The sequence below is a fragment of the Sander vitreus genome, chromosome 15 (assembly GCF_031162955.1).
Source record: "Sander vitreus isolate 19-12246 chromosome 15, sanVit1, whole genome shotgun sequence".
Classification (NCBI taxonomy): domain Eukaryota; kingdom Metazoa; phylum Chordata; class Actinopteri; order Perciformes; family Percidae; genus Sander; species Sander vitreus.
In genome coordinates, this window is record NC_135869.1 from 22569796 (window position 1) to 22641884 (window position 72089).

The 72089-nt window shown below is 39.7% G+C and overlaps 1 protein-coding gene across 1 annotated transcript; it reads left to right on the forward strand.

Annotated features, from left to right (window-relative positions):
* Positions 1–24556: 24556 nt before the first annotated feature.
* On the forward strand, positions 24557–27456 carry nptx1l (neuronal pentraxin 1 like). Its single transcript, XM_078269854.1, has 5 exons — positions 24557–25000; positions 25323–25530; positions 26205–26449; positions 26568–26747; positions 27235–27456. Exons 1-5 carry the CDS (start codon positions 24557–24559, stop codon positions 27454–27456), a joined length of 1299 nt encoding a protein of 432 aa, XP_078125980.1.
* The last annotated feature ends 44633 nt before the right edge of the window (positions 27457–72089 follow it).

Consider the following 72089-nt stretch of genomic DNA (forward strand, 5'->3'; position numbering starts at 1 on the left):
TGCTGGCCATGTACGCCACCGTTAAGTACTCCAGCCTAGTCTTTAAACGCCGCCGTTCAAACTCCGTTATGAGGATCCGGGCAAGGCACAACAGGTACATTCCAATGGCCTCCTCCATGCTGGTTTGTTGTTGTATGTGGCGCTAAAGTCAAGTGACGACGCTATAAAGACCGTTGACGTGCTTGCGTCACTCCCTTACCCCTCCTACCAGTTCCTATGGCCACTTGGCCAGTGTGAATGCAAATGGAAAAACCGGTTTTGAGGGAGAGTAGTTAGTAGAACTGTTTAGAAGTGGACTGTTCCTATAACTATGTTCCTGTAACTACATGATCAGAAAGAGACTAATGCCAACTTTGCTTCTCTTAGTAGCTCCATCAAACCAGGCAAGCGCTATGCTGTAACTATGCCAATAATCACTGATGATGATGAAACACTGAGAGCAACTTGCTCAGTATTTTAGGAACTTAATGTCATAGACCACAATCGTGATAATAAAGAAGCGAAGCTCGCAGTATTTCCACTTTCACTTGCAGTCGAGATTGATGTATTTCCGCAGATGTCTTTTAAGTTGCAGTTTAGCAATTTGCGGCGGCCCCAAAGGGAAACTCTAATACCCTGTCAATTTGAAACAAGAGCAGAGAGCAGAGTGAAGTCTTCCTGATAGATTTGAGCCAAGCTTGGGTCAGATAAACAAAGCAGCAGGAACAGAACACAAGTCAATAGGTTGAGATAGGTCAGGAGTTTAGTGGGGACAGAGAAGGTCAGGTTAGGTCACAGCAGTTCATCTAACAGTGTACACAGGCTGTCTCTTTGGTCACATTTACTTTTTGCATCTGCTAAAGATTCATCCTGCCATTTTCGCCTCTTTAACTTCTATGAAATGTTTATGAGGCACCAAGAAAAAAGATTTCGGTGCATTACAATTGTGTTGCTATTTAAAAGACACCCATTTTTGTGTTATATATATATATAGTAACCATCAAAAAGAGATATAGACAATGACAAATATGGACAAGGCACAAGATGAAAGCTTTCCCCTGCAGGTGTTTCGTTCACAGGTGCATTAGCTGCTGATATTAAAGAGTGGGCATTGTGCTCAGTGCCATTCAGTCTGCATTTCCTTCCACAGCACCCCCTCCACTTAATGGGAGGGTCATGACCACTCAGTCAGACCTACCTCTCCCACCAGAGATCAGACAGACACAGCGGGCCATGCACTGTGACCACACCGCCTTAAATAGCACACACAGATGCCCACTCACACAGACACACATACATAGACACACACACACACACACACACACACACACACACACACACACACACACACACACACACACACACAGTGAGTCATTATAGCACAGAGCTGAAATGCTGCTTTTTTTTGCATTTTTATTTGCAGCAAACATGATTCATCAAAAACAAAACTTTTATGGGTGGACAACCTACGACAGGCACTGATGAAACATGCTAATATTGTTCATTCTTGTCATTAACTTATTGCAGGAAAGCAGAGGTAGATTTGGAACTTATTAGGCAACTTACTAACTTGTCTACCCTGATGAAAACATGGTCCTTGTTTAAATATAAGTTGGTTAGGACCGATAAAAATCAATAGTTGCATAGTTACATAACACAAGAACAAGAAAGGGAGGCAGGGAGGAATATTGTTGTTTGGACAAGACTACGAGTCTATACGATAGTCATGTTAGCAGCTCTATCAGGCTACTTGGCACAGCGGTGCTTTGAGCTAAATATTAACGTCAGCATGCTAACATGCTCACAAAGACAATGCTAACCTAGTGATGTTAAAAGCAGGTATAGTGGTATTTAGTTTAGTGTGTTAGCATGCTAAGATTGACTAAAGACCACTTAACTCAAATTGCAGATGAGGCTGATGGGAATGGCATTCGTTGTGCAGATATTTGGTCATAAACCAAAGGATGCACAATATGGAAATACTTCCAAGTTCAATAGTTTGTCATACACAAAGACGATGTGACATCCATAGACTATAACAGTATAAAATCAAGTATTTGGTGCAGAGTCAGTGAAAATGATCGGCGACACTACTGCATCACTTCATAAAGGACAGATGGCAGAGGTGAGAAGCTGCTACACATAGATCCCTTGATCTCTGACAGAGCACAGAGACCAATGCTGTGCATGCGACTGAAGGTACACTAAGTGGCTGTGTGTTCATTTTGCTCAACACTGCTCCTTGACCATCTCACGCCAGCAATCACATGCTTCAAACTCTCACACAAACTAACATGCATGCACACACACAGTACATGTACATACTCTAACTGTACGCTTTTGCGTGCACTCACACGCTGCTGGGTTTTTAGTGCCAGCTCAGCCCTCTGACAATATTGAACCTTCAATAAGTTGAAAGACTGGTCAGTTTGACTTTGCAGAAATGTGCAGTATTGCATTTTGAATCCCAGGCTGGAGGTTTGCTTTCATCGATGCACAAAGGCTTATAAGAGGCAGAGCGGAGCTGGCACCTGTGAGGCACATTGAGCTTGAATTGACAGCTGCTGAGCTCTGAGGTGTGTCTCCAGTATAGGCAGGCGGCTGAGCCTTAGAGACCTTCTATATTCCTGTTGAAATACTCAAGTTCAATAGACTGTCTGTCTCACACAAAGCCAATGTGACATCAATCGACCACAGCAGTATAAAATGAAGTATTTGGTGCAGAGAGCTCTATTAAAACAGGCTTTCTGAGGCCAATAAAACCATTTAGTTTTTACATTGGCTAGCATATGGAATACGTTAAGAAGAGGCCTATTCTACCATTTCACACTTTGAATTACAGTATGTATACTTGTCTGTACTGAGTGCCAGAGTATGTCAGTATTCATTACTGTCTAGTTATCAAATGCTTTGGAACAGGAGGGCATTTTACAACAAGATCCTTTGGGTATAGTGATTTTCCAAAATGTACATTTTGTCTAAAGAAAAAAAGGATCCAAGGCACTCTTCTTGTGAAATTTTTTTTAAAAAAGCCTTGATTTAGATGGCTATTTCATATCAAAATCTTACATTTAAAGTAGAGCTGGGCAGCAACCAACGCGTATCGGCACAAAGCAGCCTAGAGGTCGATTTTTGGCATTTTTTTACATAATCTACATCGGCCAATATCCCAGTATATCAAGCTGATTAATAGGCAGGCGCATCTGCGGGCAGCCTAGTGTTAAAAACATGAATAGGCGACATTTTTTACAGCTCACCCAGACCAGCGTCCTCCAACCCCTCCCGTGAAGTCTTGCGCCGTGTATCTCACACAATCACTTCAGGCTCAGATGCTACCGTTAGCAGTAGCATGTTGCTGGTGTTCTTGCCTTGGGATTAACTGTACTAATAAAACCGTACGAAACAGCGCGGCCACACCGCTGTGGAAGCTCCCCGAATGTCATTTATCAGAGTCTGGTTGTTACCCCTGTCCGTGGCAGTCTCATCCACTCCTATAACGGCGCTAACTGGAGCTAACCGCTAATGGAGCTAATCGTTGCTAACAGAGCCTTCAGTTCTCCGTGCCTGTATCCATTAACTGCATCTATGGACTCGAGCATGAATAAAACCCTTAATTTTCTTAAATTGGCTGGACGAGTTTCAAATTCCAACTCAGAGTTGTTTAAATGACTCTTGATAATGCTCAGATAAGATCATAATGAGTGCAACAGGACATGTAACAGTAGTATCCCCAAAACACAGATAAAAGACTTCAACAAATGAACAATGATCTAACAAACAAGGTGAACAAGAACTGACTTTAGAGAGCCCTAGTCTTATGTGATTCAACAGGAGTTAGGAGGAAATAGTGTTGAGATTAATAATAACATGTCACTTTCTGTGAAGCTTGCAGATGTGTATTCTCAGAAGTTTAATAAATGCTGCTAAGTGCACTAAACTTTATTTTTTCATTGAAAAGTTTATTTGACAAAGTTTATTTTCTTCTTACCTGTTCTGTTTATTTAATATATTTTTCATACATTATTTATACAATATACAGTATGTTTTTACAATATACATTTTTAATCGAAGTATACAAGTGTAGATTGGTGTGTTCAATAAATGGTTTTGTTGAGAAATTCTGTGTATATTAGTGTTACATTTTAGCTTTCAAATAGAGGTTTAAAAACAAGCACATATCGGCCAAATATCGGCCAAAATAAATCGTCAGCATTTAGCGGCCATCGGCTGACCCTGATTTCTAAAGATCGGCATCGGCCAGAGAAAACCCATATCGGTCGACCTCTAAAGCAGCCTTCTTCAGGGTGTAGCCCTTGTCACTGCCCGATGTGAGTCGAGTGCAGATGTGAGTTGCGCATGTGTCACTTTGCGACAAGTAGCCTACAAGAACCTGCTAACGAGAGACTTCTGTAATGTCAATACAATAAAATCGGACCTACGTAACGAAGTTCATTCACTGCTGGCTACAAGTTAGCAATCAAAAACAACAAAGGCTGTCACATGAATGGCGTTTTGAGCTAACGTTAGCAATCAAACAATCATAGATTGCTAAAACATTTTTGAAATGATTTCCATCTTCTGTTATTGTTTGTAATGAGAAAAGTTTATTATTTTCACAAATTTCAGTATGACACATTATGCCGTAAACCATTTCAATCTGAGCATGCACAACTCACATCTGCACTCGACTCACATCGGGTAGTGACAGTTTCCCCTTTGTGAGGACAACTACAAAAAAGGACTGTAATCAATCTCTTTGTTGAATCCTGGATAAATTGTGGCCTGCATATTAAATATATAAAAAGGTTTCTCTCTGCAATAACATTTTGTCTACTTTAAAGAAGATGCTGTGTTGCTTGCCTGGTATACAGCTATTCCAGCATCCTGAATGCAGAATGAGCAGGGCTTTTAAAGGGTAAATATAGAGGCATGTTTTATGTGCATAGAGTACTCGCATGCCGTCTGTGAAGATGTACTATTGGAGAAGCAGGCAATGCCCTGTAAAATCTACGAGAAGAGTACTGCTTTTAGCATTCACCTAAGCATAAACATTCAAGAACTTTCAATGATGAAACTCCTCTCGTGTAGCTACAAACAGCCAGCGTCTCTCTCTGAACTCCTGATGTGATTGAAGTTCTTGTTGAGCAAATGTACAAAACAAAGCCTGAAAAACAAGTATAGGCAGCATAGTAACGGAATCAGTGTTTACATGGTCTCACTGCTGCAGCTAATTGTGCCAACAATGGAAAATTGAATGGACAAACAGAAACATCATGAACAATGCTTGACCCAAGTTGAGTGAACATGGGGTTAAAGAGGTAAGGAAGGTAGGGGAAAGACAGAGGTCCTGAATAAATCAAAGGTGACCAGCAATGAGAGAGTTCCCACTGACCTAGTGTGATACTTTGCTCACTTCCTACTGACCACACGAGACATACACCGGCTCCCCTGGCTGCTGAGATCAATAGCCACTGATCGCCGTCCTTGCTCGGCTGTTAAGGCCATTACCACTGTCTCCATCGATCACTGGAGAAATGTGTGTGTCCTAGTCCTAGCTGACGATAGATGTCCTGTGTCAAAGGTCTGCTGTCTCTCCCCTTCTTTGTGACTCCCTTCCATCTCTGGAGAAAACTAGGAGAGAGAGTGGACAACAAGGTTCAATAATAATTAACGAAGGAGGATTTTCTGTGTCACACCAACCATCAAAAAAAAACTAAATGACCGTATAGTATGCCACTTTATTTTTTATGCTGTATTTACATTTCCAGTCCAGCAAATGTTACATTCCTGTACCGCACACAAGCGGAAGGCGGGTGTTTTGGGCTAGATGGTGGTCGTATACAAAGTGCAGGACTTTGACACTGAAGACTGAGGTACGCTATTGCAAATTAGCAGTAAATTAACAGATTTTTTTCGGGAGACAGTGTTAAGAACACAGTCCTAATGAGTCCTTGTATTGTCTGTATGCCTCTGTAAGTACATTATTTTGTATTCATTTATTCAGTGTGCATTCTTTACTAGCTGCACATAATGAGTTAAAGAAACATGAAAAGCAAGTCATACCCAGCATTCACTGAGCTGTGTAAACTGCAAATTAATTCTACTTGCTCTACTTGGATGTTTTTGTTCCAGAGCTCAGAAGCATTGAACAAAATTGTATGCACATACATCAGTTATTTACAACTTACTGCAGAAACTAAACATTAAAAGAAGTCGCAGATGTAATACTAAAAGAGGATTGAAGGGAAAGCACGCATTTGCCCACTCTTGTGCCTACGACGCAGTACACAGCACAGCGTGGCATCATGGTTAAGTGAGTACATCTATCCATTAACACCAGTTCAGTTATTGTACAAACTGTTGTCAGAAAGTTTCAGTCAGAATCTGATGTACTTTGACATACAATATATAATTCTGCGATTTTCAAACTGCGTTCAAACTTTTCACTTGCTAACAGGCAGATCTCTCTCAAGTTAGTGAGAAAGAAAAGAAAGCTTAAGTGAGAGGTTCAGTCTTCTGAGAGTAGAGGGCTTTATGCTATGATTGATTTTAAAGTAGGTAGACAGTTACTGGATCCAATGCTTCTGAAAAGCCTCTACTGGTGTCACAAATCTGTAGCATCAGTGATATTTATACTTCAGAAATGCTGCATACTTTGGGAGATCTTTACAAGTATGACTTGTATCTTTCATTGCATGTGTGCTCAGTACAATTTAAATTACAATGGTGTTTGGAGATACATGCAAATCAAAAGCTGTGTAACCAAAGTGTATGGCGTTCAGATGCACAGAGGAACAAATGTTTATTGAGGAGCTTTTTTCCAGCCCTCATATTAAGCATACCGCTTTGGTATGCTACAAAATGTTATGCAAAGTGGACAGTGTTATTTGTGACAGCTTGAGAATTGAATGACAAAATGACATGTGAAATAGATAAGGAGACATGGTCCCATGTCTCCTTATCTATTTCATGTATCAAATAATGGAAGGAATATAACAGAAGCCAGGCGAAGAGGTATTCAAAATTCAGAACAGTCTACTACACACTCATCAAAATACACCGGATGGGGCAGAGACAGGATAAGATGTTCGTTACGCAGTGTGAGACTGTCCTGTCGTGCAGCCACTGTGGGGAAGGCTCTACAGTGCGTAAAAGTTCGTCTTGGGAATCCAATATCAAGTACTCCATGACTTGGCCTGTTATGTGACAGATCTCAGGCAGAAGGGGTTGAATTGTATGCATGGGTTTCCATGCTCAGACTAGTTCTTAAATACTAGAAGAGCTCTTAAAGGCCTTCCTTTAAAAAGAGTGGCTCAATTTTCTATTAAAGACAAAATCTTATGAAATAATGCCTGCAAAAAGTCAGAGTAGGACTAAGGATATAATCAATAGGTTGGACAGTTTTATTAATCAACTCAAGATACAAGAAAAAGGAATTGTTTTTTGTATTTGATACTTGTACTTGGGTATTGTTGTGCATCTTATGCGTATGATGTACATATACTTTCTTTGACGTTCTTCTCAGAAGGTAACACAAATACATTATGTTATATTATCCAAGGGTATATTCAAATGTTTTTTTTTCTTATGTACGTTATTCTGTTTTGTGTGTCACTGTGTGTAATGTTGTTGTTTTGAAATATAATTTTTTTTTAAGTTTATGCTGGCAAGAAAAGCTTAATTTTCATCAAAGTATTAGTCATCAAAGACCATTTTATAACATGAACCAACTTGGATATTTCTCATAAAGGATGCAGTGCTTGAATTCAAGGAGTCATTAAGAAATACACTGTAATGTTGTGCATTTTTGTGCACACTAATGGAATTACATAACAACCACTTTCTGCCACGACCTGATTTGGGATTCAGTAAAGAATTTAATTGTAAACATGACCCAAACTATATTTGATAATAAAACAAACTCCATCATCATTACAGTGAGATGTTGTTCAGGTAAACCATGCGCTGATACAGTGGCCTTGTACAAATACCACCGTAATCCTGCCTGCCAAAACCAATCTGCACACCTCATTACACTATGCCTGTGAACATATGTTTGCAAACATCTTAAGACAAGAACCTGGAATGATTTATGAGGCTAAAACAATGAGAAGTAATCCACTGTTTACTATTTTCTGAAGTTAATGTATCGGAGCAAAGAGCTAAAAAGACATGAATAATGAGCAAAGGGAGAGCTAAACTGTAATGCTGCTAAAACAGTCAACGTGCCATTCTAGATTGTGTTGAAAAAGAATACAAATAAATGTGTCACTGAAAATAATTTCTGTCCCGAAACATGTTTGTTTCCAGCAGTTTTCATTATTCTGTCAACCGCTTTTATTAGTACAAAAGCTGCTTATTAGATAGGAACTTGCAGAGATGAAGGGATGCAAATTACAAATGAAGGCAGTGAGTGCACCAGCATCAGCACAATCTCTTTCCCATCAGCAGGTACCTATATGCCCCATTAGGATACATTATAAAGCAAACACTCAGTCAACTCTCAGCAGAGCGTTCCTCTCCTCCTTCCTCTCCTCCAGTCTAAGGTGGGGTCAGAAGACTTTAGCAGCCTGAACCACAACATCAACCACAAAACTAAAAACACACACAGGAGCCAGTGGGTAAGGTGCACTCAACCACCGCTGAAATTACTTTGATACATGAGACAGATAACTTGTATTTGCTCAGTGGGAAGAGAATTGTTCATGGGAAATGTGTGATGCACGAATGACTGTGGTTTGAACAGACACACTCGTCTCAGTAAGCATTTCCCTTCTGCTTGAACCTGACTCGCTGATGACGAATTAAGGTGTGGTAAAATGCAAGGGCAACTTTTTTGACAGACAAACAGAATACTATCTTTATAAAGGCAACTATGTAAATGCAGCAAGCCTGAGGGAAAAACAAAACAGGGATTTTTAGAGTGATTTTGCCAATAGGATTAGGAGTATTGTACAAAGGTTCTGAAATCCAGTAGCAGATCAAACTAAATACTACTACTACTATACTGTCTTGGTTCATAAAATACAAATTACATTTAAGGGATCTAATTTCTCTGCTATTATTTCCTTGCTGCTCCTACTGCTGTATTACTGTTTCGTGGGTGAAATAAACTTCCGGATGGTTAAAGTAGACGGTTACAGGATTCAGTACTTCTAAAAACGCCTCCAAACTAAATGTCTCAGTTAATAAAATACAAATGACATTTAAGGGATCTAATTTCTCTGCTGTTATTTTTACTTTTCTGCCTCTGCTGCTGTTCATTGTTGCTTCTATGATTTATTTTGAATTCTGAAAGGATTTTAATGATATTCGTCAGTAACAAAATACACTTTTCTAGTTTGTAATCTCATATGGAAACAAGAGTAAGAGTCTATACAGCCATGCTAGCTGCTCTGTGAGGCTGACCTAAAGCATTCAGCTCAATGTCAACACGCCAACATGCTCACAATGACAACTACCATGCTGATGGTGTGTTGTTGTGTTCACCATCTTCACTAATTAGCTGAACACAAAGTACTGCTGATGTGAATGTACCTTTGCAGGTATTTGGTCATAAACCAAAGTATTGGACAAATAAAAAATGAGAGCTAGATGAAAAGTTCACTAAGTCTATTACAATTCATTCTGAGGGAGACATGGATGTCCGTACCAAATTTCATAACAATCCATTCGGAAGATTGTTTCAGTCAAAACCACAAATGTAAACCTCATGGTGGCGCAAGAAGAAAATTTAGAGGTTCACTCACTAGTTACTATATAGTGCGCTAAATTTACTCTCAATCTAATAGTTCACTCAGGATTAAATAGGTGGGCCGAGTAGAAGATTAACTGACATTGCCATCCCAGAAGTCCAGCCATATGCATGGTTAAACAAGTAGCTTTATTAAGACCTCATATTATGCTCATTTTCAGGTTCATAATTGTATTTAGAGATTGTACCAGAAAAGGTTTACATGGTTTTTATTTTCAAAAAACACCATATATTTGTTGTACTGCACATTGCTGCAGCTCCTCTTTTTTCCCTGTGTGTTGAGCTCTCTGTTTTAGCTACAGAGTGAGAAATCACACTTCTGTTCCATCTTTGTTAGGAGTCGCACATGCGCAGTACCTAGGTCAGCACTACAAGCCAGTCAGAAGCAGAGTAGGACGGGCACTGACAAGCAAGCTAGTGTGATCCAAAACAAACCCGCTTCAGCCGGTAACCTATGGCTTCGGCTCAGCCATACACGTTCGAACCCGAAACACAGGCAGAAAAACCCAAACCAGCTTCGCAACCTAGACTGGAGCAAGATGTTTCAGAGTGGTAAGTTATTTAAATGTTAACAAATCTAGTCTGTCATATGTAACGTTTTAATTCTGCATCTCCTGGACATGGCGATACAACTATCTGAACTCTTCAGGCCTCCGCTCTAACTAGCTTGGTTTGAGGGTGTGCCACACTAGCAGCTATGCGAGCATTCGTGTGTTATAAAGTGACGCAAAAGTGTCCACGTTTGTCATGGAAGTAAAGGCCGGACTACAATAGAGCTGTTTAGAGAAGTTGGTGAACAGTGTTTTCTGTGGGAGATCGTAAGTCCCTTTGGTGGGACTTTGGGTATCTTTACATTGTAAACCTATTACATGCACACAAAAAATAACACAATAAAGGAAAGGGAAAAAGCCAAAAAGAATAATATGAGCACTTTAAGGTAAAAAAAAAAAAAAAAAAAAAAAAAAAAAAGATAAAATACAGAACTGAGTGCAGGGCCGAGAGAGTAGAAATTCAGTCCGACCTGAACCCGACAGGCACTCTATTTTATGTCGAACTGACCAAAGCAACCCCAGAACTATTAGAGGTAGTCCAACAGAGACAGTAGGTCCATCATTTCTATTTATTTTGACACTCTATTTTCACAAAAAATAACTTGAAGCACCATGTTACATAGGGCAAACCCGACCCGAACATTTGTAAATATTTGTCTGAACCCAACCTGGCGGCTCAGGTATTCACACTCTTATCAGGGAGCACTTGTGAGTTCTAGAAATGGTGTCATTCTTTTTTTATTTGCTCTCGGGAGAGGACTGTTTGTGATAACCGTTCACAGTATTTTGTGTTTGCACTTTTAAATCTAATGTGAAAAGAGTACTTTAATTGTCTTTGCCATGTCCACTGAAGATATGTTTGAAGTATTATAAATGTCTTTGCTGTTCGAAGTCCACTATGAAGATATGTTTTGATGTACAGTGTATGCTCCTATTGTTACACTGTGAAGATGGTTAGTGCAAGGTTACTTTATATTTAAAACCATTGCACTGTATGCAGAATTTACAACAATTTGTAAATATTGTGGTTTGCATAGTTGTGTGGTTGAATCCACTGCTGTTGATGCAGAGGTTAAGATTTTTGATCCCTCTGTGAAATCTGTTTATGGCGACTGCACGGAGTCATTCATTTTGGGTAAAATTGGTACGTTCTAAGTTTTAATACTCAATATAGACAATTTTGAGTACAGAACTCTGACTCTGCCTTTTTTGTCAATGCAAATCAGTTCAACATACAACTGTATTTATATATACACACACACACACACACACACACACACACACACACACACACACACACACACACACACACACACACACACACAACAAGGAACCGATGGCTACAATACATTTGGATAGAGTTAACTTTAACAAATCATGTTAGATTTAGAGACCCCACTCAGGTACCAGGGACATGATGAAATTGCCTTAAAGTTATATAATACCTTTGCATAATACTAGCTTTAAGAAATCAAGTTGAGGTTACAGTCTAAAATCAGGTATCCTGATCAAGATGAAATTACTTAACACTACACAATAAATTCATATTACTGTAACGGAAAAATAATATGTTAAATTAACACAATTTTAATAGACAGTCTAATGTGAATAAAATATATTGGTTTGACAAGAAATAAGTAACAGAGAGAGAGAAAAAAAGTATGTCAGTATGTCATTCTGATCATTCTGGACCAATGTACACATTAAAATCAAGTAAATTCAAAATACTTTTTTTTTCAGTGTAGTTCAACTAGTTTGATGGTTAAAATCAATAACTTAGTAGTGGTAATTCTTAAGACCCGGCCTATATTCATACACAAAGTACAAAGACAGTACAAACACACTGAGACATACTGCGAGGCCTATGGAGAGGGACCACTTGGCCGTGTTGACTGAAGAAATGGGGTTTGGGGGTTTGGGGTAAGACAGAATACTTGATGGGAAGTAAGTGGGAAGGTGGAAGCGTTGACTCATCTGTTGACATCGTTCCTCATCACCTATTTAAAAACAATAAATAGAGAAAAGAGGAAAGAGCAAGAGATAGAGAGATAGAAGGGGCAATTTAAATATTAAACCATAAAGGAGGTCTATTTTTAGAAGCAAGGGGCGGTGGTGGTGGAGGGGTGCTTTAGTTGTATTATTGATATTGCTGTGCAAGATGGGGCTCTTCCGTTCTCTCCTGAGAGAAGCCTGGCAAAGGTGTGGTGTGTATAGTGATAGTTGTTTTCTGTGGGGAGTGGCCATTCCATTAACAAGACAAAATGGTGCAATGAAAGAGAATTAGACAGTTGTTAGAGGGAACATGGTACAATATCATTTAAATATGTGCAGAGAGAGCAGAGAACAGTGAAAAACATGAAGACAGGTTGAAAAGAAGAAAAATAAGAGATTGCAGCAGTTGTCTGAGCTTCGTTCCCCACAGAGAGTGCTGTACAGAAATATTTGCCTGCACTTTTTGACACAATTTTATTTATTTCTAGTTCTCTGGCAGAGGCTCAGGCAGGGGAGCCTTCATGTGGAGGCACTGATCCTGCTCTTTTTTCAACGCACACACACTCACAGCATTTTCTATTTTTAACAGGTTGGCGATCAGCATCATCTACAGCTAAGGCTTGATTCATTTAATTACTTACCTTAAGAGGCTTAAAAATGCATCAACAACTTTATTATCTTGCCGCCATTCTTTTTTCTTCTTCTGTTAAATCGTGCATTCGTGTCTTCTCTCACGGTGACTGTACAGAGCATCAGAAGCACAAGTTTGAGTGTAGGTTGTGAAATCCTCAGCTCAGCAACTACAGACACTTTGCTCCTCCGGTGTGTTTACTGTACAATATCTTCCCCACACATCTGCATCAGTCCCCCCTCCACACATACGTAGAGAGACTGAAAGACACAGAGAGAGGAAGTGACCTTGATGTACTGAAAGAGCAATACATAGTTACTTACATGGCCTCAGATTATCCTCTCCCGTATTACATCACAGTCATATCCCTGTGCTTATACTGTCATCAGTTCAAGGCCAGACAGTCTAAGCATGGCGTGCCTAGTGGACATCATACAGCCAGAAGCCGTAATGCTTACAATTATTATGGATATGGATTGACAAGAACTAATCAAATGCAGCCTTGTGTGTCAGTTGAATGTGACCGAATCTGACCTGAGCAAGGACATAAAGGGGATCTGATGGCTTTGGATAAACTGAACTTTCCAAGTATAATCTCTACTAAAAAAGGGAGGTTTCTCCCAGACATTACAGTACATGACATGCACTATGCACATGTGGCAGTTCCTTTATAGCGTGCAGGCTTCTTGCAGCCTTTTTCCACCACACTGAAACAAATGTGTAGGCTAATCTTGTACCAACTCAACCCCTTTCTCATAGATAATATATATGGAAGATTCTGCATGAAAGATAGTTTCCTTTAAATAACGCCCTGCCATCAGAAGAACACTTTACTCTTCATCCTTTTAAAAGGTACAGTATCTGGGGTTTTCTTGAAAACAAAACAAAAAAAAATAAGTTACATTTACATTCAGTCTTTCTCACTGAAATACCTTGTGTGTATCTTTTAGGTATAAGAAACATGTTGAATACATTTCATTCCTCATAAAACACTTTCAAAGGAGATCTTTTTTTGACTTGCATGTGTACCTGCTAGCAAGCATCTTCTGAAATGCCTTTCTTGATGCATTGCTACATTTCTTGGTGTGTTACATAAACTTTATAAATAATTGACAAAGCTTCCGGGCCTGAAAAGGGAAGCTAATGCGAAGTGCCTTAAACCTGCATTCTATCTCATTTCCAGCAGGGGTCGACTTCACTGGTTGCAAAAAGAAGTCGGTTTCTATTGAAGTCTATGGGAAATTGACCCTACTTCTCACTTGATTTATTACCTCAGTAAACATTTTCATAATGAGTTTATGGTATCAATTGCTACTTCCAAGTCTTTTTCAATACAGCATAATGTTTGTTTTGTAAATGATGGTCTCATTTATTTTAAAATTGACGATAAAGCAGTGGATGCTTTAGGGTGCGGCTAATAAATCTCCACTGGATGACTCCCTGCAGAGGGGTTAAAAATCGGCAACTTTCCCCCTTCTTAGCATAGCGCCATTGCAATCATGAACAACACTGACTTGACTGTGTCACCCCCACCCCCTCTCGTAAAAAATCGTCACATCCGGTTGCAAAAAAAAACAACCAAGATGGCGATGCACTTATTGCCAAACCTGAGGTTTCAAAACGGCAGTCACAAACCAATAGGAGACTTCACTGATGCTACGTCCACTATTTTTTATTGATTATATTTATTTATTGTTCATTTATTGTTATGATGCATAGCATCATGCATTATACTCCGTCTCTCCGACCTCATTTCAGATAATTAGCATTAGCTAAATCTGTCGCTATTATAACGTTACTCCAGTTTTTGGAACATTTCAGAGACGGTCTACAGTGAATACAGTGAAAAAAAAATGGAGCAATATCTGATCAAATATATAGACCGTTTCACCGGCATTGCTAGGCAACAGATTTGGTCCATGTTTATTTCCTGTCAGCTGATCCATGTCCATTTTGACGGACAAAAAACCAAAAATATATTTCCTTAGTGGCAGTGTATAGTTTGTTTGTTTAACAGGAATAAACTGGGACACATTTAGAGTGTTTAGGTTTAAAACTGGATAATGGTCTATAATTAGTTAACGTTACATTTCCCTTTTGTTCTTAGTGCATGGCTGCATTATTTATTTAATTTAAAATGTTATCGTAGTGGCCTTGTCTGTACTTGCCTTTCACATTAGCAATTATTTACTAAAACAACATGGTATGTATTTAGTTACATGTAACTGTACATGTTTAAAAGAGCATTGCACAAGAAGACAAGAAATATATATTTTTTTTTATCTGATTAATAATCAATTAATCAGGTAATAATCTACAGATTAATTGATTATCAAAACAGTTGTTAGTTGGGCCCCTGGTTAGCTCACCTGGTAGAGTGGACGTCCATATATAGAATTTTGCTCCTCAACGCAGCGGGTTTGACTCCAACCTGTGGCCCTTTGCTGCATGGTCATTCCCCTTATCTCTCCTCTTTCAAGTCTAAGCTGTCCTATACAAATAAAGCCCCCCCAAAAAATGTATCTTAAAAAAACAAAAACAAAACAGTTGTTAGTTGCAGCCCTAAAAAGGACTAATTAGCCGAATTTAAAAACAATAATATTCTCAAGCTATCTTGAAGATAAACAATCCTCTGAAACAGATGGCGGCAGCATTCCAGTGGATCTTTAAGTCTTCTTTATAAGTTTTGTCATTTCTGTTCAACAGGCAGGACTCTTCACTCACAATGTGGGTGGGTTTGAATCTTAAATTAGCAAGGCATAACTTTTTCTTTAGAAGCCTTTACTTCTCTTATAAGCGTGATCCAGCATGATGTCTTCAGTCTCTCCTGCAGAGAGAAACTGCCAGACAGAGGCCTTGAGCAAGTCAGTCACTTTTCCTTTTGTGGGGCTCAGCAAGAGTACATCCCTTCATTAGACTGCATCTCTTGACAGCACGTCATGCTTCCACAGCTTCTTTGACAGCTGAGTGTTGCCCAAGCATGAGGCTCCCACCTACACAGTGCTCATGCCTGCTAGCTGCTCAGTGTCATGAACACATGCCACAAACATATAGAATAAACATTCTATATTCCATTTGCCATATACTGTGGTAACACATATGGCTGGTAAATTATACTGCTTTTACAAAATAATGTCAAGAACTTAAGTAAAGACTAAAGTAAGCAGAGGAGCAGACGATGCAGGAGTGAGTTACAGTAGCCTATGTGGTATACATTTCCATGGTATTTTATTACATTTAAACATAATTTTGTACATCATGCCGAACTGTCACTTACATCTGTCAATTTGTATGCAAAACAGAAAAACAATTTTGGATTATCATAATATAAAAGGAAAATTAATGGTGGTTATGAAAGGCTGTGCTCACTGGAATTTAGGGTGTGGTAACTATTCACATTTATGTTTTAGTTGGCCTCATTTGTGAAATTGCTGTAAAAAACGGTCAAACAATCAGTTACTCGAAGCAAGTTATCAAATTATTATTATTGTTTATTGTCATTAAGGCAATACATTAAATGGGAGCAGCACCATTTGTAGAATCTGCAGCCAGCCTTCAACAGTGCTGAAGGTATCTGAGCTGAGATTGAAATCAAATCCACAAGGCCTTTTGTGATGTGATACTGAGAATGTCTGATGCCTGATTCATAATGTAACATCCCTTCAGGTACTGAAAGACTACTGTGCCACTTGCATTCATTCTAAAACAATAGTCAAATACAATAGCAATGGCAATGAGAAGACAAAGAGAAATCAATGTGCAAGTTCTCCTACGAATGACAGGATTGTGTACCTCGTTTTCTAAGGGCTTATAGTAATCAATCAATCAATCAATCAATCAATATTTATTTATATAGCGCTTTACAGCAACCAGCAGGTATCCAACGTTCTTTATGTTAACGAACCAAGAATAAAACAACATAACACAATGTAGTAATGTGGACATCTATTTGGACTCACAGAGGGTCGAGGTATCCTGATATTTAGTCCCTAACATGGGCTGAGTTCCAAAAACACTGAATCCTACATTTCCCATAATAAACTCACTAGTGTCTTTTCATTAGACCCTCCATGCCTGGTAAAACGCCCTGATTCTTCAATCCCTACGCCTGCAGTTATCACAGGTTTTCTTTCTTGATGCATTTTTTGAGCCCAAGCTGAGATAACCCTGATGACATCACTATGACGTCATCAGGATTATTGTTTTAGACTTGACAAAGCTCCCCCAAAGCCACAAAAGCCAAGTAGCACTAGCCCTGGCGATTAATTTGTGTAAAGCTGGTGGAGTGCCCCTTTAATTTAATGTTAAAGTTATTTTGCCGTTCCCCTGTGTGATGTGAAGAAAAGAAAGCATATATTGGCTCTTAAAGCTGCAGTGGATACAATGCGGAAAAAAACCCATCAGAATTTGAAGTAGAGTGAGACCTTTTCCTGCAGCTCTCCCTCTCCCCTCTTTGTCACACAGGCATTGCATACGCAGAACAGCCAATAGGAACTTTCTCTCTCTCTGAAAGGGCTTGTCATTGTCCAGTTTTCAGTGACAGCTAGATTTTCTGAAGACCAAATACAGAGCCAAGACGAGGTGCAGAAGTCTAGTTTTCTCTCAGACCACTTGAATTACAATGTGCTGAAAGATTATTATTGAATTCTTGCCCAACGATGCCAAAAATAAAGTGCCTACTACAGCTTTAATTTCAGAGTGAACATCTTTTTTGATATTGAAATGAATGTTTAAAAAGGCCAATTTACAGAGAAGCAAACACTTGGCCAGCATAAACAGACAACAAAAAGTAAATAAATATTGATCGATGATGATCAATAAACTCCAAACATGCACAAGACAACAAAGGCAATCAGTGGTGGTATGAGTTCACTGCAAGAAGAAAGGTTTTTTATTCACAAAGAAATAGTAGATCATTAAGCTTTCAATAATACAGTATTTGCTTCCCATCATCCGACAGCAGCTTAGATCAGAAGAATTAAATGACGAATGAGTAAATGTAGGGATTATGTATCCAATCATCACATACTCTGGGCAAAGGCATAAAAAATAGACCTCCATGTGCACATTGTTCGATTTTTCCTCATCATCTTCAGCAGAAGGACAGCACTGTCACAGAAAATGACTCCAATGTCAGATGATGCATTGTATCAATATCAGATGATATTGCGCTCAGGCGCTCAGTTCATGCAGAAGGGAAAGTCTTTAAATCACAACCTTTAATAAAACATAAGGACAGCAACCATACTGTATGAAAAACTCCATCTGGAGTTATGGGAAGTTATTAGTAGATATGTCTTTACCTTAATTAGCCTCTCTGGGCTATTTTTTTTACACTGTGCTGGCAACTGCATGACATTTTCCTTCGCTCTAACCAGCCACTGCATATTAAAGTTCCAGTGACCCCAAAACGGCAGCTGTTTTCCTCCTCTGGTATGGCAGGGCGGCTTAATTAGGCTTTTGTTCATAGAAACACTGAAATACCTCCCAGTATTTATCAGAGACACACTGGTTACACTCTACACATGAACGCAAGCATTGACAACATTGTTTGCGTACCCAGAGTTTACTAAAAAGAAAGGTTTTGAGCAACTCACGTTAGCAGTTGTTGTTTACGCTATCCGCCATTTTCCCAGTCCAAAATAGGCGAGCTCCGAATGCGAATGAACGGACTCCATAGGAGGAAATGTCATTCTTATACGAGGCTCCTTTTTCAACTACAAGGTCAATATTGCGTTTCACTAACGACATAACAACGAATTATCCGTGCATTTATATGGAACTAAGCTTTTGGAGCTTTCCATCTTTACTCTCCTCCCTCGACTATTTTTGACTGGCTCGATAGACGGCGACCGGAAGAACAACAGCTACAGTGAGTTGCTCAAAACCTTTCTTTTTAGTAAACTCTGGAAGTTCTCAATGCTCGAGTTCATGTGTAGAGCCCCTGGCGATACTTCGAGCAAAGTTTCATGTTGTGTCGAGCCTTCTTAGTGTTTTAAAAATAGCTATTTTGAGGCTAGCATAAAAGTGCCCCTAGCACTCCCATTCAAAAGGCCATTTGACCGAAAAACGGTAAATCTTAAAAGTGACGCTTCCGTCCTAAATATGCTTTTAAACGAAAGTTTGACTCGGGTACATTCACAAAAAGACCCTAGGTTGCATTTTGGCGAGAGTTACGCTTTAAAGCAGAAAATATAGAATAATCACAAATAGTGCACTATATTTACTGCCTGTCATTTCATGTCCTGCTTACTAATGTCAGCTACTGGGTGTTTATTATTAGGGCTGGGTATCCCCAATGATTTCCCGAATCGATTCGGATTGAAAAGGTCCCGATTGGATTACATTTCTAATTTGATTCAATATAATACAATACAAATTTTGCTTGGATATAAAATTGATTCTCAGAGAACTTATGCTGTAAATTGTAGAAGCATGAAGCAACCCTTAAATATTTATTTATAATGCATCAGGTTAATGTTTACATTAAGAATTGACCCACCCATTTGTGGTGGGTAATACCTTAATAGTGAAAATGCAAATATTAAAAGATCAATCTCAGGATTTCAGGATTTTTTTCAGATCAAACAAAAATCGATTTTATTTGGAGAATCCATTATTTTAACCCAGCCCCATTTATTATTATACAGGGAGAAGTGAATGAGTGTTTTTTGGACACAAGGTAAGAATCAACTTTCAGAACTTGACATTTTCTGATACTAAGAGCTGTGTTGTGTGTGTTCTATTCCCAGCCCTAATGTCAACGACAACGTTCCCTATTGGTGTCAAAAATGCTAAATGATTTAAAACAAAAAACGAAAAAAAGCACTGGATGTTCCCCCTTAATGGCCGTCACCACACTACAGCAGAAGGTGGGGAGGAGGAAGAAGTCAGGGAGAAAAAGCCAGTCAAGGCAGAATGCCAACATGTGAAATTACAACTATTGATCTCGAGTGCTGGAGAAAGCATTTCCACTGCGTTTGAATGCATTATTAAGGAGATACTGTTCAACACAACAGGTGGGCAGCAGTCCAGCAGCACAGCTCCAGCAGAACCAAGGCAGTTTAGTGTGTAGGATTGTGATAAGAGCTACTGGCAGCTGTTTGTATGAGATTAGTATCTCCAGTGTCACAGATTGTTGTGCTGTCATGTCTAGCACAATGACTTAGAACCACAAATAATAATTTCATCCAAACCCTGTTATTATTTCATGCACACCATGGCTAACAACATTATGAATTCAACAGCTGTTTTTTTTTTATTTATTTATTTATTTTTATTTTTTTTTATCTCAGCCTAACTCAATATGCTTACAGGGTGAACTTGTGGCATCCAAAGGAAAATGTTAATTTGAGAGGCTGAAAAGGCTACAAAACAACAGTGGGATTTGAGTGTCTATTTGAGCAGGTTCTTTTATGCCTGTAGGAGGAAAGGAGAGGCAGAGGAGGAATGCAGGGAGTAGTAGAGGTGAAGGAAAGAGGTACAGTATGTTTCCGAGGAAAGCAGAGGAGTGAAGGTTTTTCTTCTTTAAGCATATGGCTCTGAGACTTGTTTGTGTGGGAAGCACTAAATAATGAATTCATAACGAGAGCTAGACTTTGGACATCTTGCAACGCTACTTTGGTCCCACAGGGTAGAAGATGTCTAGGCTTTCCTGCCTGCTTACATACAGTCGGATAAACTCTATCCAAACTAAAATGTTAATATTTAAATTACTATTTCAGTTGTCTATTCTGCTCATTTATATTTATTTTGGAAGCCAATACATTCACCGGCCACTTCTTTAGGTACCGGGTTGGACCCCCTTTTGCTGTCAGAACTGTCTTAAGTATTCTTGGCATAGATTCAACAAGGTGCTGACATTCCTCGGAGATTTTGGTCTATACTGACATGATGGCATCACGCAGGCGCTGCAGATTTTTCGGCTACACATCCATGCAAATCTCTTGTTCCACCACATCCCAGAGGTGCTCTATTGGATTGAGATCTGCTGATTGTGGAGGCCATTTGAGTACAGTGAACACATTGTCATGTTCAAGAAAACAAGATGATTTGATCTTTGTGATATGGCGTGTTATCCTGCAGGAAGTAGTCATAAGAAGATGTGTACACTGTGGTCAGACAGGGTTCGACATGCTCAGCGACAATACTAGTTAGGGGGGCGCCAAGGTAGATCACCTGGTAGACCATGCGCCACATGTAGAAAGGCTCAGTCCTTACCGCAGCGGCCTCGGGTTCAATTTTCGACCTGCGGCCCTTTGCTGCATGTCATTCCCCCTCTCTCTCCCCTTTCCTGTCTTCAGCTGTCCTGTCAAATATAATCGTAAAAAAAAAATCAATACTCAGGTAGGCTGTGGCGTTTAAACAATGCTCTATTGGTACTAAGGGGCCCCGAGTGTGCCAAGAAAATATGCTCCACACCATTACACCACCAGCAGCCTGAACCGCTGATACAGGGCAGGATGGATCTGTACTTTCATGTTGTTTGTGCCAAATAATGAAAATCCCAGTAGATCAGCAGTTTCTGAAATACTCAAACCAGCCCATCTGGAACCAACTACCATACCACGTTCAAAGTCACTTAAATAACTTTTCTTCCTCATTCTGATGCTTGGTTTGAACTAAAGCAGATCGTCTTGACCATGTCTACATGTCTAAATGCATTGAGTTGCTGCCATGTGATTGGCTGATTAGATATTTGCGTTAACTAGCAGTTGAACGGGTGTACCAAATAAAGTTGCCGGTGAAGGTATATACATATAATGAAAGTTAGTAAGTAAGTAAGTAAGTGAAGTTTATCAAGTAAAGCACCTTTCACAAAGCAAGGTCACAACATGCTTCACAAGGGTTTTTCCTTGCAAAGAATTGGAAAGCACTGTGGTCTATCATGTGTAATTATATAACCAGTACAAATTTACCAGAAGGTTGATATGGTGCTGAAAAAACGTTGTTTACTCACATTTCTTGCTCTGCAAGTTAGGGCGCTCTGACAGGGCCAGAGTGCAAGGCTTCATGTTGCATAACATCTAATAAAGTTAAAGTTTTTTTGTCTGTTTATATTTTAGCTAATGGTAATGCCATTACTGGTTTCCACATTCTCTGTTTGGTTTTCTGTGAATGTTTCTGTTGGATTTCCACACAAAAAAGGGTTTGGTTGGTTCTGCTTGGACAAAATATATGACTTCTTTGAGCTGTATTTTCCTGTATTACTCCATTCATCCTTTTCCTAAAAACCTCAGGTTAAGCAGCCCCCCCCCCGGTGTTACTTAATGTTCCATCCATGTTACTTAAATCCGGACAGTAACATTACCTTAAATTCACTTTTTCTTATAAATGTCATGCCATAATAAATGGCTCAAAAGAAATTACTTTATCTTGCAGCTGTAAGCTTCATTTATCAACTCTGGATTACAGACAGATAGTAACATCACTAAATCATGCAATGACTTCTTAAAATCAAAAAGCTGTTATGTAATGACAAAACAAAATAGAGACAACTTTATGATCAGTGATGGCAATATGTATGCAACAGGAAATGTTTAAGAGCATGACTACGTTCAAATCTGTCAAATGCCTCATTAAGTCTGACTTTATTAATTACATTAAGACTGTACCAATTTGATTAGTGACCACTAACTGGTTCAGTAATACAGTATATTGCTCCCGATCTTAGAATTATGCTCTGAAATGAAGTCCTTCGTCCTGACAACAATTTCATCTGATTCAGTGTTAACATCCAGCCTGCAAAAAGGCCCCTCCAGCTATAAAGCATTTAGCTTTACAGACCTGGTATAGATGATAGTAATTATGTTGTGACCTATCTAACCTCCATCTAATATCCTTTTCTTACATGCAGACTTTTGTCTCTCATGCTGTGTGCCTCTCTCTGTGTTCATTAGAGCCCGACCGATATAACGCCGGACCGATATAACGCCGGGCCGATATTATCGGCCGATATTAGTCATTTTCCAAACTATCGGTATCGGCATTTATAATGGCCAATAAATGAATATTTAAAAAATAAAATAAAAAAGGATGAAACACCCTTCAACCATGTTATGAGTGTTGGCGTTACAGAGTTTGTCCACTAGAGGGCAGTCTACAACGTTCCTGTTGGCAACACTCGTGTTTAACCCTGTAAGTTTCATATCTTAAGTTTGTATTTTTATACATTTCATTTATCAGAACTTTGATATATTTTGATGTTTCTCTGTTCTGTTGTGACAATAAAACACATATGTTTATTTTTAAACAGCATTATCATATTATTTTAGTGAGGACTCATGAATAACGTTGAAATAACTAATGCTAGGGAAATCTGTTTATGTTTTGTTACGCGTTTCTGGATTTTTTTAAAAATATGTCGACCGATATGTCGGATTTTTAAATCACCAAATATTTGTATCGATATCGGCGTTAAAAATCCTTTATCGGTCGAGCTCTAGTGTTCATCTTTCCTAAAGAATCATCATTAGAATCAACTTTAATCTGAGAGTTGATATGTTTTTAATCACTTATTCAAAATGTTTTCATTTTATTTTCAACATTGACCAAGCAAGGGAAAAATAATAGAATTGCCCTTCCTGAATAATAGATAAGGTAATTTGCTTGGGGACACATTATCATTTGAGAAACTAAGAGGTGATTTATAGCAGTGATGTGGAGAGCAGATCGCTGCTGGAAGAGAGGGTCTTTGGGAATAAGGTGTGTGTGTGTGTGTGTGTGTGTGTGTGTGTGTGTGTGTGTGTGTGTGTGTGTGTGTGTGTGTGTGTGTGTGTGTGTGTGTGTGTGTGTGTGTGTGTGTGTGTGTGTGTGTGTGTACGGGGTATAAATCTGCTAACCTGAGTTTAACCTAAAAAAATAAAAATCATCAACAAAACATCAAACATGTCTGATCACAAAAACCGAAACCTCCCACCCCCGAAAAATAAAGAATATAAAATGCAGTCTTCATGTTAACACAAAGTGATTCTGCACACTCGTCTCAGTTGAGCTGAACAGAGAGAAAAAAGGCACCAAGAACTGATCAAACTAAAGCAGCATCAGACGCTCCTCTGCTCTCTGAGATAATGTGATGTGGTCGGAGCTCTCCTTGGTGCTAAATATGTGTGGACTCCGAGCTGCATCCTACAGAGTGTGTGTGTGTGTGTGTGTGTGTGTGTGTGTGTGTGTGTGTGTGTGTGTGTGTGTGTGTGTGTGTGTGTGTGTGTGTAAGAGAGAGTGAGAGAGTGAGAGTGTGAGGGAGAGTTTTCTGTTGGTGCAAAACAAACACAGCTGGCTCTCCTGGTACCCCGCCATCCATGCAATCCGTCTTCACTGCCTACAAATGCGCGTTTTCCAGATTAATAATACAGAGACAGAAATGACAAATAGTCGAAGTGATCAAAGATTTAACATGTGGGAGCCTGAAAGCAAAATGGGTTTCATCTCCTGAATGTGACGTTGCTCCTGGAGCCGATTGAACAGGGACAGCGCGATTCCCTCCCCTCCGGTCGTGATGCAGTGAACCTGCTCTGCGCAGAACCAGGCTCGCTGTATAAAAACGGCTTCGCTCCCACAGACGGAGTACACCAACAAGGAGACCCGAGTGCATCAAGTCACTGCGGCTCATAAACCCAAAACAAATCACAACCCAGCACCGAAGAAGACATGCAGGCCACAAAGAACGGAATCTGTTGGAGACTTTTTCTATTTTCATGCCTGTTTTTGAAGAGTTCATCTCAAGCCTTTGGCGGACAGACGCAGTTCATTTGCACGTCCGTACCCAAGGATATGGACATTTGCGCAGCCACTTTGCAGAACAGTGTGCCAGGAGAGGACTTGAAGACCACTGTTATGCAGCTGCGGGAGACGGTTTTGCAGCAGAAAGAGACGATCATGAACCAAAAAGAGACTATCAGAGAACTGACCTCAAAGTTGGCTCGGTGTGAGAGCCAGAGCGGCGCCGAGCCCGGGGACGCGCGGCCCGGGGGCAGGAGGAAAGAAGCTGGGACCAAAAACACAATGGGGGATGTATCGAGGGGCCCCGCTGACACTTTGGCGCAACTATCACAGACTTTACAGTCGCTGAAGCAGAGATTAGAAAACCTGGAGGTAGGGCTGCCGCTTCTGAGGACATTTTACAACACTTTGGGTGACTCTGCGCAAAGCTCCAAATTACAAAACAAGGCACTTTTCTTGACTCATATAATCCAATAATAATAATAATAATAATAATAATAATAATAAGTGATTCGGGTTTCTTATTGCCAGTATTACGTTTAAATGTGCCATTTGTGAGCACACGAGAAAAACAAACCTCCCTAAATATACATTAAATTGCATGTCCAGATGCACTGCAATAAGCCTAGATAAACAAGTATTAACCCCACTCACACTCATTCTGTACATTGAATGCTTCTTTTTCCCCTAACAGCAATTCAGCAGAAGTAACAACTCGGTGCAGGCGAACAGCCTCAAAGACCTGCTCCAAAGTAAAATCGACGACCTGGAGAAGCAGGTGTTGTCCCGAGTGAACAGCATCGAGGAGGGGAAGCCCGGACTTCGCAATGAGACGGAGCAGCGTGGGAGAGTGGAGTCCACCCTCACATCTCTACACCAGAGGATCACCGACCTGGAGAAAGGTAGTTGGGAGAAGAGTATATAGGTTTGCGCACAAAAAGTAAAAGGAGATCTGGGAGGGTTCTGTGGGTGAGTGTAGAGATGGATGGGTGGAATGATCGATGATCGAGAAATGATAACGATCAGCATCCGAGAGGAGATATCAGATCGCCTCAGTGTAGAGGTCAGAAGTGAGGGCGGAACATGCAAACTCTTCTCTGCACATCCAGTTTGGCATTATAAGCTTTTATGACATCAGCAGTCGATTTAATGTTTTACTCATCCGCACAAAGCTGGAGCAGCCCGGTAATTCTGCTCTAATTCATGCGGATTAAAGCATTTTAAACAGGCAGTGAACGACCCATCCCTCCATTTGCTCTGTGTTTGTTTGGGACACCTCTGATACAAAAAAAATAAATAAAAAACGTGTGTGGCAGTAAAATAGAGAGAGGAAGAAAACAAGAGATGAAGGTTAACAGCGTCAGTACTCCTGTCGTAGACTTATCATGCGAGACTACAGCAAATCTGGAGATTGTGAATTCCTTGTGTAACATGTAATTCCTGCTGAATGTAAATCCCCAGGATGTGTGCATTGGGTTGAATGATGTACCTGTGTGTTTGACAAAATAAAAAAGCACACTGATATGTCCTTCTCCAAAGTGTCTGAACCAAACTGTTATCTATTTCTTCTTCACAGGTCAAAGAGAAAACAGGCCTCTGGATAAATTCCAGCTCACGTTCCCACTGAGAACCAACTACATGTACGCAAAAGTGAAGAAGAGTTTGCCAGAGATGTACGCCCTCACTGTGTGCATGTGGCTGAAGTCCAACGCGTCTCCGGGAGTGGGCACACCTTTCTCCTACGCGGTTCCGGGTCAAGCCAACGAGCTGGTCCTCATAGAGTGGGGAAACAACCCAATGGAGATACTGATAAATGACAAGGCATGTCTTACGCACACAGTGGAAATGTTGCCAGGCATTGATTTGAAAAGAGTGTATTCCTTCACTGCAGCAAGCATTCACTGCAGCAAGCATTCACGTCATATCTCTCTTCTTCTAGGTTGCTAAGCTGCCTTTCCTTATCAATGATGGAAAGTGGCACCACATCTGCGTAACCTGGACCACTCGTGATGGTGTTTGGGAAGCTTTCCAAGATGGCGTCAAGAGAGGGAGTGGAGAGAATCTGGCTCCGTATCATCCTATCAAACCACAGGGCCTGCTGATCCTCGGTCAAGAGCAGGTAAACACAACACACACCTGTTTCAAATGCCTTCCACTTTCATGATGGTAAACACATTATGTTTCAAGACACACAAACTACATTTGGAGAGCATACGTCCTGCTTTATTCGCTATAACAGGATGTCGGGGCAGGACATAATGCACAGGGGTTATTAAAAGACTTTGTTAAACACAACAGGTGTGTGTCATGACGTGGAAAACTAGCCAACTATGTAGAAATGTAATTTTTTACATTTCAATGTGACAACATTTTCAATTTTCAAGTCCATCCTCGCTGTAAATCACGTAATAGGTTAAATAAAGAGATTGGATCTTTAACTGGAACTCATCATGAATGCCAGTGGATTGAAGATGCCTCATTCAATTTAATCAACAAAAACAAAAATCCAGATAATCCAAGAGGCAATTTTTTTTTTTCTTTCCATGAAGCAGCCGGAGGAGAAAAATCATATAATCTTTGATTAAATTCATTTGTCTTTTCCACAGGACATGCTGGGAGGAGGATTTGATGCCACACAAGCTTTTGTTGGAGACCTGGCAAATTTTCACATCTGGGATCGTAAACTATCTGTCGGAGAGATATACAATCTAGCGACGTGCAGCAGCAAGGCACAAGTGGGCAACGTTTTTGCATGGCTGGAGACGAACCTTGATATTTACGGAGGTGCCTCGAAGTGGACATTTGAAGCTTGTCGCCAGCTCAACTGAACTTCAGGGAAGAGAAGATCAACACATTTGTTAAAGCCACTCTGTTGTCACAGCATCGGTAAACTAATGTGAAAGATCAGGATTATTTCAATGAATAGCATCTGGATTTGTTATAGATATTTGAAAACATCATTTGTGGACACGTGATAGATTTTTTACCAGATACTCATGAGGAACAGGTCACTGCAAATGGACACTTTGGAATCATGTGGTGCTCGAATGCACCGTCAAGCCTAATTGTGGTTTGAAAAAAAGCAGACGGAGCCGCTCCAGAGAGAAGAGGATGCTCTCTGAGACCAAAATGTCCGGCCAGCTTCAAAAGTACAGTAGAAGGTCATGTAGTTTTTAGCCAACAGATGTCACGCCATTCAACAAAAACGACTGACTTCTTCAAACGTCTTTTCTGTCTCGACTGCCAGGGATTTTCACTGTGAAAAAGGACAAGGTGGACTTCTTTAAAAGGAACGTGCTCTTCAAGAGGTCATGAACTAGACAACATTGTTTCTCTCTCACTATTTGTTCTCTACCACCACCTGCTTGACGTGATTTTGTGTAAAGAATGACGTATTTATTGCCAACATTCGAGCCTGAGTGCCTTGGGCTGTTAAAAAAAAATCTCAGCACATTCATTATGATTTGCAGTGTTCGTTTATTTTACTGTTAATTAATTTTGAAAAGAGGTGTTTCTTGTAAGCCTCTGAATGGAGGTTGGATCAGATTGTTCATTGTAAATGGATCAGATTGTTTATTGTAAAATGCAATTCATTGATGATAATGACGCATTTTGCAGATGTTTGTACTTTAATGGGAATGTTCTCTGTACAGTAACAGCATGTCTTAACTTCTGTAAATGCTGCGTCAGCATCTATGATCTTTGCTTTTACTATCTGACTTCTGGTTTGGATTTTATACTGTATTGTTATATGCTTAAAGCATGGCAACACGGACAGATGAAAAAAAGTTCTAGTTTTTGTAATAAATTGTGATACTTGAATCATACACAGGTGTTACATTTATTCGAGAAATGTGCACACTCTTTCTGACGAACAGATCTGATGAAATATGGTCTCAATTTGCTACAATAAAAGGTCTAGTGTGCATTGGAAGTTTGCCAAACGGCAGAATAGCTGGTGAGCAAAGTGGAGCATTTAGCAGCCAAAGAGCCAGATATTTTTGTTAGGAGTTGGCGGAGACCAAAAACAGAGCTAAAACCAGAGTTGACTTGCATTGACCGTCTTCCATAGCACTGCAAAGGAGGGTCTGGCTAGTCCACACAGCATTCCGGGATGGAAGAAAAACATGCTCTGGTTTATTGGCATTTCTTTAAACCAATCACAATCATCTTGGGCAGTCTAGCTAGCTGTCTGGATTTACCCTGCAGAGATCTGAGGAGCAGTCATCCATAGTCCTCATAAATCTACCAGAGTTTAAAATTCCAACACAAAGAAAGTGGAAGTTACCAGACATCTGGCCGAAAAGAGTGAAATCCGGCAGAATTTCCAGCGGCAACGGAGCAATCCCAGAAATGGAATGACGTGGATATAGACTAAAACCGGAGTGAATATTGGTTTTATTTTCATTAGGTGTCCAGAAAAAGGACTCCCAATAGATGACAATGTTGCTCAGTTTCTGCTGGGTGTGTAAATCAGGGTTTGATGCATAGACTCGATAAGTGAAGCCAAAACATCTTGATTGCCCCCTGGTGGCTGGCAGCAGTATAGGTCATAAAAAATCTCCTCCATGTTAGCGTATGGGACATGAGCCAAACTAAAAAATGTAAGTAGCCAACACCTCAAATAGGTAGGTCTTATCACACCGATGTTTGTTCAGTGTTAATTTTTCTGATAGGTTTGGTTTTAATTAATCATTTGATGTTATAGAAATGAGGTAAAACGTCATGATTGACAACTGTGATTGACTCACGATTGGTCAGGCAAGTGTATGGCCGGGACTTCGATAGGGCGGCTCCACCGTCCGATCATTACATGCGCAGAGTCTGGCTCCAAAATTACAAGATGGCAGCGCCTGTATCCGGGATATTTTGGCTTTATATTTGTACAGTGGGAGGAAGTGGGCACGCGTCGTCCATCTTTATATACAGTCTATGGTGTAAATAAGCAACTGTTTGCTACAAAGTTGGCTATAACAACCTAAAACGTGATAATATGTCAGTGTTGGTTTTTTTACGGCTTGTTTGCGCTGCCCCCAAGAGGCCAAAAAAATCTGTTATTACAGGTTAAAATAACTTTGTAACTATTGTCTACGCATATTCAGTTCAATGACCATGAACTAAGGTCTACTGTCAAATCAACACAATTCCTACAGCAGTACATTTTTCTGGGGAGACTACAGTACCGTGTGCCAACAATACAGTAGCATCCTCAAATTAACTGTCAAGTTTCATCTCATTATCTCATTAAAAATCTTCCAGATAGTAAATATTGAGCAATTTGCACCTCTCTTATTAGCATCAGTATCAATACTTGGTTAATATAAAACTGATATACTGAAGAGTACCTCTAAGCTTTAATCCAATTAAAAATGGATTACTTAAAGGTGGTCTACGATTCTAATCCAATACAGTTTTTGTCAAATTCAATGAATATCTCCTCACGGTCCGCTAGTCGTCAATTCTGTGTGTGCGCTGAAAAGATAGCCGGTGTTCATACACCTTAGCTTGCCTTAGCTCTGTAAATTAGCTCTGTAAATGGAAAAACAACAAAGTGGCTCTGACCGAGTCATACAACCCTAAATTCCAATTAGGGATGGTAAATCTGGCTCATGCTTACATTCTGAAGGAGCACTGATGGGATATTTGTTTGGGAGTTGAGTTCAAATATCAACAATTTTTCTCCAGAATTGCAGACTCCATCTTTAAATGGCTTTAACTGTTAATCTTTCTTTACGTGGTTTCATCACAGCTTCTCACAAAATTCAGTATGACACGGTTCAGGCCTATACATCTCTAGATTTGAGATTTGGAGAAAAAAAAACAACACTAGATAGCAAAAAGAGTTAAGTGGTTTATTTTTTTACCATGTTTTACCAATCATATATTTCTTACACAAGAGGCTACTTTATTGTGGTGAAATCCTACTTAGTTCCATTTAAATTATGGCAAATAGAAAAATCCCATAGCATAGTGTAAACCAGTACAAATAGTCCGAAACATATCTGCATGTGGGATTTGAACTTTTCGTCCATGAAGAATGGATAAAGGATTAAGAAAGTGATCTTGTCTCTGCCTTTCAAAAACACCAGTTTTCTTTAATGAGGTAAAGTTCTTGAGGAGTACACTGTAGATACACCAGCTTCTTAACCAGAGCTAAATCACTTATGCAACAGAGTACAGATACACCCTTACATGTACACTGTCAGTGGTGGAATGTAACAAAGTACACTTCGTTACTGTACTTAAGTAAATTTTTCACATATCTGTACTTTACTTAAGTAGAATCAACCACATTTCTACAATGTTCCGTTAGATTTTCGTCACATTTTCTGATCAGTTTTTCCCCCTGCCAAAACGTCTTCCTGACCGTCACACGTCTGCACGCCAAGGCCCACCCTTCAATAGCATTTATTGGCCAGGCGCGTACCGCTGCTGGTACTACCGCTGCTCCTGTTACTACCGCTGCTCCTGTTACTGCTTACTTACTGATACTTCACATAAGGTTAATATACAACCCGTATATTTATCTTAAAAACACTCCCAGTCCTCCTCAGCTGTGAAGCCATGTACTTGTTGTCCAAGCCTGTGTGTTCTCGCTAGATAAATGTGTGCAGCATTCACTGTCCCGTGGGAAATAATGCAAAGTCGAGCTTCGTGCAGATCACCCTGATAAATATATGTAAGTCAGAATGTAAACTGGGCCACAGATAGTAAGCACAATTAAATTAACCTAAAACTAACTTAATTAAAATGCCACAGCCCATAGGCCTACTGTTTTTTTTGTTTATTTTTTTAATTATTAGAATATAGACATTAAGAGAATAAATCGTTATGCAAGTACTTTTACTTACAAAGTACATTTAAAATCAGGTACTTTTTACTTTTTTTTAGGGTTGCCATTGTGGTACTTCTTCTTTTACTAAAGTAAATATGTCTGGTTATTTGTACTTTTACTTAAGTACTGAGAATCAGTACTTCCTCCACCACTGTACACTGTAAGTACACACATTTTTACACACTACATCAATTGTAAACACACGCCATTTCTGTCAACAAAAGGTTGGTGTTGAGGTAATACATCTCTATCCAAATCAATCAAAGCTGACTCCGCTCGCATTAGAGGGGATAGCAGGGACTGAAGGTCTTTCCTTTATTGTTCGTGAGGTCGTTCAGTCCCACCACAGTCGGGTCACATGTCCCACAAATTGGTTTCCATTCTCTACCTCTGAGGTTTTGGGACGTCTTTACATCAATAGGTTTTCCCCAGGCACCAGACGAACTTCAGCCCATACCTATCGCACAGCCATTACAGACGGCTAGTCTGACACATCTGGTGTTGGATTTCAGTGCACATTTTAGTTGAGAAGCAAAAGTCACACACAAACACAACTACATATCTGGACAGACAGACAGGTAAAGACAGACACACACATACACAGTATGATCTCTTCTCGAGTGGCCACTGGAGGCTGAGGAAGAAATCGACTTCCACATCCACCAGGCCTTGTTGACCTCCAGTACAGACCACAATTGTCAAAAAAAATGTTTCTCTTTTGACCTAAAACTTGCCCCATATCTTGTCAGGTACATTTTTGGCACAGCGAGATAATAGCCAGCCTGTTGACCTATCCCCAGATTCTCTCAGCCCTAATTGGTATGTTCCTGCATGTACTCAAATTCAAATTAGGTTAGAGGACAGGTCCAATATGAGATTAATTTTTATCCACCACATCTGGCTTCTCTTATTTCACTCTTTGTTTGAATAGCACATGACGTAAATTCATTACATCTGTTTAAAAAGAAAAGAAGCTTTTCCATAGAGAATTGTGCTACGGTTCTTGAAATTACTGAGCTGTTTTAGTGGAGAGGGTTTGTGAAAAACAAGCCTTTTACGTCATTAAGGAGACCATTTATTTGCCAAATCATCATTCAGTAACAGCATCCAATTTCAAGATTTGCAGCTGGATTCGCCAGTTCTTGGTGCTTGTAAACATCCAACTTTTTCACACTGAACAGAAAAAAATAAACTTAACAAGCTCAATATGAGATCGTCGTCCTGTACGAAGTAACACAGAAATACAAACCTAGACTACTGCCATGCCAGCAGCTCTGTGAAGCTGTACTGCACAGTGGGTCTTTGAGCTAAATGCTAACATCAGCATGCTAACATGCTCACAATGACAATGTTAAAGGTGCCTTAGGTAGGATTGTGAAGATACAGCACTTAGCCAAAGAATTTGAACATCAACAACTTCTCAGTCCCTCCCCCCTTTCTGATAAAGCCCAAAATGGTCTCCTAAGCCCCTCCCCCCACAAGGGAGAATGAATGAGTGTGCATGAGCAGTGATTGACACACAGTTAGACACCCCCCGTGGCCCTGATTAGTGCATCTGAACAGGGAGCTGTGGATTTTTGGAAATCGCACTACAGGCTGCAGATGGTGCCAGAGGAGCCGGATTTTTCTTTTTTAATTACCTGCTTCATGTAGTTCTACTCAAACATAGGGTCAGTTTCAGCAAATATGACAGAAAGCTAGTTTTATAAGGGTTACCTACTGCACCTTTAACATGCTGATGTTTGGCAGGTATAATGTTTACCATGTTTACTGTCACTGTTTAGCGTACATTTCATAATTAGCACTAAACACAAAGTAGAGTCAAAAGTGATGGGAATGTCATTTGTTTTGCAGGTATTTATCCATAAAGTATTTATCCAAGGTATTGGATGTCAGGGATTAAAGTTATTCCAATTCATGCTCTGGGGACCACAAATGTGTGTACCATATTTGATTGTAATATCCCATAATCCCATAGTTATTGAGCCATTTCACTGAAAAGCAAAAATGTCAACCTAATTGCTGCTAGCATGGCTAAGCATTTCTTTTATTTATCTTATTAAGAAAGTGGCATTTGAATGTAACAAAAAGGAACTGATAAATTCAGATAACGTAAGAATTGAAGAACTCCACTGATTGTACACATCAAAGTCTGTTTACAGGGTTTGAGAAGCACCACTGCATAAGTAAGGCTAAATTGCCTCAGTGTCTGTTGGGGCTGAAGCCTACAAGTTTGAAAATGAAAATAACCTGGGGGTGTGGAGTTAGAAAGAAGTACGTTAATCAGACCTCTATACCACATGAACCCATGCCCGGATTATCCATAAGGGCACTTGGGCCAGTGCCCAGGGGCACCAACCATTCACAACCAGTGGGGGGGCACCACATGACACAAGCTTTAACAATATTTTCCATAAATTGTTGAAAGACCATACATTACTCGTTTATGAACACTAATTTCACAATAATAATAATATAATAATAATAAATTATAAATAAATCCATATTACATGACCACTATCACTCCCCTCACAGTACGGCGTGTGCGCTTTGTGAGTTTATTCAGTATGCAGAGAAGTGTAAAAGACCGGTTTACAGTCTGTGCTTCTTTTCCTAGAACTCATATTTCTTTCAGAGGAATTTGTGCAATAAATCCATATTCTATCCAATCCTTAGATCTAATATTGATAGTCTTTTGTCCATATCTTATTCATTTTCGGTCCTTTTATTGTCGTTAGCTGTGATGCTAAAGCACTTTTAGCTTTCCCATGATGCTTTTGAACGTTTTTGACCAATCAGAGTAGTTAATTGATTTGAATTGAGACATTTGAATATAGTGCTCACTGCTCATATGCCTACATGTATGTAGTTGGACAAGTTAGTAAATTACATTTGAGAAATCCCCTTGATTATGTCTGATATTTTTGCCAGGAGGACAGCACGGGGGGGGGGGGGCTTTTGAGGTATAGTGCCACATTGTCTTAATACGAGCCTGCATGAACCCATACAAAGAAGAAAACTTGAGGGACCAATCAAACCTATGTTGAGGTGGTCGTCTCTTCTGGCAACAGTCTCCCCGCGACTCCTTACTGTGCTTTATAATGCACGCATGAATCGCTCATCAAGTAGCTGATGAAAAATTCATGACAATAGAATAGGAAAACAAACAAAAACTCTAGGTGGGCGTGAAAGACATTTAACTGTCCCACTGAAGCTGAATAAGAGTCAGTTTAGCTGAAAAATTATAATACTGGTGACACAGGCAATCTGCTGATCAATGTTTTTCAGGGAAATGTGTTTTTAATGGCAAAGAGATTATCTGCACAAATAGGAAAACGGTAATATTTGAGAGGTTGATTGCATCATTTGTGTAAACCATTAGTATCCTTTTATTGGATCATACGGCGCTTACTGCAAAAACGCTGAGACGTGTTTTTCTTTTTTAGGATTGTTAGCATTTCATTGGTGCCATGAGTAATATCTTAATGCACCACTTAAATATCATTACAGTAAAGTTTGGGCCTCCAGTACTGCTGATCAACTCTTTAAACAAATATCATGGGATGCCAATGAAGGACCACACAAAAGGGACTTTGGCTTGCATGGTGAAACAGAATATACATGAGACACACATCTAGCCATACTTGTCCTTAATCTCAGAGCTACTTCTGCAGCTGTCAGGGTCGTGCTCAACCCTCCATGCCACTGAATGAATAATTGATTTCTTCCCAACATGGGAAATTCCCTCTTCAGAGTATCACCCAATGAGCCTCAGACCAAATATATGCAAAACATGTCCTTCCTCAAGGGAAATGCAAACACAAAATCACACCACTGTTTTCTTAACGCTTCCTTGAAGTGTTTGCCAGATGAGTAGGTATCGAATTATTTTTCAAGGGGAGAGATTATATTGGATTGTTGTAAGTGTAAACACTATAGTCACTCAATTTTGTTTGTACTTTACACACATATTATGAACTCCACAGTGTACACTTGGGATACATACTGAGCCACATTGGCAGTGTGACAGGCAGCGTTGTGTCTGCTGGAGATTCAATGATCCACAGGAGTTAGGGTGTTACAGTCGCATGACAATCCAACACAACCACCAAAGTTTTACAGTTTGAGGGTTTCATGTTTATCATTATTAATCAATGTCAGACTCATAATGTTATTGTTCATCAATCCCAGGTTATTCTACAGCGTCTTCAATACGCTATAGTGCAGATGACATGACATTATGACACTTACACAGACCTCTGTCTGCCTGTCCACAACCTCCATTTACAACAAAAACACCCCAACAGTGCAACAACCGATTGTTATTTTTCTAAAGTATAACACTCTGGGAGTCTAAACTTGTGTTGTCAGTGCATCTCCTATAAGAACACTATTTTTCTTGTCTAATAGATGGTAGAGCTGATTTAGTGGTGCATTTCAACACTTCCTGGCAGTTTTCCTTCCTTTGGCTCAATGCCCCTCTCTGCAGCTTGTTTCTGGTCGTCTCTGCACACTGAAGGGCAAGACTTGCATTTTTACTCTCCAATGGTCAGATTGAATTTAGGATTATTGGTAGAAGAGATTAGTCTTCAGTGTTTAAGGGTAGTGTTGGCTTGCTGCTGCTATTGTGGACCCAGCACCGATAACAATATATGGAAGAGGATTGCATTTAACTTTGTTTAACTGAGTGGATTTTGGAAATCGCTATTCTTACTAAATTACAATAATTTGAATGGATTGTATTGGTGTATGCCTTTCATAAATTGCCAGATTTTGACGAATTTTTTCCTTTGTTGCAACTTTTGTTGATTCACTTCCACATTTTGAGATGCAAAGTGGGAAATATCAGAGCCTGCTTACAAATATCCCACATACCTGACTGTCCACCAGGATGCTAACATAAATAATATTTACCATAAATCTGACATGACATGAATGACACATAATTTTATCTCTTCCTCATCATAAATCTCCCTCCATCTTTAAAATGGTCCCTTTCTCTACTCGCTCTCCTTCATCTCTCGCTCTTGGCAGTTTGCCATGGCTGGGCTTTATCCACAGGCGTCTTATGACAGAAGCCGGCACAACAGGAATATTTTTCATGAAGATGCCACAATCCCTGCACCCCATGGGAGCAATGCCAGGGGCTGTTTTCCATAATCAGGTCAATCACAAACAGCCACCACAAAGCCCTACATCACACACACACACACACACACCAGGTGGCGTGGCGCGTGGAGGTCTGCTCCGTGTGCAAGAGTAATCACTAAGAGCGTGGTAGCAGCGCTGAGGCAAGCAGTGACGGAGTAACCGCAGGTGTCCTTACCTAACCTGGCAGGTGCACTATGAGGCAGGAAGCTCATGAAACTGACAAACGATATTTGGAACTGATATGCATTTACAGTGAAAATGAAAATCTCTAAGTCAAAATTAAGATTTTGGAATGTTAAAAACCCACATCTCGGGGGACCTCTCCTGGTCTGCAAACACCACTGCGATTGTTAAGATGACATAGCATGTGACTACTCTTCCTGAGCTGCTGATGGCTTTCTACCGCCCGATGGAGTTTTTTGCCTCCAATGGCGCCTTCCAGGCAGCTAACCCTAACCTTAACCCTAAACAAAACCATTGCCACGCTGCCTGGGAGGAGACGTTGGGGGCAAAAAACAACAAAGACCGCTTTCTACCGCTCCTCCATTGACAGTGTAATGGCTTACTGCATGTCAGTGTGGAACGTTGGCTGCTCAGCAGCAGACAGGATAGCTCTTCAGAGGGTCATCAACACCACACAGAAAATCACCAGCTGCCCTCTGCCCTCCCTGGAAGACATCTCCAGCTCCCACCGCCTCTGCAGCGCCAAAAACATTCTAAAAGGAATCATCTGGAATCACCCATCTGGACAACCACTGTTTGACCTGTTGCTCTCCGGCAGGCACTACAGGACCATCAAAGCACAGAATTTCTTTCCCTGGGCCATAAGCACACTTACCTCCAACGTCTAACTGTACGTACACACCGCAGCCGACTTGAGCTTCTAAAGATACCGGAAGTCATTCATTTTCAATGGAAGCTGGCTTCTCTTCTGGCAAATCTATCTGGCGTCGCATTTTGGCCGTTTTGAGCGACCAGAGCATCAATCAGAAAGTTGAAAGTAGGTCAACTTTATGGTAATGAGCTATGATGCGGTTCAGCGGCAAGCAGCGGCAAACGCCAGCAACCAGTCGGAATATAGACGTCCTTCGCGCTGGCTGATTCCGGAGAAACATACGATGTAAACTTTTGTTCCTACAAAAACATTAGTTCCGAGAAAAAGGAGGAAAAGCTCATCATTGCCATTGCCGGGTTCCCTATCATTTATGATATTTGCGTATAGGGACCAGTTAACGTTACCTGCCGGTCACATCATCTCTAAACAGTCCGCTCACGGTGAAGTCCTGCACGGATCAACAGCTGCCGGCTGCTCGCTCTGCCTGCATTCTGCTGTGGTTCAGCGGCTATCGAGTGAGTTATCTGCTAACAGACACCTCTGCGACCAACAACCAATACAAATTCTGTCATTATATATGTAATTTATAAAAGGTTTCTAGTGTCAATGTATTGGCCATGCAGTGGCTGCTTGTGCTTTTTCCATGATCGAACATAGAATGCTACTACGTCAGAGCGGCCAAAGCGTCAAACAGCTTCCCCGTACTTTTTGACAAGCGTCCTTGACAGGGCGGCCAGAGCTTCTTTGCAGATCAAGTCGGCGTACTGTTACGTACAGTAATTTACAATATGTTGCCTGTTGTTTAGGGCAATCCTACTGGAACTTCAAACAGAAAACAAGAAAAAAACTAAAAAACAATGACAAAGACAGAAAAGCAGATCTCCACCCCTTTACAACAGTCTGCACATAGAAAAAAGACAAGATATGGGTTGTCAGAAATGAAGCAAATCGCAGGTTGAGAGGTGGCTTAAGGCCTGAAAGAGGTTCAGTCAGAGTGGGGCACCAAGCTGATAGTAAAGAGGAGAGGTGGCAAAAAAGCTGCGCCATAAAAAAATGAAAGAAGGGAGAAAGGACATTGCTAGGGCTAATCAGACCTTGGTCCTCTTCACTATAGAGGAGGAAGAGCTGAAACTCACAGAAATCATTAAAAAAAACTAAAGGTGATGCTGTGGAAGAGAGCTTGAGTAAAGAAATGACTGTGAAGGAGAGCTGGAAGATTAAACAGCATAAAAGCTGGAGGAAGAAAGGCCAATGAGAAGAGTCCATCCCCTCAGATGTATCGCTACTGCAAGCCTCCAATTCCTCTTGTCAAACGTAAGACTGCACTGTCTCAAGGGTATTACAGAGGGTGACATGACCAGGTTTTAAAAACACCTGGGTAAGATGCTGAAAGTCTGTAGGCAGGACATTAACAAAAGCCAAGGATAAAGGACCTTGTCTGTATTTGTCAGGACAAGAGGAAGCACTGATGGAGTCCATAAAGTCTCCTCTGACCTGGCAAAGAGGTTGCAGTTCCAGTTTCCCAGAGGATCACCATGACATCCGTCCACCACACAGAGATTCTCTTTCTAACTGAGTGCACACACACACACACACACACACACAGCTTCAAGATCACTGGGGAATACAGACGCACTGGGTGCGTTCATTGTAGAAAAATAAATGGAACTTCAATTTCTTCTTGTGGGTAGTAACACTTTTGACAAAACGTTAACACATCTCAAATCATTTGTGGCTCAACAGGTGGAGCGAGCCGTCCACTAATTGGAAGTTTGGCGGTTGGATCTCTGGCTCCTCCGCATGTCGAAGTGTCATTGGGCAAGATATTGAGCCCCAAATTGCTTCCAAAGACTGTGCCATTGGTGTGCGAACGATTAGATTAGAGCCTGATGAGCAGATCGGCACCTTGCATGGCAGCCTCTGCCATCAGTGTGTGAATGGAGTGTAAAGGTCTTTGTTAAAGCGCTTTGAGAGGTCGGAGGACTAGAAAGGCGCTATTATAAATGAGAGTCCATTTGATTTCTCATTTTAGTTGGACTTTGGGAAGCATTTTGGTTTTAATTAGTACAGAAATAGTCATATTATGTGACAAAATCACATGGTTTATACACCTAAACTTTTAAAATAAAGTAATTTACATTTTTTTCAGTACATATATAGAGAGGGCGGTGAGTATAAGGACACGGAGAATTTACATTTAGGTCTTCCTCAGGTTGCCATCTAAAATACTTCCTTTTTACTTATTTATTATTTAAAGGGATATTTCACCGTTGGAAACATGAATATATCTTTAAATTGGGTCACTTATGTAGTAGAAATGTGAATGTTGGATGGTTCTCTCTGATCATGATGAAGATGATATACTGGCAGAAAGATCTGAACTGTAATTGTGCTGGGTTATTTACTTTTATCTCCCTTTTATGCCCAAAAGGCAGCACTCCTACGCGTTTTCTTATTAAAAACAACAACAATCTAAGAGCACACATTAAGTAGCTGTTTTCACTTTCATGATTGCCTTCTTATGACCCAAAATGAAATATCGTATGCACGGAGATCTGAGTCACCGCTGACTCCCACTGTTGGTCTAAAGAGGGTCCAGGCAGCAAGGAATCTCCAACACACATGTTTTTTCTGCCTGAAATAAGTGAGAATACAGGCCCATTAATTAAGCATAAAGTATCAGAACAGTATCTGTAACTAGCTGTAATGTAAGAAAAATAGACGCTTCTCTGTGCAGCGCTTGTGCTTCTAGATTCTTCTATATAACTTTTTCACTAATCAGACCTGATGAGGGGGTTGTCAGCTGTTACGGCTCTTTCTGTGAACAATGGCTGTGTTTGTGGTAATTGTTTGATTCAAAAATGAACCAACCTAAAACAAATGAATGTAAAATCAATGTGAGCATCAAAACTAACTAAAAGACTTTTCTCAGATCTAACGATTGTAGTCGGCTCCCAGTGGACTTCTTTAGCAAGTTTTGTCATTCAGCTTTTTGAGTGTCATTTAGTTATTTATCTGCTCTAGCTTATCCAACGTTTTAGACACAGATATGGTAATAAAAAAATGCTTCAAAATGATTGAAATTGCACTTTTTTTAATTGGAAAACATCACATCTCTTTTTGAGGAAGGACCCCTAAAGTCCCCTGCCAAATATGGGCACCCAAATCTTCCACAAACCGGGGAAAACCGGGCGATCATTCCGGATTATGAACTTAGAATGCTGGACAGGTTTTTCTGTTGACCTGATGCAACTGGCACTGTCACGCTCGCTGCAGTATGAGGCACACAAAATGGGACTGCGTCATCTCCCTCCATATCCCATGAATAATCCATGACCTCAGGCACCGGGAGCCGCTCTGGGTACTCTGTGAGAGGTTTTCACTAAAACAAACTGTCAAAACAGGACACAGGTGTTTACATGCACTGGACAGAAGGTGGGAAAAGTTACACAAGAGCAACACCCTTTGTTGTTTTACTCAACAGAGTTTTTTGGGGGGAGAAGTCAAATTAGATTTTTTTTGCTACTGTATTTTTCTTCTTAACTTAGACAAATGAGTCAATGTGTTGTTAAAGGACAATAAGGAAGGAACAGAATTATAAGCTGATGCAAGTGTTTCATGCTTCATTTCATGGCACACAATTATGTTTGGGAGCACTAAATACACCTTAGGGAACATTCACATTGGGTCATTTGGGCTATGAAATACATTTCCTGCAATGAAATTAAAACTTATTTGGAATAACAGAATAACCATATTATTACCATAATTATTTTAAACATGAAACACACATTCCAGCATTGTGTTTCAAAGAATGGACTTCAGCGTCAACAGTCGGGTATTTTGTTCTGTATACTTTATGACAGAGTAAGGGGCATTACTGTTACAAGGGTCATTGAAAGTGAATCATCATTCTTAGACACAATGAAACCTGGCATCCCAAGGTTCATTGTATGAACATACTTCATTCATGCCATGACACTTTTCATTTCAAGGCAGGAAATACACCCAAGAAATAGAGCCTGAGATATTAGACTGCAACTCACAATAGCTAATTATTTTCTTGAATAATTGTTTTGTCTACAAAATGTGCCACTTACAGGTTACTATCTATGCTGTGGAGTAACTTTTTCTACAATATAGTTGCCACAGACTCCAGAGGATAAAACGTTATGTGCCTTCCCGAATATAGTCTTCTCTGACAGGGAGACTAGAATAGCACAGTCATTTGCTTCACATGGTGTAGAACATTCCTCTGGCAATGACTGTCCCATCTTTCCTTCACATTCTGCAGCACAGCAATGCAGAGCTGGGGAGGTTCACACACAAACTCAAAACTCTCTATAGCACACTTAATAAGCAACCTGCAGATAGTGTGTGTGTGTATGTGTGTATGTATATATATATATATATATATATATATATATATATATATATATATATATATATATATATATATATATGTATGTATGTATACTACCCGTCTCCTACAATCCTTGCAAGCATATTTCCTGGCTTCCTGTGTGCTAAAACACTTAATGTGTTTGGGTGTAACCATGACGAAGGGCAACCTGACTTAGAGTTGATGAATGTGTAGTGTGTATATTGATAAAAAACATAATTTAGTTATTTAAAATTATTGTCATTCTTGTTGGCGCTAAGAGTTACTTAAAGGAGTAGTTCGACATTTTAGGAAATATGTTTAGGCTATTCGCTTTCATAGTAAGATTAGAAGAGCAATAAAAACGACCAGTAAGCTCGCTAATTAACACATAATAACTTGTCTAATGTGTAAAAATCTTGCAAAAACCAAAGTGTAAAAACATAAATTTGCTGTTTGAAGAGGGGTTGTGTGTAGCATAGACAGTAAAAATAATGGACACAGCGACCCCATAGACTCTGGATGGAGACCAGTGAAGTCTATTAGAAGCACTTTTCCAGTGATGGCTGAGCGTTACTGCGCAGCCTCCAACTGAGAGAGACGATGTAAATGTGACGTGAGCAACCTGTCTGAAAGTTGGAAGTCTTCTGGTAGCTGTGCCGAGAGAAATCTCAATCATTCCCAATCTTGCAGAGACGGAGAGCGTAGTTATATGTAAGGAAATAACATGGACACAGGCTAATTATTGCTAACTAAAATGCTAGTTAACATTAGTAATTAAACTTAAACAGCTAATGTGAGTCGAAACTGCCTGCGAGCTTCTCCTGTACTGTACGGTAATTCCTCCAATATGCGACAGTAAGTCGCGTGGTTATGACACAATCGTTAGCTAAAACATCTGCTACGGAGCCATAACGTGAGATACAAGGTAATGGAGCCTTTTATACATTGTCGTGTTTCTTTAGAAATAAACAATGGACAAATAAAGTCTTTAAACGCTTCAGATGTAACGTTATTTGCTGTCAAAGTGGCGCCAAAATAAATGGCAGTCAATGGGATGCTAACGGCGGGTGATGGCTTGATAGCAACAAAATGGCTCCATAGGAGCTACGCTTTGTGGAGGCTGGCTTACCCCCTTGGTGTGTAGTAGTCCATTTCCTGGAGTCTCTAATGGGTGCCTAGCAACTGCTGCTGGTTTTGACACATAAACCCCCGTTAAAGTTGTTATTCTTCAGTGTTGGTGCAGATTAAACAAACAAGATACTGTATAACGTGGTAATTAGTGAGCTTTAAAGGTGTTGGCAGGCAAATGTTGTTACTTTTGGACTGAGCCAGGCTAGCTGGCTGTTTCCAGTCTTTATGCTAAGCTAAGCTAACCACCGGCTGGCTGTTGCTTCATATTTAGCTAACATACACGAAGGTGAGGTTGAAAAATGAAGGTTGCGCTTCAACAATGGTGTTTCTCAGTAAGTTGCTAAACCCAAAATCCATCAGGCATTTCTAAAAAGTGAACATCTTAAGTTTCTAAGTTAAGGAGGACAAAATACTCTCATTTTACTTATTTAATTAGGCTTGCATCACAATAAATCATACATGAAAGTGGTTTTCTCATCAAAATTTTGCAAGAAAGCGAATAAGTATATTTTCCATAATACCAAACTATTCCTTTGATTCAGGCATGCAACCAAAAAGCTCTTCTGCTCTTAAAAATAAATGTGGTTATAAAAAGAAAAGTAGCATGTACTCTTTTACTTGAATAATGAATTAAAAAATAAGATTAAAACATTTTAAGCACTATATTCCCAGTGGCAGCTACACACACAAAATTACCATTTCTACTGCATTACACTGCTGCGTATTAAGATAAAAAGATCCATTTATGTGCAAATAAACCAAGTACATCATGTCATGCTAAACGACACTGGAGACTACATGGAGGATTTTCATTGCACTAATGGATAACAGCCATTATAGCGTCCGAGATATAATTTGTCTTCAAGAAACCTCATAAGTGACCCTGTGTCAGCTCTCACTGGAAGCTTCGCTGTGCTAATGAATTAGATGTAAACCTGGAGGTATTTTGCCATTTTCCAACACGTACCGAGCATGCGTATGAATTCAGCATGAATCGATAAAGGATGCAAATCAAATACCGTAGCTCATTAACCAACTACTACAACAGACCACATACTATGTTCAGTACAGCATAAAAGAGAACCAATTCATTTCCTGGTTAGATTGTAAGTGCAATAGGAAATAGAGAATAAGCCAAATCTATATGCCACCACTAAATTAGCCCCCCGAGACATGTGACAGGAGGAGAGGAGAGGTTATAAAAGCTCTCTGTAAAAAGACTGGCATGAAACGGTGCTTTGGGACTTCAGGATAACATAGTCCACCAGCATTTACTTTGTCTAACCTTTGAGCCCATTAAAAATCTGCAGTATCCTTTAATAAAACTCACACACTCAGTTTTGCCCTTTCCTGCCATAACCTTGGTCTGGCGCTTCCTTTCAGGGCAAGTGGCTTTGTCAAGAAAATGTTAAGAAAGTTGGGTTTCGTTAGAGTCTGGCCTCGGGTACCCCTATGTGTTCCTGTGTTGTGTTGGAATAAAAGGATGTGGCGTTTGGCCACTACAGGTTTCAGAGCAATTAGGTTCCCTCTGCGACAGGAGTACACAAGGTGACTTTTAAAGCTAGCTCAATGCATTGACAGCAGCACCCTGCAAATAGTCAAGCTTTATCACATCTCTCAGGAGGACCCACAGCTCGCAGGAGCCTGAAACTACACATCAATCATCGGTCGCTGCAGTCCAGTGATGGTTTTTACCATAATAGAAATGTTACCCTGTTACTCTCTAGCAAGCACCCATTTTATTCACTGGCAAGAGATAAACAATAGGCTAATGACAAGCTCACAGTGCAGAGAGAAGAAAATCTAATAATGATCACAGACATTCTTATTTGTTAAAATACACAAGTAGAGCTGAAACTATTAACAATTAATAAGTTAGTTGATCAACAGATAAGGAACTGGGAACTATTATACTATTGATAACTGATTAACCATTTCAGTGAATAAGTAAGAAAAAATTACAGCAAATGTGTTGGTTCCAGCTTCTTCCAGTCAGTGTGTCCTCGTCTTCTATGATAGTAACCTGAATATCTTTTATATCTAAAGGTTTGGACTGTTGGTTGGACACAACTAGCAAATAAGACGTCTTGGGAACTTGTGAAGGAAATTTGTCACTACTTTCAGACATTTGATAAACCTAAATATTAATTGAGAAAATAAATGGCAGATTAATCTATAATTAAAATAATCATTAGTTTCAGCCTGTTACACAATGTATGTAAATTGTACTTTATGAAATTGCCAACAGCTGTAACTAATGTCCGTCTATACAGATGCAGGTTAAATGAAGTACATGTCAAAATCATTGTTTCATCCAACTGTCAAGATTGTTTGACTTACAAACACAGGAGACACTAACCTTTGCTTAAAAAAAAGAATAGAATGCAGTATTTAAGATTGCTTTTTTGCTTTTAACTGGAGCACTCTGTGGTCCTCTGTGTGTCCTTCATGTCAGAGTGCAGTGGGAGTGTTAAGTAGAATTATGCAAATCTCTCCTCTGGCACACAGTTTAGGATTTAAGAACAGGTATAATCCAAAAAGTCTCATCAAAAAGCCAGCAGCTTAACTGCTTTGGTCTGCACTGTCTGCATTTCATCTGGCATAATGTGATGAAAACAGTGACACAGTGGGTCAAAGACATCTGTGATTAAGTCAAAAATAACAAGTCACTGAGAACTGTCCTAGGGGCAACTTATTCCCCAGACTTCTATAACTGGCCTCAGGACATCGGATCCTGAATGTCTCAAAACATATTTCGCCTCAGTCAGAACAGTTCCATACAAGTGAGCGCTCCTCTTACTCAAAACATGGGTGCCTGACATCAGCCATTAGTGTTACAATACCAACCCAAAGCAAAATTACATATTTGGGCATCACCATACACGTGTCGCTAGTTTCATAGTCGTCCAGGACAACTATGAAACTATACTAAGTAGTGTTCAAAGGAATCTGGCCAATTGGTCTGCGCTGCCGGCATCGCTACGGTCCAGGATTGCTGTTGTTAAAATGAACATAGTTCCTCGTGTGAATTTCTTAAGTACAATGATCCCCCTAACCCCACCAATACATTTCTGGAAGAAACTTGATACCTTAATTCGGCAGTATATTTGGAATAATAAACAACCTAGGCTAAAATACTCTACCTTGCAACGTACCACAAACACGGGAGGCTTGGCCCTCCCTAACCTTAAAGTGTATCACAGAGCCTTTCAGCTACGGGCGCTCAGAGTGTGGATGGACCCCTCATCTACAGTTCCATGGAGAGAAATAGAGAAAAACCTCACTGGAAGTCTAAGACTGCAAGACCTTGCCTTTGCAGGTGTGTGTCCAAAAAGGTGTATGCTGGCCCATGGCCCTGTTATCAACAACACACTGACCAACTTTAAACAGGTGCAGGAGCAACTACGCTACACCAATAAGTGGTATTTGAATACCCCAATATGGCACAATGCACACTTACTGTCTGGTAACAAACCCTTTGCTTGTAAGCAGTGGAGTGACAGAGGTATTTATACTTTAGACCAGCTATTCAATGAGAAAGGTACGTTGAGTTTTGAAGACCTGAGAGCTAGTTTTGAGGTCCCCAGGACATCTTTCTACTTTTATCTGCACTTAAGATCAGCCCGAAAATGTTATGGAGTGCCATGGGGAAACAGTCTTGAGGCGCACCCAGTCATTAAATGGTTTGTTGATTTTCCTATGAGAGGATTAGTGTCCAAGATTTATGCTAAACTGATGCAAATATCCATAGGAGAACTCCCAATAGTAAAGAAATGGGAACAAGAGCTGTGCCCTGAGGGGAACACAATTAATTGGGAGACAGTTTGGGACAACATTTTCCACTGTTCCAAGAACCCAAATCACCAGTATATCCATTTCAACATATGCCATAGGACATATTGGACTCCTCAGAAGAGATACGTATTGAAAGTCATTCCCACTCCCTATTGTACATTCTGTCAACCTGAACAAACTGGAACTTTCCTACATATGGTCTAGGAGTGTGAACAGGTGCAAGAGTTCTGGCATAAAACAACATCAATAATATCTGATGTGATAGGATATCTAATCCCTACTGACCCGATTGTTTTGTTACTTAATGATGACTCTAAATTACACCTGCTTGACAGACAGAGGAAAATTTGGCTAGCTGGCTCACGCAACCAAGAAAATGATAGCTCAATGCTGGCTCCCCCCCCCACTCGCTTTGTATAAAACAGTGGTTAGCATATTTCCTAGACATAGTTATGCTTGAGCTCTCTACAGCAAGGATTAACAAAGCCAAACCATCAACTATCACCCTATGGGAAAATATCAGACCTAATGACCTCAAAGCCACAAGAACTAGAGGAGAGCGACTAGGCAAGGTGTGATTTCTGTTTGCTTTTTTGTTTTTTTGTATTCCTTGAGACCGCAGAGGGTGGGGGTTGGGAAAGGGTTTTTGTTCTTGTTCAATTTGTGTTCATCTGTTCTATGCACCACTTTACATTACCTGGCACGTATTGTGGAATTTGTGTTGTATGTCTGTATGATAAATGGTGCTAAAAAATAATAAAAAATGTATCCCAAAAAAAAACAAAAAAACATGGGTGCCTTGTCTTCTTATGTCAAGCGACTATCACTCAGGGTTCTCCATCCTGTCTTGAACTACTTCCAAATGCTACAGAAACTCAGATTCTAGGTTCTTTTCACTGCAGCAACTGTACCTGCTTCTTCCAGGTCTTTCTGAAGATCTCCGCGAGTGGTCCTTGGTTCTTCGACAACTCTTCGTATTCGTAAGTATTCTATGGACTCCTCTGTAAGAAATATTGCGAGGAGCACCTGGTCGTGGCCGGTTAATGGTGAAATGATGTTCTTTCCACTTCCGGATAATGGCCCCAACAGTGCTCACTGGAACTTTCAGAATTTTAGATATTCATCTGTAACCAATGCCATCCGTATGTTTTACATGTATATGTATATGTGATGTCATCATGGAGGAGTGGAAGAGGATTCCAGTGGCAACCTGTGAAGCTCTGGTGAACTCCATGCCCAAGAGGGTTAAGGCAGTGCTGGAAAATAATGGTGGCCACAAAAAATATTGACGCTTTGTCCCCAATTTGGACATTTTCACTTAGGGGTGTACTCACTTTTGTTGCCAGTGGTTTAGACATCTATGGCTGTGTGTTGAGTTATTTTGAGTGGACAGCACATTTACACTTTTATACAAGCTGTACACTCACTACTTTACATTGTAGCAAAGTGTCATTTCTTCAGTGTTGTCCCATATAATGAAATATTTACAAAAATGTGAGGGGTGTACTCACTTTTGTGAGATACTGTATATATATTTTAGATACTGTGGGTATTTCATGTTTTGCTGTATTGTTGTGTGTCTTGTCCTTATGTCTGTCTGCTGGCTGTACAAACTATATATCATACACACACACACACACACATACATACATACATGCATACATACATACATACATATACACATATACACATATACATATATACACATATACATATATATATATATATACACATACATACATACATACATACATATACATATATATATATATATATATATATATATATATATATATATATATATAGGTTTTTTGCAGTCACATTTCTTTTGCAGAGAGATGGTTGATGTATCTCTATGAAAACAGTCAAATAGTTTTTCAAAACAAAAATGACATATGGATATTAGATATTTCACTGTGACTCATGCACTCACCCACAGATGACAGTGTGTCTGCTCCATGCTAAGATCAGTCAGTGTTGGGAATTTAAATGTGTGTTTTGGAGCATCTGATATGACAGCTGCGCGGATATTGGATGTAATAAATACTAAACAATACGCTGCTTAGATGTGCTTGTAATGTTACCCTGATGAAAAATGATGGAGTGATATTGGTACTGAAAGCTTGCCGTAGTCAAAACACAGAGTAGTGGTATGTCAAGGTAAATTCTAACAAAGCCTGAGCAGCTATATGGAATAAACCTAAAGACTCTTTGTGGGATGAAATGACAATACATTTAGTCAGAGTTTAGTGGTTTGCCTGAGACCATATAAATATGTTTGCAAGTAATCCTGTGTGTGATATTGGCAGAGCAGTGGTTTACTATAATCTCAGGACAAGAAAAAGCACACAGTATATATGCATCTCCAGTGAGATAGAAAGACATGCCCCCCCTTTCTAAACATGACTCAACATTTCTTACAATCAAACATTCAGGAGCCACTTCACTTCTTCACCTCTGTACCACTTTCTACCCCAAGGTTTAGACATCCCGTTTATCTCAACTATGTGAGAAGTCTCAACTATCCAGGGAGAAATAACAGATAGTTCGGGTGACCTTGTAGCCCCTATCTGTTCAGCGTACACATTATGTTCCCAGACTTTGTGGCTCTTACTTTCAACATGTGAGGAAAAGAAAAAAACTCACTTTCAGTATTGTGAAAAACAACAAAGTAAAACAGAAATAAAACAAGAATATAAAGAATCATGCTTAAATATAATTTTGCCATCACAAAGCTCCTCATTTTGTTACATAATATTCATTTTTGGGATAATAAAGTGATTAAAACTGCGGGAATAGTGCTGTCAAGAGTGTCATTTCACTGGTTCACTATGTTTAGAAGTGTTCTTAGACACTATATCACCAACAGAAATGGTGTGCAGGGAAGCTAAATCCATTTATTGCAAAGCTGATGAATAAACAATATAAACAAGTCTTCCTAGAGATTTTCTGTCTGAGTCAAACCACAACGGGGAGCCTGAACAAAGATCAAACAACTGTGTTGCAAAAAAAAATAGGAAACAGGCTATATAAGCATAGAAAGTGTGTTAAAGTATATTGTATGTAGATACAAAATCAGTGATTGAGAGAAGGCTATATAAAAGGATTATATTTTAAGTATGTAAGTATATGAGAGTCAATGACAAAATGATCCTTTCCCTTTATTAAAATAACAATGTTTTTGATATTAGGTCCAACTTTCACATCACTTTCATTGTAACCTCACTCTGCAACTTGTTCATAAAGTAAACCGAAATATAATTTCTATTATATTTTATAACGTACATCACTTTTAATTGAGCACTTTACCTCAGCTATTAGTGTTTTTTTTTTTTTTAAGCTATTAGTGTTCTGTATGTATTTGTTTAATAACAGTATTAAAATGGGTTTAGTCTAGATTTCCAAAAGAGGCATGATGTTGAGTAAACCTTCCTCTCTGTATCATCATCCTTTCTTTCCTCGAACAGCAACACATTTCAAACAACAGCCTGCTGTTAATGAGAACACACAATTGCTTTTAGCTCATCTTTGGTGTGTATAATACAAAATGCTAACAAGATTGTACCCCGCTAGCCCCTGCATCCTTTCAGCTTATTCAACACTAAATTGCTTCGTGGCTGACTCCGTTGCATCAATCACATTTTTATGAACAAACATGTCAACAATACAATGTAAATGGACACCGCCTAGCAGTGTGATTAGCATTCACTAAAACAAGAGGCAAAGCAGCACAGCACATAAAGGATTTTTTCCTGCATCAGTTATGGGTTGCAAATTTATTCTCCTTGTATATTTATATACTGTAGTTCCTATTGCAAATTTGCACTCAATAGACATCATTTTATAGTTTTATACAGAGAAGTTTACAGTTGTGTAGTGGCTGAGCTGGTGCCACAAACCCTAAAACTCCTTCACCTGCATGCTTGGCTCTTACTAGAAGTACAAAATCTACAGTTGTGCTCAGAATAATAGCAGTGTGTTTAAAAAAAGTGAATAATGCTAAAAATCCTTAGAATAGCTTTTAATTCCATAATATCAATGAATTGGGAACACTGCACATTCAATTCCAAATCAAAACATGACCAAAAAAATAGCAGTATTTGCATTTTTCTTTACAAACTCAAACATTTACTGTATGATCTGAAAAATGTCTCAAGGGTTTGCTTTACTTTGAATCACTGCACTAATATTAAATTGCATTAGGGACTGTTCGTTATTTATTTAAGGGGCCACCGGAGGAGTTTTGGGACCTTTAGCCAAAAAAGACATGACATGACCCTCTTTTTTAACAGCCATGATATAAGTGACTAAACCTCTGCATTCTCATCTTACGCATCCCACTCCTCTGTTATGGTGTGGTGGCCATTTCAGTAGATTTACTCACTAACATTGTTGTGGAAACACAATAAGCATGGGAACTAAATGCACACTAATGAATTACTGCATTACTTCAAATACTAAGTTACTCCTCTAGTAAACTAGTATTCACATGAAATAAAACAATAAAATAGAGACCATTCAGCAAGGCACTCTGGGTAACATTCAACACACAAACTGGTTGCTATGGACTCGTCACTAGGCTTCATCCACTTCGCCGTTTAAACAAAGTGGAATAAAAGTATAAAAGTCCAAATCTACACAAAACCCGCAATCAATTAGTAAGCTGACATCAAATGTGGCATTTAGGAAACCTTTATTGCAACCTTGGCACGGTAAGATGTCCAGACTAGCAACAGTCATTTTCGTTTTTTACGTCCTGCTGCTGCCATCGTCAGCCAGGAAATACTTTTTTTTACTAAAGCAGTATATGAAATCAGATGTATTACCTACCACCATATAGTTGTTTTGTGTTATTTAAGATATTTATAAAATATCTGATCATGTCAGACGTAATTATTCCACTCATTTTTTAAACAATGAAGTTATCCATTTCAGCCACCAGGGGGCAGCTCCCCCTGCCCCCCAGCAAACTCATGGGTCAGACCCATCTGGTAGCGAAGGAGGGCCGAAACTAAGAGCTACATGGAAAAATATGCACCAAACAAGCCACTTTGAAATGTTGCTGTTTCATGAATACAAAATTTGGGTGACCCCCCCCCCCCTCTGGACTGAAAAATGTTGGATGACCCTCCCCTCAGCAAAGAATAAAAAGACATGACCCTCCCCTATTTTCCTCCGGTGGTCCATTCCATAAATACCGAATGGTCCCTTACCATTATTTCTGAGAACTGCTTCACATCTGTGTTGCATGGAGTCGACCAACTTCTGGCACCTGTGAACAGGTATTCCAGCCCAGGACGATTGAACTACATTCCACAATTCCTTTGCATTACTGGGTTTTGCCTCAGAAACAGCATTTTTTATGTCACCCCATCAAAGTTTTCTATGGGATTGAGGTCTGGGGATTGGGCTGGCCACTCCATAACATCAATCTTGTTCATCTGGAACCAAGACTTTGCTCGCTTACTGGTGTGTTTTGGGTCATTGTCTTGTTGAAAGACCCATTTCAAAGGCATTTCCTCTTCAGCATAAGGCAACATGACCTCTTCAAGTATTTTGATGTATTGAAACTGATCCATGATCCGTGGTATGCGATAAATAGGCCCAACACCACAGTATGAGAAACATCCCCATAACATGATTTTTGCACCACCATGCTTTACTGTCTTCACAGTGTACTGTGGCTTGAATTCAGTGCATGGGGGTCGTCTGACAAACTGTCTGTAGCCCCAAGACCCAAAAAGAACAATTTTGCTTTCATCAGTCCACAGGATGTTGCCCTGTTTCTCCTTTGGCCAGTCAATGTGTCCTTTGGCAAATTTCAACCTATTCAGTACATGTCTTTTTTCCAGCAATGGGACTTTGTGGGGTCTTCTAGCTGATAGCTTTGCTTCACATAGCCTTCTTCTGATCGTAACAGTACTCACAGGTAATTTTAAGTCTTCTTTGAAATTCCTGGAGCTGATCATTGGTTGAGCCTTTGCCATTTTGACTATTCTTCGATCCATTCGAAAGGGAGTTGACCGTTTTTTCCCACGTCGTTCAGGCTTTGGATGCCATTTCAAGGCATTTGAACATCTTCTTTGGCTGAGCAAATGATTTCCCCTCTCCAATCAACTTTTTAATCAAAGTCCGCTGTTCCTCAGAGCAATGTCTGGAACGACCCATTTTAGCTGAGTATTTCAGCATGAAATGCACTATAACCAGCATGCACAACATTTGCTTCCTTCCTTCCTTAAATATGGGCCATAATTGACACCTGTTTCTTCACAGAATCAATCACCTCACTAATTGAATACAACACTGCTATTATTTTGAACACGCCCCTTTCAATTACAGATTCAATTACACAGAATGAGCAGCATCATGTCATGACTGTTGGGTCTGTTGGTTTTCTTTGACTCTACAACACTTGCTCCAACTTCATGGAATGAGTTACAAAATCAGCTAAAATTGCAGGTTTTTATTTCACACACTGAATTCAAGTCCTGCCTACATCAAATATATCAACATGTTTGCGCTTGTTTTAAAATGTGATTTTCTGTTTTTATTTCTTATTTATTATTGCTGTCCATCCCTGTCTGTCTGTCTGCTATTTGTTGTATGTTAAAGTGTATTTTTATGTGCTGCCTTCATGGCCAGGACTCACAAGAGATTTTAATCTCAATGTGATTTTGTCCCTGGTAAAATAAAGGTTAAACAAAAAAATAAAAAAAACTTACTAGTAAATTATTTGCCATGTAGAAATATCACTTCTACCAAAAATGATTTACCCCTAACCCTAAATTTGATTTATGAGGTTAGTGATGTTGGACTGCTGTTATACAACTGTATATATATGCAAACAAATATGTGAAGGTTTACTTTAAAAACGTAATGGACTTTTAATTTACAGAGAAACAGTTTATCTCATAGTAATTTAATCCTCAGAGCTACTCATACAATCTATGGATATATACAATACAGGTGCTGGTCATATAATTAGAATATCATGAAAAAGTTGATTTATTTCAGTAATTCCATTCAAAGAGTGAAATTTGTATATTATATTCATTCATCACACAGAGTGATATATTTCAAATGTTCATTTCTTTTAATTGTGATGTTCATTTCTTTTAATTGTGATGATTATAACTGACAACTAATGAAAATCCCAAATTCAGTATCTCCAAAAATTAGAATATTACTTAAGACCAATACAAAAAAGGATTTTTAGAAATGTTTGCCAACTGAAAAGTTGGAACATGAAAAGTATGAGCATGTACAGCACTCAATACTTTTTGCTCCTTTTGCCTGAATTACTGCAGCAATGCGGCGTGGCATGGAGTCGATCAGTCTGTGGCACTGCTCAGGTGTTATGAGAGCCCAGGTTGCTCTGATAGTGGCCTTCAGCTCTTCTGCATTGTTGGGTCTGGCGCATCGCAAACTGGTGTGCAGGTGCCAAGTCATGTTGGAAAATGAAATCTGCATCTCCATAAAGTTGGTCAGCAGCAGGAAGCATGAAGTGCTCTAAAACTTCCTGGTAGACGGCTGCGTTGACCTTGGACCTCAGAAAACACAGTGGACCAACACCAGCAGATGACATGGCACCCCAAACTATCACTGACTGTGGAAACTTTACACTGGACTTCAAGCAATGTGGATTCTGTACCTCTCCTCTCTTCCTCCAGACTCTGGGACTTTGATTTCCAAAGGAAATACAAAATTTACTTTCATCAGAGAACATAACTTTGGACCACTCAGCAGCAGTCCAGTCCTTTTTGTCTTTAGCCCAGGCGAGACACTTCTGACGCTGTGTCTTGTTCAGGAGTGGCTTGACACAAGGAATGCGACAGCTGAAACCCATGTCTTGCATACGTCTGTGCGTGGTGGTTCTTGAAGCACTGACTCCAGCTGCAGTCCACTCTTTGTGAATCTCCCTCACATTTCTGAATGGGTTTTGTTTCACAATCCTCTCCGGGGTGCGGTTATCCCTATTGCTTGTACACTTTTTTTCTACCACATCTTTTCCTTCCCTTGGCCTCTCTATCAATGTGCTTGGACACAGAGCTCTGTGAACAGCCAGCCTCTTTAGCAATGACCTTTTGTGTCTTGCCCTCCTTGTGCAAGGTGTCAATGGTCGTCTTTTGGACAGCTGTCAAGTCAGTAGTCTTCCCCGTGATTGTGTAACCTACAGAACTAGACTGAGAGACCATTTAAAGGCCTTTGCAGGTGTTTTGAGTTAATTAGCTGAGTAGAGTGTGGCACCAGGTGTCTTCAATATTGAACCTTTTCACAATATTCAAATTTTCTGAGATACTGAATTTGGGGTTTTCATTAGTTGTCAGTTCTAATCATCAAAATTAAAAGAAATTAACACTTGAAATATATCAGTCTGTGTGGAATGAATGTATACATTATACAAGTTTCACTTTTTGAACGGAATTACTGAAATAAATCAATTTTTTCATGATATTCTAATTATATGACCAGCACCTGTATATTAGCTTATGGAAAGCTTATATGAGTGTATGCAAGCTACAATATGCAGGCCATAAGGGCAAGGTTGATTGTAGTGGGTAAGTCACTTTATTTATGTCTAAATGTAACCCTCTCAGTACTTTTTTTTTCCTTTTAATAAAAGGTCTAACATCCAGCCATGAAGGACAGCTCACACAAGACAGTACAAAAAATCCTACTATTTCTTCACAAAATGGTTTCAGTACATCTGAATCCTAAACCAAAACCACATAATAAGCCTTTACATGTGTAAACTGTATGGGCAAAGTGCAACTCTATAACACACAAGAGGGTCAAACACTTCACACAGCACAGTTCTAGGTAACACACATATTAAACAACAGTGTTAATAATAGACACTACATTGGGCCCTTCATCAGTTCAAACAATCTAAAGTTGTGTTCCTGGAAGCTGCACTCTCTCTCTAAATAACAAATGGGTGCAGAGCACTCACAAATTAATCTAGTCTGCAGATGAGAGGGAGTTGGTACATAATAAATCACACTGCCACCCACAAAGCAGACTCACACACAACTGTGCACATGGATTTTAGAAAAACACACATAAATAGAGAATGGGGTGTCCTTGGGGAGAGGGCCAACACGGCTGTTGTGGCTCTCATTCATCTCATTCAAACGACTTATGAAAACATGGCTACATATATTCTTTTGTGTCCCAACAACTATTGGGTTGTTTTAGGGTTCCTCATTGTTGTACAAATGTCTCTATTGTGGATGAGATAGCTAGCACTAATCTGAGTTATGCTGAGAATACAATTACATAAAATTGTATTTAAAGAGGGGCTGTACAGTTTTGGCCATGTCTTCACTGTTTTCTCACTTTTTGCTCGCAGGTTTCTCTATAGAGCTCCCCCTACAGCTTTGGAATAGATATTTGGCAGCTCCTATGTTTACTGCTTACAGTGTCAGTCTGCCGTTTCCTCTTTCTCTGTTCCTCCGACAATGCTTTCCTAGCTTTTTGCTTCTTTTTTGCCGGCTCAGCCATGACGATAGTGTGAAAAACTCCATCGCTACCTTGTTAGCCGGTTCCTGAATGGGCGTATGTGAGCAGTGCCGTGAAGCAATTAGTTACATCGCGAGACCTGATATCACGCGATACTTCCTTTTCTCATTAGGTTTACATAACATTTTGAGAATGCCTTTTATCATCCAACCAAAAGTGCAAACTCCCAAACAAATTCAGTTTAGGATCATATGAAAAAGAAAAGCATCAGCTCCTTACATTTGAGAAACCTGGATCCAATACATTTTTGGTATTTTTATATGAAAACAAAAATCACTGGAATTCAATAATTAAAATAGCTGTTCATTAAATATCTGTTGGATTGTCTAATCGCTTCAGCTCTAAATGACAGTTGCCTCCATGCCATTTAATCATCTGATCATTAGATTACATATTACATAGATGCTTGGTTGAAATTCATCACCTGAATGTATAACTATGCTACACCTACACGGATCATCCATTGTCATGGTAAATGAACTCCAAGATGAGTCATCATGATCTTATATAAAGTACTTTTTTTTTTTTTTTTGCATAATTATTGTCGAGGTAAAGTTGAAATTCACCTCCTTTCCTTGTTTCCAGTTGTCACTTCATCTAAAGTCAATTCAGACTCAATTCAGACATTGTTCTTTTGTCACGAAAGGCTCTGATGCAAAATTATTCTCAAGGCTCCCTGAATGGAGAGGGTGGCGCTGACAGCTTTCATCTGTAAATCATTTCGAGGTTCAGTTCTTCTTGCATACAAAAGCTGAAGACATCAGTGCTTTACTCTCTGGTTTTGTGGTGGGAAACATCAAATATGCACAAATGGGAAAACTGACAACATCCCTGTCTTATTTATGCTTTGATCAGGAGCAAACAGCAGAGCTCGCTTTAGTTTCTGGCAAATCATAGAGCACAATATGTGAAAAATCAAACACACAGGCACAGCCATGTACAATCAATCAGGAAATTAAGGACTGTATGCACAGGAAAAATCCACAACTTCAAGTTTTCACTGAATCTTAATCAAATGACGAATATAATATTTGAGTCCACTGGAGAATATGTATGTCAAATGTATGAAAGCACATCCTTATTTCTCTCTTGTATACTGGCTTTTTAAATTTTTAGTCTTGCCTGGTCATAGAATATTGGATACCATTAATGAGTCTCTTTGGTATCAAGTGAAAAAACCTTTTATTATCACAACAACCAAAATGTGAACACCAGTGCCAAACAAATAATATTGAATTTTAAAACATATCCCATATGAGGCAAGAGATCAGCTTTAAAAAAGTGGGGTTTTTTTTGTACTTTTGTAATATATAGCCCAACTTTTACTGGTCTTTCATTACCTTAACCTGGCCTTGAAGGCATAACTACTGTAAAGGCAGCATGCATACATGTAGAGGTGGTCAAGAATTGTGCCTCTTTGCTATGTCACTGGCTTTTTAGATATTAAACTTAGTACTAGCATTGCACAGTAACAAGATGACCTTAATGCAGGTTTCATGAAAAAAGACACATGATCTTGTCCAATCATTTGTACTTGGTTACCTACATGAAATGCCAGTCAATAGACCATAAAGAAATTGGAAAACTAGAAGAATATTTTCTATAAATGAGACATTTTTTCTTGCTCCCTAAGTCACAATCTGTCCCTGTTGTCCATCTATCTACACAAACATTATATTCACTACATTGGCAATCAGAACATCAAGCCTTAGTGCCCATTAACACATCTGAGATCTAGCAGACAAAGCAGATGCCACAAGAGAACAGAATCAGTGGCTCAGTCGGAATCTGGGATTCAACAGAAACTCTCTTCTCTCCTTCGCTTGGCTTTACATCTTTATCCATTCCTCACAACCTGTCATTCTCCACTGCATTCCTGCACCAGAGCTTCTTTTAATAACCGTCCTCTTTTTCTCGGTCTCATGTTTCTCCTTACAGCCTCCATCCACACACGCCTCACCTCTAATAATACCTGCGATGTATAGAAATATACCAGAGTATTGTATCCGGACCAATTATCTGAGTGGATAAGAATGGCTTTCCATGTAAGAGGCTGGCTAAAGCTATTCTCCCGACATAGTTAGCAACACTATTGATTAGTGGAATAGCACACTGGTAGAGAGGCACAGCACAGTGTGAGAGAACATGAGAGGGCCAGCAATTCAATAAAAACACATCAAGTCACACTGTGTTTATTGTGCAATAGGTTTTTTTTTTTCCTGACATGGGGTCCTGACTGGACTGTTTGACATTAATAAAGCTACAGCTCCGTTGTGATAAACAAGTTAATAGGAAATCGGTAGAGTAATGAAAATAAGGGGGGGTCTAAAACTAGGCTGAGCAATTAACTAACCAAACAAATAATAAGCCAAACCAGACAGAGCTTAGGCACATAGGAACCAGATAATGGCATGGGAATTAAACGCAACATCAAGAACAAGTATATAGGACAAGTCTGACTGACAGTTGTATTATGGCAAATCCAATTCACAGTGCGCTTGACAGGTGAAGGTTGAAGTCTGGATGGTCAATGAATGTTACACCACCGGTGTCAACATTTTCTTTCCCTCTACGGCAGCTCTCATGTATAGCTACAATCAGGGCTGGACTGGGACAAAAAATTGGCATTTTTGGCCCAGGCGGCCCACACCCACCGTGATTGGTCATACACATTCCCTGCAGACAGTCCTCTTAAAATATGAGTGCATTCTATGATATGAGTTGCCTAGTGTTTTGCGTTCATGTGATCGTTTTGGATCCTTCAAGAGGGGTCCCAAGACTTACCCGTTGATCTTACCCTTAAATAATTAATTTAATTTTGAGTTATGATTTGTATATTTATGGTATTTTTATTATTTTTTATTATTGATATTTGATATTGTATTGCCATTATTGTTATTATTACTATTTTGCTTAATATTGGCTTAGCAACTTTAAAAACTGTTTACCATTAATTTTAACTATTGTAAGATTCATATTTTGTCGCTTTGGACAAAAGTGTCTGCTAAATACAATAACCATAACCATTACCCTTCCCATTTTGAGGAATCCGCCTGTAGATTCTTAATCTTGTTCTCCCGTAATTTCTCTGCACCTCCTTTGCGCTTTGGTGGTCGTTTGTCCATTTTAACGTGGATGCTAAACTTTCAGCATAACTATTACAGCTCGTGTCCCAGCCGGGAGGGGTGGCCATAATGGGATTCTTGAATTTGCGGCCAGGAGTGGGAAGGGGGTTCCTGGATTTGATTGGGTCAGGCCAGTGCCAATAAAGAAAATTAACCAATGGGTCGCTGTGAGTTCTTTATGGGCCGGCGCCGCCAAAAAAAATTAAATGTAAAAAAGGCCTATTTATATCGGCAATTCGGCCCAAAAGTGCATCGGCCCACCGGAAAAATGCCCGGTATGCCAGATGGCCAGTCCAGTCCTGGCTACAATGCAGTGCTAGCCATTTCAAGAGCTGTGCTTCCCTCTGCCTCCTGTCCCAGCCTGCCCTACTGACCCTCATTATGACAGTGTCCACGACCACCACTGTGCATAACTGAACCCTGGTCTTGCTAATTTGTGCTGCAGGAGTGAAAACCCATGATCACCTTGGCTCTGCTCTTTATATCTGTCCATCGCACTGGCTCAGAGGCACAACTCAGACTTATGACGGAAAAGGAGGTTTGAGAGAGATGAAAAAAAGAACAGAGCTCTTTATAATACAGCTTAAAAGTGTCATTTTGCTGTATTAATCAGTACCAATATCAGGCCTCAGGCCGGATTTCCCTCTTCTTTTTTCACCTGAAAAAAGAAATAAAAAAGGCATTTTACTTCATTGTTGCTCCAGGTGAACCCATGACTCATTTTTCGCTAGCTTCTTGGATTTCTAGCCAAACGTTAGGCTTCTGTAAACCGCTGTCAACTTTTGAAAGCGTCCTATCGTGCAATATGCAGACTTCTTTTCATTTTATGATGGTAGGCAATCAGGTGGCTACTTATTTCGGAGAGTGAACCACAGTTGCTGTACATTACAGTTGTTTTGGTTGGTTGGGTCGATTGCGCCCACACGGCAAAGGAACCGCTCCAGGGATCGGTTTGAAGCGAGTCGAGACCACCCTTTTCTTGGCAATCTAGGCCCGCTTGTTTTGTTCAACATCCAAATGCGATTATTGTGTCCACACCTGCCCAAACAAACCTCACCAAGGAGATAAACACTTCTATTTCGGAACAACTGCTCCCAACGAGCCAGGTGTGAAAGCACCCTTATGGCACTTACCCACTGCTATTACCAGCTCTACTCTACTCTACTCGGCTCGACCACGGTGCCCCGTCCGCCATTTTCCATTGCAGCTTTAATACCGCCTCATGCCTGAGGCGAGCGTGGCTGGTCGTCATAGCGACGTCGCAGGAAACTGCTGTGACCTAACATGACACACACGCAGAACATCGAAGGTGTGTTGTTTTTGACTCTCGGCATGTGGCTGTTGCCACAGCCAGAAGACAAATTTTCAAAAGAAGCTGGAGGCAGCAAAAAAAAAAACACAGCTGGCTAAACTATTTAAAAATGGCGGGTTGTTCAGGACACCCCCATCTGTCGCTAGCAATGATGACACAGTGATTATTGACGATTCTCTCTGACCAATCAGTAGTCTGCAGGTTTTCACATCACCTTTTGGTATCGCCTCAGCTCGCTTGGAACCTCGATGGAAGTGATACGAAAAAAAGTACCTGATAGCAGGTACCAGGGACTTTTTTTCGTATTAGAAAACCAAAAAAGGTGAGTAGAGTCGAGGCGAGTTGAGCAGGTACCATGTAATGGGAAAAAACTATTAGAGTATGTTAATCCACCTTTTCTTTCCTCCCTTGTTCCCCAAAGTCTTGTTTTTTCACACTGTACCGAGTAGGAACCAGTGACCATTTATTGATACCTGATTTATGAAACGAAATTACACATTATAACATTATAAAGGTGGTACTAAAAAGAGCAGTGAATGTTAAAACATGCATAAAAGCTTGTTCGATGTTTCTTCTCCACAGTCTTCACAGATTAGAGCCAAAAACATCTTGATCCTGACGGTTTCATTAACATTAAGTCAATACAGTACACCTGCAATTACAACACATTTATTTAGTTTTATGAGATACTTGGGATAGGAAAAGCCAACGCAGAGAACGCAAATAGTCTTTGGACAAACAATTTACATTATAGAACACAAAATTAGCTTTCAGTTTGAATTAGAAATGGGCAAAGCTGCAGGCCAAATTACCCATTAAAGTCAAATCAAAAGCAACATTTTGTCGATTTTGTTGTTGCAAATCACAATCTTCTGGTGTAATTGCTTAAAAGAAGCAATGTCTTATATAAGAAATCTTTGCATTGCTGTTTTCCTGCAATGTGCCCAGATGCGTTTGAATCATACAGACTGAGAATCTCTTGCTCATGTCTTCTTCATAACAAAACATGAGTAGATAGCAACAGCATGTGCTGTAATTGATTCAGTAAGGAGTAGACAGAAATCCTCTGTTCCGGTTAACAGCAAACAAGAGTTATGAAAGTGATCATTTTTATATCTGACTGTAGTGATCTGAAGAGGTTCAGTGTCACAGCAATATGTGGCTCGTGGTTTTTAACCACGGCAGGTAAACAAATCGCTGCGGTACAACCCAACACAACCAAGAGATAATACCGTTACATGTTACGGTAGAGTTGCATCTTTCAGGCAGGCAGGACCTCACAGTCCTCTGGAAAACTATTCAAACTGAAATTACATTTTTGTGGTGTAGCCCCCGGGACCGTGAGAATGAAATTCTGCACAGATCAAGCACTCAACTCACCTAAGGCGAAAGACTGTAATTATTTTTTATTGATGCACAGGCAATGAACACTAAATTGAGAGAAGATGCGAGCCGTTAAACAACCTAATGGATAATTTCCAAATGTGCCACATAAAGTGGGAAAGGTGAAAGAGGGGGGAATCCATCTTAAATGATCCCATGATGGAAGGATCATGAAAGGATCACAGGCAGCCATCAAATAGCAGGTACAATCAGGTTGCACTGTCAAGTGATGCGACTTTGCAAACAATTAAATGATAAGTACAGTAGATGTCTAGTATGTGCTATTACAAACATTCATTTAACGAGAAATTGCATTTTAACACTATAAAGTCTTCCTCTGCAACTCTAATCTGTTTTTATCTTGTCTTATGTTCAATCCCTCAGAATCTTTAGCTGCACCTTTCCCTTCTATATAACCCCATCTCAGCCTGGAACCTTTGATACACACAGGCAGAAAGGGAATCTAAATTCAGATGTAAGAAAGTGTCTGATCCGGACATTGTGACTTCTTGATTGTAGCTGACACAACGATCTATCCGATCACTTAGAAGCAAGAGGCGGAACAGAGGACTATCAACTTATGACACTGATAGTCATGACACGGATTATAGCTTTGCAAGATTTCATACAAATTATGCGCTACCCAGGAGTGTTACAAGGACCCGAGAGCTTGATCTAAAATACAATTATCATTTTAATGGCATGTCATCAGAGTTTACAAGCATCGTGAACTACTTGATCAGCTCTACAAAGGGAACCGACAGGCTTAAGGTCATCCTCCCACTCTCTGTCTCACCCTCTTTCTCTCTCTTGTATGTAATATAAATAATACAACGTAGCTTTCAACACTGCTCTATATATTTTTTTAAATGTTTAAGCAAATGCAAAATATCTTATGGCATGTTAAATAACTAAAACCAGTTTTAACTACCAGTGTAAATGCAGTTAAATGACTTTTAAAACTGGCACAGCTGCATGGTGGGAGATCTTCTCTGTATACTGCCATTAGGAAATGTTGATCCGGTTGTCAAATAACACTGGTCTTGGATAACAGTGCCAGTCAAGTAAATAATATATAAGCATTTCAGTTTCTATCTATACTATCTGGATACCGACAACAAGGTGAGACACCTAAACAAGCACATCTCTTTATCTCTTATCTTTGCAGTAATTCAAGGGTGGACATGAAAAGTTCTAATCCAGATTTACACCACATTAGGAAATGTACAGTAGGTCCAAAAATAGTAATGGCAAAAATGGCAAGTAAAACAGATTGTACTATATTTTTTATATGAACTTTTCAAAATGGGGCTTGCACGTAAATAAAAAATGTGGAAAAAGTATTTAAAATCTTAAAAAGGCAGAATTTACAGTATTAGCCTTTTTCACAACCTTCTGTAATATTTACATTAAAACATTTGCAAGCCAAAAGTCATAAAACACTCGTCTTTCTACATAATAAAAGAGATGCATCCAAAGAGCCAACAGCCATTTCCATTTCACATTATGGCTCTACTGTTCAGACAGCACATACGGAACATAGAACATAAACAACAACAGATGCAAAACTCTGCAGGATACCTTGTTTAATCATATGAAATGAGTCCAACTATACAAACAAAAGCACCTCCTCCATATGGCGACTGCCACATACACCTACACACACAAAACGGTGTCTGATAGCAGTTATCATTAATAATTTATGTTTAAATTACAGTATACATACCACCAGCAAATAAACCTGTCCTGCCCACTGCTTACGCTCTGCAGCAGGCTGTATTTACTGTAGGTCCTAAATAATATACAGTATGTTTTCACCGTATTTAGCAATCCATCCATTCCTTTTCTTGCTGCTTGTTCATGTCAACAAGCAGCCTAAGCATGGTTTTTGTTAACAACCTCCAAGCAAACAAAGTGGATGCGGCCATGAGGTGTCCTTGCTAAAACCTTTAACTGCATCAGTGGTTTGTAAAAAGCAATGGGGAGCATATCCTCCTGTTTTCCAATACAAGGATACAGTTGTAACATTTGAGTCACACATCCAGAACCTTTATGTATCATAGGAAAAAAAGGACAACCAGATGGAGGAAACACAAAGGTTGAGAACAACAAATTGTCTGCCACTGCACTTAAATGTCAGAGCCATGGTACCATTATATTTTATGTACAAGGCCACCCCTCTCAGCTCTTTGAAACATGGGATCTTTACAAGCCAGGTTTAATGCACTTTAATGCACTTGTAACCCTGCTAGCTCTCCATAACATTACTGGGGAAAGAAGTTAAAGTGAGCTTTTTTACTAGACTCTGGTCATCAGACCTGTGCATATGCATATCTATCATATCTACTTTTCTTACAATCTGGTGGCTTGAGAGTTAATGCTGAAAATACTTTTTACACATTTAATACAACAGACACATGAACAAGTCTGCATTTGAATCATTTCCCATTTTCCATGAATGCCAATAAAAGTTGAGATGCATCCTTTGACACAGCCAAATTTCCATCCAACTGGTTTTGGATGTTTGCTTTATCCGGCCCAGTAATACCATTGCCACGGCCAGCTGGTTTTGACAATCAAAGACCTCTGAATAATTGCATTGTCTACTCTGTATTGAAGTGCTAATGATCCACAGAACAAAAGACTTACACTATATTTCAGCACATACTTGATGTGGTGATGCCAAAGCAAGTAGTATAAATTGGTTCTCACACAGTCAGGCTTTCATCCCGTGGGATTTTGTGTCTTCACGCAACAAGTATGTAATAGGCTTAACAGATCACAGCTGAAAGATCCTTGGTCCTGAGCCTAAGCCAGTCTTGAAGGCAATTACAACCACAATACCTTTGTACCACACGGGAGGAGGGCGCACAGAGAGAAGATGAGCCGGGAGGGAGTGATTGTAAAAACAGTCATCGCTGTCACGCAGTCCCTCTCTGAGGCTGTCAGCATCATGTGACTGCGTTGAGGGAAGATTGTTCATTTCAATATCCAAACAAGGAAAAGAAAGGCAACAAACATGGCTATAGTCATTTTGGCCCTGACAGCTGATGAGTTTTCCTCAGGCACATACAATAGGCAGACCTGTCAAGGTCCATATCTCATCTCTGTTGCCTGTCAAAGCAATTTTCCCCAACTACGGGAAGGACAGTCAAAAAAAAAAAATCTACATCTGCAAACCTGTCCCTATTGTTTATAAATGTAAAACTGACAAGCTTGCAGCAGCACAGAAAACTGGAAGACAGTAAGTAAAAGTTTGGACATTAGGGGTCTGATACGTCACTTAAAGGTATTATGGGAAATACGTTTCTGCCGAAAGATAGATTAGAAGATCAATACCACACTAATTTCAGAACAGTAATTATGTAGCTGGAGCCAGCATTCAGTTAGCTTAGCTTAGCCATCTGTTGGTCGTGTCTAGATGGTAACCCTAGATTTGCAAAAAGAATTCTCTCAAGACTTCCTGCCCAACGATCTATCCTAACCTTAACCATTCAAAGTCAACGCCTATTGCCTAACCTCAACTATTTTGCGAGACTTCGCAAATCTTGGGTTACCATCTGGACACAACCCCATATCTTGGCTCTGAGCCGGTGCCAGGCAACCAGGCGCAAGTCCAGGAAGACAATGCTTTCAGTCAAGAAATAGTCCGGCACACCCGTAAAATGGCGAACATCTTTTTTACACTTTTTTGTACGGATAAAACAAACAAGATATAACATGTTAATTAGTGGTCTATAACAAAGGGTGCCAGTGGGTGGATTTTGATACTTTTGGGCAGAGCCAGGCTCGCTGCTAGCTTTGTGCTAAGCTAAGCGAAGCAGCTGTTGGCTGTATCCTTACATTTAATGAACAGATATGACGCCGTTATGTTAAAAATAGCCTACATGTAAAAATTAAACAGACGTAGTAGCTCAATCTGTCCATGGAAAACTTTATTTTTTCCAGCACATATCTTAGTTACAAGATTGAGCTAGCAAGGCAGTTTTGGGTTTATTTACATAGAATTTATTCAGTTTGGGAACTTCCATGATTTCTACAAAGCTAACGTTAGCTGAAGTTGATTGGCTGACTCAGCCGGGACTAAAAATAAAAAAAATAATAATAATTTAAGAGAGAATAGCCCCAAAATATGAATATAGTTTGATTATACCTTTTATTTTGTTGGTAACTGTTGTTAAGTATATTCACAATATTACACTAGTGGCTGAACTTTACAAGCACACTCTTGTGTAATACTGTATTGTTTAAATAACAGACCACACCTTAATCAGCACTAAAATAAAATAAATAAATATAAATAAAATAGCACATTTTGAGCCATTATATGGTGTTTATTAGCTTACAAAAAACACACGCAGCATCCTTGCTACAGAAGCTCTCTGATTTCTTCATAGCTTGAGCCACAGGGAGTTACAGCCACGGTATGTGCCAGTTTCGACCAATCAGTCGTTCTGTCTCCTCCACCAGCTTTAATGTTCTGCAATCAGACTCAAAATGATAATGAACTTACTGTCACCAGAGAATAGGTGGCCCTTTATGGTGAGAATAGTTTATTTTAATTCACACAATGCAATGAAGCAGGTAGTTCAAACAAGGTAGGAAGACAGAAGCTGCAAGCAGACTGAGTGGTGCAGTGCCAGCATACATCTAGGGATCGCTTATGGGCCTGGCTTTCAGTAACTACCTCATAATGTTAGAGAGAGACGGAAAGGGAGAGCAGCGGATACCGGTGCCAGAAAACATTTTCCACAGTTTGGCTGTGTTTCATCCTCCCTTGTTCTCTGCTTCACTGCATCTGTAAATGACTGTCTGAAACCATAGGAGTCCAGATTAGGGCTGCACGATATTTTTTTTTATTGTGATATATTGTGATATGAAAAAAAGACACATTTTTACAAGATGACATAAATAGCTCTTTTAGTTGTCACCCAATGAAGGCTAATTATCTTGCTAACTGCTTGGTCAATGGCCGATTGTACACATTAAAATGACTGACAGGTGGAAACCTTGCCTCCTCATTGAAATGGTTTAACATTTGAGCAGCACGATAAAAACCTAACAAGCTGTTAGCCCAAGTTTATGCCTTACGTTATAACGTAGCTTAATCATCGTTTTTAATTCAGGAGTTCATGTTACAGTCTGTTGATTTACACAGAGTTAATCCCCCGCACGTATAGTTTTGACAACACTTACTACTGTTATGAAGATGTATCCACATTCTTCCTAAAAGACTTTTAACCAGCTGAAACATAAAAATAATCCCTTTCCTTCTTCGTCTTGTTGTTACTATTTTATGGCGGTTGGCAATTAATTACCCGTTTTCTAGGAAACGTAAGTAACAGTAAATTGAGACTATTTCATCCACTTGAACGAAATTGTGAAAACCGGAAGTGACATATCTTCTTGTATATCCATCCATGATAAAGTATCGCCAAAATTGAGCCTAGGCCTACTTTTCTTTACAAGGTAATTTATGTTTATTAATCGTATCCATTCATTTAAACACATTTTCCTTTTGACTGGTTATGCCTATTTTCAGACACTGAACACCGAATAATACAATTTATCAGTTTAACCTTTCAAAAATGTTATTTTTTTGTGTCTGCTGGCTCTCAAAACTGTATTGACATGCATTAGATATTTTAGAACCTCTCTTCAAGGGATCATTATTGTGAGATTACCATTGATGCACTTGGTATTCTGTCCAAACAAGCCATGAATAAATGTGTGTTCCCACTGTAACATTTAGCCAAAGAAGGGGAGGCCCATAATGACCTGCACAGTGCCCATTTAGTGTGAGAGGAATAGAAATGTCAACTATAGAAGTCAGTGAGCCAAGAAAACACCAGAGAAATAAAAACGGTCTGATGTTAGGAAACCAATAAAAACAGCATATGACTTAAGCAGAGCCTTGACAGTTCTTTGCAAATGACGGCAGTGCTCAGAAATTGGCCTAAATTGAGGCGAGATTGATGATCTCTCTTGTTGCGGAGAAAATCAATGTTAGAAGATATGAGAGCTAGTATGAAGCATCAGAGATAAATAGATGTGACTGTATCTATTTGTTTGTGGACACATTAATCAGGCCCAGTAGTACCTCAAGTCAGAAAATGAATTTCAACTCAGCCGATACAAGATTAGTTAAACAGACAGGTCCACAACTCAGATGAGGCATTAAACATTTTTTTCAGGTTGCACACATCACGGTAAAACAAAGCCTTGGACTCAAGCTGCACATTTCTACATGCAAACAATCCCGGACAATAAGTTTCTCTTCCAGTGCCTCCTTCCAGCCTCCAAAAAACAATTTAGAGCGCTCTTGTTCAATTAGTGGGAAGGTCAGGATTGTCAGAAGGAAGCAAATGAACCAGGCTTAGGTTTTAATGAAGATCCCCACTATATAGTAAGTGAGACTCCACAGCCTTGTGTCTGACAAGATTTCCTGATTATGATCAAATCAAGTTAGAGAAAGGCCATTTCGATGCAGAATGTGATAGGCTGAGAGAATAGATTGATGTTTTAGGTTGTATTTGTATTATTATTTTTGTTTTAGTGCTATTATCATTCAACCTTGGCATCTGAGAAAGAGTTAGGGTATGTTGACATGGGAAAGTGGTGCATGAGTAATTTTGTACAGCCTGTCTACCTTTTTGCCATTTATGAGATGTATAAATACAAAAAAACAACACCCAAAAATGAGCCCCATGTTGACTATATCTTACGCCTGCCTCTGGTGTTGTCTGAAAGAGGAACATTCATTACCATGTACATATTCCCAGTGAAGGCTGGGATGTTTATATCTGTAACAAGAAGTCTGAGACTATTTCAGCAGCACATTATACATGTAGTCCTCCTTTGCCTGTTGTGCTCACCAAAGAATTAAGAGCTCTACTGTTCCTGCTTGCAGTATTATTAAACATTTAAAAATGACTACTTCTCCAGACTCACATATCACCAGTCAGCCAGCAGTTTATGAGGCAGATTGCCGAAAGAGAGCAGTTTCTTACAGGGATATAGCTGGGAGTGAAACTTCAGGCCTGTTTCTTCAGCGACAAATTCCACATAATCTTGTTGTTGCATAATATCTGTGATATTCAGTGCAACTAAAGGATAACAGTGATGAGATGTAAAAATGTGCTTTTGTCTTGAAATATGACAGATTTGCCCCCCAAACTCCTCCAGCCCCACTACCCAGTTCCTCAAACAGTTATCCAAGCACATCACAGCCTATGCACAAAGAAAAAAACTTAATATATATTCCCAACATACTCTGAAATTTGATAGACAGGTTAACACAGTTGTCAAATCTAGCTTCTACCAGCTCAGAATTACATCAAAGATCAGGACTTATCACGTAAAGATTTAGAAAATAAAGTCATTCATGCCCTCATCCTCAAGACTCGATTATTGCGACTCCCTATATTTTTGGGTTGTGTTTGAAGCCCTGCATGGTCTCGTCCCGAGCTACATTACAGAACATCTATCCCCATACAGCTAAGCCCCTCAGATCTATCAAGGGCTGTTAACCATCCCACCATCTTGTCGAAAAGTTTTTGGGAGACAGGGCCTTCTCAGTAGCTGCACCAAGACTCTTGAATAGTGTCCCTGAAAATATAAGAACAGCAGAATCTCTTTCATCTCCTTTAAAAGGTGTCTAAAGACCCACTTTCACTCGCTTGCCTGCAATGATTCTTGACATGATTTGCATTCCACATACATACATACATATGCATGAATATCTGTATATGTGTGCAGCACTATGTATTTATGCATGTATTTAAGTACTTATGTCTTGTGATAGTCTTTCTGCTCAATTACGTTTGATGAAAAGCACTTTGGCACACACCTGTTTTTTTTTTTAAAGCACTCTTTAAAAATATTAATTTGACCTTGACCTTAGATGGTTAGAACTAGAATGAGCAACCAAATGGAATCTTTTAAATCCCTCTAACTGACCTGTGCATCATACTCCAGGTTTAAAGCACCACTTTTCTATTTTATTTGTCATGGAAACATGAGGCAAAATACATTCCATAAAAAGAGGTCCAGTATCTCAGCAGCATATGCAGCAGCATTTGTCACAAAACTACAAAGATGACTGATTCCATGATTAATGCACAGCCATGTAAGGTTATTGGTAACTCTTATGAGAGTATTTATACCAGTACATATCCACAGTTTTGTCCAAATATTTAACCATCTGGTTTGTGGAAAAGGGAAAAGACAGAAAAACATACTAACTGCTTGTCTATGTTAATAGATAGTTGATGATGATTGCAATGCCATTTTATACAGGTATTCATGGTCCTCAAGTAGCCTGATGACTTTGGTGCACGGGCGTAGCACAAAACTCTGGGCCCTGTAGATAGGCATTCTCTATGGGCCCCTCCCCACATCCACAACTTTTCATTCTAGCATCTTTTTGGGCCCTATTCACATGAGGGCCCTGTACTCAATCCCATTTCCACCCCCAGTCCGACACCCCTGCTTTGGTGATTCCATGACTTCCTCTTGTGCTACCATGAGGTTCACATTTGTGGTTTTGAGTAAAATATTTCTTGACAAATGGGATGGATTGCCTTAAGATTTGGTACACACATTCATGTTCCCAATGCACAATTGTAATAACTTTATCAAATCATGATTTAAAAGTTCCCGCACACCATTGTGCCCAGTACTTTAGCTCGTGACTGAATATTTCGGAACAATCTGAGTTTTGCAGTTGTGATTACGACTTGGATGTTGACATGGAACGCTATTTACAAGTCAGAAATTGCAATATTGTAACTCCAATACGACATGAGTGCAGCCCTACAGTCCTGTAGACATTGAAAACTACACCACAAAGACAAGTTTTGTGAAGATTAACAGTTTTTGTTTGACATGTTTTTAGAGCGATTCTGTGATCAATAATACATAATGTAACCATAAATCATCTCAACACTTGGTGGCTGTATGTCAGCTGCCATCCCTCCTTCACAAGGTTGTGTCAGGTCAACCACACAGGTGGATACATTACACTCACCTAAAGGATTATTAGGAACACCTGTAAGAGTTCTCGTTAATGCAATTATCTAATCAACCAATCACATGGCAGCTGCTTCAATGCATTTAGGGGTGTCGTCCAGGTCTAGACAATCTCCAGGGGCCTCATGTATAAAAGATTGCGCAGCTTTCATACCAGAAGATGGCGTACGGCCAAAACTTGAAAAGTACCTACGCACAGAAATATTCACATGTATAAAAAAAGGTCCTGCGCACCTTTCCTTTATACATCACAATCAACGTGAAATTGAGCGCACATGAACGAGCCACCGACCCCGCCTTGCCTCCTCCCATAAATTAATATGGAAATTAATATAAATGCGCCCCGACGTCATTCTTCGTCCAATCACAACGGGTTAAAAAAAAACTTCACCGACCGTGAGGTTGAGGTGCTGATCGCGGAGGTAGAGCCGAGAACAAAAAAGGTCTGTTTGGAGGTTTGTCATCTTGGATAAGCAATAAAGGAAAATGCCCAGCGTGGCAAATGGTGACCGGGCAGTGAATGTACCAAACCATGGCAGAAATAAAAAAAAAAAAAAAGTCTAATGTTGAACTGCACACCAGTTACAGAACAACATGCATCACAGTGTCAGTCCAAATTACGCACAATAAGCAGTTTGAACTCACTGATGTAATGCCATTTATTTATTTTCTAAGTTTAGTACGCTCAGTGAAACTGAGTCCAGCGCAAGGAAGATCCGACTCAGAGGAGGAGAGGTTAGTGAGGCCAGCGTCTCCACGGCAGGTGACAGTGCGCACGGATCCGCTGCGCCACGCATGGATGAAATAGTAAATAGGACTACAGTAATAGAAATATGTGCAGAATTAAGACAGTCAAGACTGCGCAGTGTTTGGTGGACCGGGTACACCTTGTTCACTTAATAGCCTACAAATCAGCCACGGGATCAATTACGCATCACATGAGTTTGTCCCGCCGACA

What these genes read in the sequence shown, in the direction of transcription:
- nptx1l (XM_078269854.1), top strand. Translation starts at nt 24,557, where the DNA reads ATGCAGGCCACAAAGAACGGAATCTGTTGGAGACTTTTTCTATTTTCA. An exon ending in GATCACCGACCTGGAGAAAG is followed by an intron (nt 25,531 to 26,204) that starts GTAGTTGGGAGA and finishes TCTTCTTCACAG; the next exon opens with GTCAAAGAGAAAACAGGCCT. An exon ending in TGATCCTCGGTCAAGAGCAG is followed by an intron (nt 26,748 to 27,234) that starts GTAAACACAACA and finishes TCTTTTCCACAG; the next exon opens with GACATGCTGGGAGGAGGATT.